This window comes from Salarias fasciatus, unplaced genomic scaffold (genome assembly GCF_902148845.1).
Source record: "Salarias fasciatus unplaced genomic scaffold, fSalaFa1.1, whole genome shotgun sequence".
NCBI lineage: Eukaryota > Metazoa > Chordata > Actinopteri > Blenniiformes > Blenniidae > Salarias > Salarias fasciatus.
This window is the reverse complement of record NW_021941386.1, coordinates 339,598-400,545: the sequence shown is the minus strand read 5'-3', so window position 1 is coordinate 400,545 and position 60,948 is coordinate 339,598. Positions and strand designations below refer to the sequence as shown.

The window sequence follows — 60,948 nt, the reverse complement described above, 5'->3', positions numbered from 1 at the left end:
CCAGCTCCACCAGGCTGAACCAGCTCCATCAGGCTGAACCAGCTCCACCAGGCTGAACCAGCTCCACCAGGCTGAACCAGCTCCACCAGGCAGAACCAGCTCCACCAGGCTGACCAAGCTCCACCAGGCTGAACCAGCTCCATCAGGGTGAACCAGCTCCATCAGGGTGAACCAGCTCCATCAGGCTGAACCAGCTCCATCAGGCTGAACCAGCTCCACCAGGCTGAACCAGCTCCATCAGGCTGAACCAGCTCCACCAGGCTGAACCAGCTCCATCGGGCTGAACCAGCTCCATCAAGCTGAACCAGCTCCACCAGGCTGAACCAGCTCCATCAAGCTGAACCAGCTCCATCAGGCTGAACCAGCTCCACCAGGCTGAACCAGCTCCATCAGGCTGAACCAGCTCCACCAGGCTGAACCAGCTCCACCAGGCTGAACCAGCTCCACCAGGCAGAACCAGCTCCACCAGGCTGAACCAGCTCCATCAGGCTGAACCAGCTCCATCAGGCTGAACCAGCTCCATCAGGCTGAACCAGCTCCACCAGGCTGAACCAGCTCCACCAGGCTGAACCAGCTCCACCAGGCTGAACCACCTCCACCAGGCTGAACCAGCTCCATCAGGCTGAACCAGCTCCACCAGGCTGAACCAGCTCCACCAGGCTGAACCAGCTCCACCAGGCTGAACCAGCTCCACCAGGCTGAACCAGCTCCATTTGGCTGAACCAGCTCCACCAGGCTGAACCAGCTCCACCAGGCTGAACCAGCTCCATCAAGCTGAACCAGCTCCACCAGGCTGACCAAGCTCCATCAGGCTGAACCAGCTCCACCAGGCTGAACCAGCTCCACCAGGCTGAACCAGCTCCACCAGGCTGAACCAGCTCCACCAGGCTGAACCAGCTCCATTTGGCTGAACCAGCTCCACCAGGCTGAACCAGCTCCACCAGGCTGAACCAGCTCCATCAAGCTGAACCAGCTCCATCAGGCTGAACCAGCTCCACCAGGCTGAACCAGCTCCACCAGGCTGAACCAGCTCCAGCAGGCTGAACCAGCTCCAGCACCCTGTAGTGCCCTCCCTGCAGCTCCTGTTGAATCCTTTCCTCAGCCTCCACATGTCTGCACTTGCTCTCTCCTCCTCCTCCCCCATTTCTTTCTCTCCTCCTTCCCCCACTCCTCCCCTGCTCCTCCCCCCACTCCTCTCTCTCCTCCTGCACTCCTCCCCCTGTTCCTGTCTTCCCCCCCCCCACTCCTCCTCCTCCTCCCCAGCTCCTCCCCCGCTCCTCCCTCTGTGGGCCACACAGCAGGGTGCTTCCTGCGGAGGTGCAGATGCCTTCAGATGCCTTCAGCCTGCAGAAATGATGAACAACCTCCAGCTTCTCTTCAGTAAGTACGAACATGCTGACTGCACACTTCTCAGTTTGACAGGAAGTCAAGTTTCTCACACTTTGAATGTACTGAACAACCACATACACACACACACACACACACACACACACACAATACAAAAAGAGGACAGACAATAATAATGTAATGGTCTGTTTCAGTGTTGCTGATCCCTGAACAGATATCAACATACCTGCTCCGTAAGTTTAACTTTGTGTCTAAGTGTGTGTTTTTACTTTCAAATGAAACACCTGCTCCACTTTGCTTGTATGGTTTTGTGTGTGTGTGTGTGTGTGTGTGTGTGTGTGTGTGTGTGTGTGTGTGTGTGTGTGTGTGTGTGTCTCTCTCTCTCTCTTTCTCTCTCTCTCTGTGTCTCTGTCTTTCTGTCTCTCCGTGTGTCTCAGCGTCCCTGGTGGTCGTCCCCAGCCGCTCTCAGTTCTTCGAGTATGAGATGGTGTCTCTGAGCTGTGAGCAGACGGGCTCTGCTGATTGGACGGTGTGGAGGTACTCTGAGTCTGGGTGAGTGGTTCAACCTGTGGCTCGCCGTTACATCCGGGCAGCTGCTGACGTTGCCGTGGAGAGGACGTCAGTTCACGCGGTTGCCATGGCGACATTTCGGCTGACCGCTCCGCTCTGCCGCACGTCGACAGGTCCGAGCTGTCGCCGTGCCGCTCGGGGTGGGGCGACCTAGGCTCCGCCTCCACCTGCCAGCTGGCCAACGTGAAGCCGTACCACAGCGGCGTGTACTGGTGTGAGTCGGCACTGCGGGACAGCAGCCAGGCCGTCCACGTCCAGGTCACTGGTGAGCACCACTTCCTGTCTGGAAGAGTGTCCTCCGAGTCCGAGCTGTCCAGTGAGAGTTCTGACCATGACGCAACAGGCCTGTTCAAAGCCTGATCACACATGTTCAGGATGTTTTTGGAGGCTGTTGCATTTCTCTTAAAGCTGATTTCATACCTAATAATAAGTTAAAGGGTTACTTCAACATTTTGGCAAATTGGCCCATTTCGCGCAATTCCTTAGTCATTAGAGCAGCAGACTGACTGTTTCTGTGAGGGCGAGCTGTTGTTTATCCAGAGGAGAGTCAGGAAGGTTTTCTGGACGGACACAATGGAAGTGGACGGTATTTTGTTCCTCCTCGTCAAACTCATCAAATACACAATCCAACAACCCCAAAACACTTTGGTGGACACGTTATAATCCACACATTCACTACGCTGTGGAACACCAACAAATAATACTGTAGCGTTACGACACTGAAGCAAATACTGGGAACTACTTTTTCTTTTGAAATCACTACGCCCAGACGCCTTGTTTAGTAAGTAGTTCCGTCTCAGCAATCTTCGCATAAACAACTCAATCTGGCAATGTTGCATTAATATTCCACAGCGTAGTGAATGTGTGGATTATAACGTGTCCACCAAAGTGTTTTGGGGTTGTTGGATTGTGTATTTGATGAGTTTGACGAGGGGGAACAAAAATACCGTCCACTTCCATTGTGTCCGTCCTGAAAACCTTCCCCGACTCACCTCTGGATAAACAACAGCTCGCCCTCACAAAAACAGTCAGTCTGCTGTTCTAAATGACTAAGGAATTGCACTAAATGGGCCAATTTTCAAAAATGTTGAAGTATAGCTTTAAACATGGCTCTATGGCATAACAGCCTAGACTTTGCGCTATGAGAGCATCATACAGACATTGGTTTTTCTACCCTGCAATGGATCAAATCTGTCACGTTATCAATAAATCTTCCAGGACAACACCCAGCCATGTTGCTGTTTAACTGCTGCTGGTTTTCAGTTTGACACTTTGATGGCACTAATGTGTTAACGCAGCCAGAAACCCATGAGAACAAACTACAGAGACGAGTGCAGGACAGACAACAGCGGAACCGAGCGGCAATTGTCCCAACTGTCTCACTGTATGGCTCTGCTCTGTGTCTCCTCCTCTGAGTCTCTTTCTGTCTCCTTCTCCAACACACCAGCAAGGCCATGAGCATGAAATCAGTGGTGAGCGCTACTTCCTGTTTGTCGCACAGGAAGAGGAAGTGGTTTCTGAGCAGCAAAGCCTGGACAACTGTCCTCAATTACTCTTGTCTGCATGTCCTCTTCTGAGTCTCCTTTGTGTCTTGTCTCCTCCATTGTCTCTTCCCTTTGTTCTCGTCATATCTCATCTTCTGTGTCTCCTCCTCCTCCTTCTGGTTGTCCAGAGGGATCGGTTGTCCTGGACAGTCCAGTCGTCCCGGTGATGGTGGGTCAGGACGCCACTCTGCGCTGCAGAAGCAGAACGATGAAGAACATTACTGCTGAGTTCTTTAAAAACGGCGTCCTGATGAAGGCAGAGCCCTCAGATCACATGATCATCCGCCATGTCTCCAGGTCAGATGAGGCCGTCTACAAATGCCGCATCAGCGGACAGGGAGAGTCTTTATCCAGCTGGCTGCTGGTCCGTGGTATGAACACCGTCTGCTTGAGGAACGGTATCAGCTAATTTAAACCTGGATGATTGAGCTGAAGCTTGACTCAACAAGATTAATCCTGAACCAGATTCAATCTGAATGCACCAGCTTAAACCTGAATGAACCAGCTGAAGCTGACTGATCCAGCTTAAACCTGAATAAACCAGTTTAAACCTGAATGAACCAGATCCAACCTGAATGAACCAGATTCAGTCTGAATGAACCAGCTTAAACCTGAATGAACCAGATTCAACTCAACTCGAGCAGATTTAACCTGAATGAATCAGCTGAAGCTGACTGGTCCAGCTTAAACCTGAATAAACCAAGTTAAACCTGAATGAAACAGATTAAACCTGGATAAACCAGATCCAACCAGATTTAACCCGCCTAAAGCTGAATGAATCAGTTTGAAGCTGAGTGATCCAGTTGAAACCTGATCGTAGTCTTGTCCCGGTGTGTCTCTTGGTCCTCTATGGGACTGAATGACTGTTGTTGTTTCTTCAGATGATTCCAGTCCGATGCTGCTCACGGTGTCACCGGACGTGTCGCAGCTGTTTGAGTATGATAGCTTAATCTTAAGCTGTGGCGCTAACAGCAGTGCCATGGGATGGACGATCCGCCGCTTCACCAACGCTCCGCCCAGGAGATCCGGCACATGTGGACAGCAGTGGGGGAGCCCCGTGGCATCCGGCTGCCGGCTAAACGCCGTCAAAAAGCGCGACGGTGCAGTGTACTGGTGCGAATCCCGCAGCATGCAGCGCAGCAACTCACTCAACATCAGCGTGTTCGGTGAGCTCCCACTTCCTGTCACATCATACATGGTGCAACCACATCTATGAAACCAAACACTGAGGGCACCAAGTCAGTTCGATTCAGGTTCATTTAAAGCAACAGTCATTTCCAGACACTTTCAGTTGAACTTGAGAAGCATAAGTGACTGTCACTGCATGAGAAACAAGACTGTCAGTCGTCCAGCTGCTGGAAACCTACCATATTCCCACAGCAGGACTGGTTGAGGGATCTGTTGCTATTGATTGACCCCAGCTTCCTGTCCAGCAGCCACAGCCCACACCGGCTTCCTGTCCAGCCTCAGCGTCTGTGGCAGGACTGACTGGAACAAGTTAGCCAGGCTGTCCCAGAGTGCCCATGCTCAGTTGGAGACGAAGCAGCTGTGTTGCATGTTATTTTGTTAAACTTTAATAATGCAGAGCAGCCAGAAAACAAACCGCTTAGAAACTAATGGGGTGTTTCCACCGGCCTTACTCTTCTCTACTCAGCTTGGCTCTAACCCGCTTGTGGGCGTTTCCAACAGCCCGCTTTACTGCAACCCGGGTAGGAGTCAGGCCGAGTCAGGCCGAGTCAGGCCGGAAATGTGACGTCAAACACATGCTGGTTGCTGATTGGTCAAAATCACTGAACAATCAACGACCAGCCGTGGCTCGAGTGAAACCCGATACCCAAAGCACTGCCATCTTTCCCGCCTTCTCATTTCCCCACCCACTGACAACTGAGACGAACCAGGCTGGTGGAGACACAACCAAGCCGAGTAGAGTGGAGTGGGGCGCAGTGGGGTAGAGTAGAGTAGAGTAGAGTAGAGTAGAGTAGAGTAGAGTAGAGTAGGGTAGAGTAGAGTAGAGTAGAGTAGAGTAGAGTAGAGTAGAGTAGAGTAGAGTAGGGTAGAGTAGAGTAGGGTAGAGTAGAGTAGAGTAGAGTAGAGTAGAGTAGAGTAGGGTAGGGTAGGGTAGGGTAGAGTAGAGTCGAGTAGAGTAGAGTAGAGTAGAGTAGAGTAGAGTAGGGTAGAGTAGAGTAGAGTAGAGTAGGGTAGGGTAGGGTAGAGTAGAGTCGAGTAGAGTAGAGTAGAGTAGAGTAGAGTAGAGTAGGGTAGAGTAGAGTAGAGTAGGGTAGAGTAGAGTAGAGTAGAGTAGAGTAGAGTAGAGTAGAGTAGAGTAGGGCCGGTGGAAACACGCCATAACAGTAGGAGAGTTCAGTCCGCAGTGCAGTGGAGGTTCTGGCTTGTTTTGCGCTTTGTCCCCTCACCCCAACTGGACTAGCAGAAAGTCTCCACCTCTGAGCCTGGTTCTGCAGGGTTCTTCTCTGAGCTGGTTCTGCAGGGTTCTTCTCCTCTGAGCCTGGTTCTGCAGGGTTCTTCTCTGAGCTGGTTCTGCAGGGTTCTTCTCCTCTGAGCCTGGTTCTGCAGGGTTCTTCTCTGAGCTGGTTCTGCAGGGTTCTTCTCCTCTGAGCCTGGTTCTGCAGGGTTCTTCTCTGAGCTGGTTCTGCAGGGTTCTTCTCTGAGCTGGTTCTGCAGGGTTCTTCTCTGAGCTGGTTCTGCAGGGTTCTTCTCTGAGCCTGGTTCTGCAGGGTTCTTCTCTGAGCTGGTTCTGCAGGGTTCTTCTCCTCTGAGCCTGGTTCTGCAGGGTTCTTCTCTGAGCTGGTTCTGCAGGGTTCTTCTCCTCTGAGCCTGGTTCTGCAGGGTTCTTCTCTGAGCTGGTTCTGCAGGGTTCTTCTCCTCTGAGCCTGGTTCTGCAGGGTTCTTCTCTGAGCTGGTTCTGCAGGGTTCTTCTCTGAGCTGGTTCTGCAGGGTTCTTCTCTGAGCTGGTTCTGCAGGGTTCTTCTCTGAGCTGGTTCTGCAGGGTTCTTCTCCTCTGAGCCAGATTCTGCAGGGTTCTTCCCTTTCAAAGAGAGAGCTTTTCTTTTCCACACACTGTATGAAAAGAGGGATTTTCATCAGTATGAAGCCCATGTGAGTACCACACACACACACACACACACACACACACACACACACACACACACACACACACACACACACACACAGACTGAGCACTGATTGTGCTCCTGGTATAGAGTACCTCCATGTTCCTCAGTGGTTCGAGTCCAGGTCCAAAGTCTTCACGCCTCCCTCCTCTCTGGGTTTCTACACCCTCCAGACTCCTCCGTCATCCTGCAGAGTCCTGTCCTCCCAGTGATGGAGGGTGACAACGTCACCCTGACCTGTCGGACCAAGTCCTCCGTCTTCCCGTCGTCTTTCTTCAAAGATGGCGCCCTCATCAGTTCTGAGTCCTCAAACCAGCTGACCCTCCACCAGGTGAGCGGCGCCGATGGGGGCGAGTACAGCTGCTCCATCACCGGGCAGGGAGAGTCAGCACCGAGCCAGCTGTCAGTCCGAGGTGAGCTGCAATGGTGGACTTCCTGCTTCCTGTGTCTTGCTTCCTGCTTCCTGCTTCCTGCTCCCTGCGTCTTGCTTCCTTTTTTTTTTTTTCTTTTTTTTTTGTGTGTTTGTAGATTATTGTTTTTTGACTCAAAAAACAAAAGAAACCTTCAGATTTGAAAAGACAGAAAACAACCGACTGGATGTTCTGAGGGAACCACGTTCTCCTCACTGCAGCGCGGCTTCATGAACACTCCTACAAACTGAAATATTAGGTGCGTTGGACATGAGAAAGCCAGAGGCAGACCTTTGAGACTTCTGAGCCGCCCCGCCCAGATGTGGCCCGGGTCACTGATACGTAGGACCTACGTAGGGCATCGAAAACTCGCGAGACCCAAACGAGATGGGTCCCAGAGGAGCTGCTGTGAGCTGCTGGAGAGCAACTCACCCTGCCTGGCCCAGCGCTCTGGTTCAGACAGGCAGGGGATTGGACCCCAGCCCACTCCTCATCAGTTTGATGACAACACGCTTTATTTGCATAAATAAACACCCAGTCCCGGCTCCAGCCCAGTGTAGAGGGGGGAGGGGAGGGGGGGGGGCGGCTACAAACGGGGGGGTGGCGAAAAAGTAACGGAGCAACACAAAGACAGAATCCACAGATCAGAGGCCTGTTCTACTGTGTCCAACAACATATGATCATGAATCACACTGCTAAAAAGCACAAATAGTAATAAAACAAATGATAAAATAACCAGCCCTCACCTTTATTAGAGCTGGAGTCTCCACTTTTTTTGGGGGGGAATTTTGAATAGCACAACACTTCATATTGATTTGACCAAGCCAGTGGAGTTTGCTGTTGTTTTTTTAAGCACAAAATAGACTGAAAACTTTATTTATTAATTTTTTGGACTGAGGGGGCGAGGCAGTCTGCCCCCCTTGATGCCTGGTGGCACTTGCAGCAGCAGCACACACACTTCACATGACAGAAGCCAAAACGTAACTTAAAATTATTTTGTTTTTTTTAAATTGTATTCATTTCAGTTAACTGAATATGAATTAACACAATGTGACACACAAAAGAAATTATGAATTCTTTTGTTTTTAATAAGAAAAACAAAATTACCCCTCTGACAGCCAGGGGGGGCAAGGAGGCACAGGCGGGGGGGGGGGGGGGGGGGGGGGGGGGGCATTGCCACCCCGGACGACGGGCCTGTAAACACCCCCCACAGTGGAGTCATGAGAAACACCAACATGGAGAACACGGGGTTGTCCGACTTGGAGGCAGACTGATAACTCCGCCCCACGGCTGCGCCGTCTGCTTCGTCTAGCTCCGCCTACCTCTGGCTCTGCCATCGTGAACGCACCTAATTCATCCCCTGCTGATGTCACTTCCTGTGAGTCCTGCCTGCTGATGTCACTTCCTGTGAGTCCTGCCTGCTGTCACTTCCTGTGAGTCCTTTTTTTAATTTAATTTTATTTTTTTATTTAAGAGACTAAACAATACAGACAAACATAAAACATTTAAACAGACACACACCGTTCACACGTCATTACAATCAAAGGTATCAGCAGCTCTGCCGCCAGGGGAGCCATTATTAAACAAAATAACAGCGTTCATAGGAAAATAGAAAAAAACAACTATAAGCTACCGGACCAGGGATTTACTGATCCATCAGATCGGTGCAGAATTTCTCCACTAGAGCCAGAGTCTTTACAGCCTTTAAGTTTTCGATGTTAGCGATGCATTTTATGTAAAGTTTTAGTTCTTCTAGAAAGTGGCTCCAGTTCGGTTTCTTCTCCGCCCGTTTCATTTTGTGGATGTGTTTCTTTATTTTGGCGGAAGTTGGTGTTGAAAAGAATGTGGATCTCCTGGAGGCGGACGGTTCCTTTGGTTCTATTTGACAAAAAAACTCCAGCTTTAGCCCAGAAAGTTTGACTGAATGTACACTGATAGAAGAGGTGTTGTATTGTTTCATCTCCTTTGCACAAAAACAGCAGCTGTAGTCTATGTCTAACTTAAATCTTTGCAATGTTTTTTTGGCTGGATAAATATTATGAAGGATTTTAAAGGATATTTCTTTGATTTTGTTACTGATGCAGAACTCCTCTCCCACCAGCCAGGCCTGGTTCCAGTCTATTTCACCGTATATGGAGTTCCAATAGGATGTTGCTGCCGGTCGACCTGCGGGTTGAATATTATTTCTAATTAATTTGTTTGAGCATTTATTTATATCCAGTCCATTTATTAATATCTGATTTTCAGTTTTCTGGGTTTGTAGATTGAATTTGGATCCTTTTAATAGATGAATCAGGCCTTTTGGAATCCCTGAAACAATAATGTTATATTCTATTTGTGGAGGTGAGATTTGGTACTTCATGATTAATTCATTATAACTGATTATTTCACTTCCTTCTTCCTGCTCCCTGCATCTTTCTTCCTGCTTCCTGCTCCCTGCTTCCTGCTTCCTGATCCCTGCTTCCTGCTTCCTGCTCCCTGCTCCCTGCATCTTTCTTCCTGCTTCCTGCTCCCTGCGTCTTTCTTCCTGCTTCCTGCTCCCTGCATCTTTCTTCCTGCTTCCTGCTCCCTGCGTCTTTCTTTCTGCTTCCTGCTCCCTGCATCTTTATTCCTGCTTCCTGCTCCCTGCGTCTTGCTTCCTGCTTCCTGCTCCCTGCGTCTTGCTTCCTGCTTCCTGCTCCCTGCGTCTTTCTTCCTGCTTCCTGCTCCCTGCGTCTTGCTTCCTGCTTCCTGCTCCCTGCGTCTTGCTTCCTGCTTCCTGCTCCCTGCGTCTTGCTTCCTGCTTCCTGCTCCCTGCGTCTTGCTTCCTGCTTCCTGCTCCCTGCGTCTTTCTTCCTGCTTCCTGCTCCCTGCGTCTTTCTTCCTGCTTCCTGCTCCCTGCGTCTTGCTTCCTGCTTCCTGCTCCCTGCATCTTGCTTCCTGCTTCCTGCTCCCTGCATCTTTCTTCCTGCTTCCTGCTCCCTGCATCTTGCTTCCTGCTTCCTGCTCCCTGCATCTTTCTTCCTGCTCCCTGCGTCTTGCTTCCTGCTTCCTGCTCCCTGCATCTTTCTTCCTGCTTCCTGCTCCCTGCGTCTTGCTTCCTGCTTCCTGCTCCCTGCATCTTTCTTCCTGCTTCCTGCTCCCTGCGTCTTGCTTCCTGCTTCCTGCTCCCTGCATCTTTCTTCCTGCTTCCTGCTCCCTGCGTCTTGCTTCCTGCTTCCTGCTCCCTGCATCTTTCTTCCTGCTTCCTGCTCCCTGCGTCTTTCTTCCTGCTTCCTGCTTCCTGCTCCCTGCGTCTTGCTTCCTGCTTCCTGCTCCCTGCGTCTTTCTTCCTGCTTCCTGCTCCCTGCGTCTTGCTTCCTGCTTCCTGCTCCCTGCATCTTGCTTCCTGCTTCCTGCTCCCTGCATCTTTCTTCCTGCTTCCTGCTCCCTGCATCTTGCTTCCTGCTTCCTGCTCCCTGCATCTTTCTTCCTGCTCCCTGCGTCTTGCTTCCTGCTTCCTGCTCCCTGCATCTTTCTTCCTGCTTCCTGCTCCCTGCGTCTTGCTTCCTGCTTCCTGCTCCCTGCATCTTTCTTCCTGCTTCCTGCTCCCTGCATCTTGCTTCCTGCTTCCTGCTCCCTGCATCTTTCTTCCTGCTTCCTGCTCCCTGCGTCTTGCTTCCTGCTTCCTGCTTCCTGCTCCCTGCGTCTTGCTTCCTGCTTCCTGCTCCCTGCGTCTTTCTTCCTGCTTCCTGCTCCCTGCGTCTTGCTTCCTGCTTCCTGCTCCCTGCGTCTTTCTTCCTGCTTCCTGCTCCCTGCGTCTTGCTTCCTGCTTCCTGCTCCCTGCATCTTGCTTCCTGCTTCCTGCTCCCTGCATCTTTCTTCCTGCTTCCTGCTCCCTGCATCTTGCTTCCTGCTTCCTGCTCCCTGCATCTTTCTTCCTGCTCCCTGCGTCTTGCTTCCTGCTTCCTGCTCCCTGCATCTTTCTTCCTGCTTCCTGCTCCCTGCGTCTTGCTTCCTGCTTCCTGCTCCCTGCATCTTTCTTCCTGCTTCCTGCTCCCTGCGTCTTGCTTCCTGCTTCCTGCTCCCTGCATCTTTCTTCCTGCTTCCTGCTCCCTGCGTCTTGCTTCCTGCTTCCTGCTTCCTGCTCCCTGCGTCTTGCTTCCTGCTTCCTGCTCCCTGCGTCTTTCTTCCTGCTTCCTGCTCCCTGCGTCTTGCTTCCTGCTTCCTGCTTCCTGCTCCCTGCGTCTTGCTTCCTGCTTCCTGCTCCCTGCGTCTTGCTTCCTGCTTCCTGCTCCCTGCGTCTTTCTTTCTGCTTCCTGCTCCCTGCGTCTTTCTTCCTGCTTCCTGCTCCCTGCGTCTTGCTTCCTGCTTCCTGCTCCCTGTGTCTTGCTTCCTGCTTCCTGCTCCCTGCGTCTTGCTTCCTGCTTCCTGCTCCCTGCGTCTTTCTTTCTGCTTCCTGCTCCCTGCGTCTTTCTTCCTGCTTCCTGCTCCCTGCGTCTTGCTTCCTGCTTCCTGCTCCCTGCGTCTTGCTTCCTGCTTCCTGCTCCCTGCGTCTTGCTTCCTGCTTCCTTCTCCCTGCTTCCTGCTAATGTCTGACTGACCCCGCTGATGTCAGCCCCTCTTCCAGGTTCCTCTGGAGCTTATCCGGGTTCTGACCTGACCGTGACCCAGCTGGTGCTGATGGTGACCCGGTACCTGGTGGTCTGCTCACCTTATGCAGTGTCCACCGTCCTCCTGGTGTCGCTGTCCAGGCACAAGCCAGCAAGTGAGTCCAGCAGGTCACCACGGAAATGTCACTCTCAAAGAGTGGAGTTCTGGTTTGATCCCCCTTCTTTCACCCTGCAGGAAGAGAGCAGCCTGTTGCCATGACAACGCCATCTCCCAACGAGGAGGACGAGGGATTGGACCAGCAGTATGACGACGTCACCACCGAACATGACTTCTGATGGGAACTTTCCTTTTTCTCAGACGTGCAAGTGTGTGTGTGTGTGTGTGTGTGTGTGTGTGTGTGTGTGTGTGTGTGTGTGTGTGTGTGTGTGTGTGTGTGGTATTTTACTCCAGAAAACTTGAACCCTGAAGGAGTTCGTCTCTCTCGGAACATTCAGAAATCTTGTTGTGAACCTGGAATCTGGACCGAATGGTTCCTGCCCCTGCTTTACATGACGGCCCCTTTATTTGACTTTGTTAGTCTCATCTGTCTGTATCTGTTTTGGTCTTGTCTGGTTTGTATTTTTTGTGACCACTGACCTCTCTGCTCTCTTACTTGAAACAGTATTTTAAGCTGCTCTGTTAAAAAAGAGATCATTGTGTCTCAACATGACTGCCCTGCTTGAATAAAGTGCAACAACTGCATGTTTGTGTTTGAAGCTGCAGAGTGTTTGAATCATTTGTCACTCAGTTATTGTTGGTGGAGGAAGTTTTGCAGCTCCCACATCCAACAGTCACTTGCCTGGACCTGAGAGTGAGTTTCTCAGTGTGTCAGGATGTGTGCTTGTTTGTGTGTCTGCATGAATGTTGACCATCATCGTCAGTTTTCACATCCGCAACACCATGGGATGGGATCACAGTAAATAATTTATCATGTGATCATAGTAAACAACACTTCATCATGAGATCACAGTAAATAACAGTTCATCATGTGATGTGATAACAGTAAATAAGTTTATTATGAGACAACAGTAAATAAAAGTATAATGAGCTGTGATTAAAGTAAATAGGTTTATCATGAGCTCGCAGTAAATAATGTATCTTGTGATAACAGGAAATAGTTTTTCATGTTATAACAGTAAATACGTTCATAATGATGTGAAAACAGTGAAGAACCGTTTCTCAGAGATCCTGTGGCTGTGCTGGGTCGTCCTCAGTGGGCGTGGCCACTCCCCATGGCAGGCTGGGTAAAGCGTCACTCAGCCACTCCCCCCAGCTGGTCCTCACCTCCCTACAGCTTCCTTCTTCCCGTTTCACCTCCCACCCCCCCACCGCCCACTCTCGCTCCTCTTTCCTGTTCCCCGCCACCTCCTCCCTCAGAATCACACTGTAACGCTTTGTGGCTGCCCCTCCCCTACCTGTGGACACCTGCTGCCCCTCCCCCGCCCCCCTCCACATCTGAATCTCCTCCTCTCTACTCACCATGCGGTGCAGAGTCTCTCTGTAGACTCCTGCCTGCTCCTCTCCATCACCTTCCCCCACTTTGTGGACAAACAGCATGGAGTGATAAACTGCCCCCCCTCCTTCCTTCTCCTGCCCCTCCCCCCTGTTTGGTAGCAGCATCACTGCAGCCCTCCTTTCTAGCACCATAGCCAGTGGTCTGTATGCTGTCCTGTACCACATCGCTAACCGGGCTGCAGTGGCCACCATGCTGGTGAGCCCGGCCACGCTCAGCAGGAGGCCACCAGCCAACAGGAAGACACAGAAACCCCCCACTGCTCCAGCCCGGCTCGCTGCCCCTCCCGTCCCCTCCAGCCTCCCGTGTCCCCCTTCCTCTGTCACCGCTGCCTGCGGGGCTGCTGGAGTCCCAGACGAGACTGTTGGGGGTGCAGTGAGGAGAGCCGCAGGGGGAGGACTCAGGAAAGGAGGTGTGGTCCAGAGAGGAGGAGCTGCAGCTGTTACGGTAGGACTCTGCAAAGCTGCAGTGGTCTGGTATGGGGAATCGGTGGTCTGGTTTGGGGAATCAGTGCTCTGGTTTGGGGAATCGGTGGTCTGGTTTGGAGAATCAGTGCTCTGGTTTGGAGAATCGGTGGTCTGGTATGGGGAATCGGTGGTCTGGTATGGGGAATCGGTGGTCTGCTTTGGAGAATCGGTGCTCTGGTTTGGAGAATCGGTGGTCTGGTATGGGGAATCGGTGGTCTGGTATGGGGAATCGGTGGTCTGGTATGGGGAATCGGTGGTCTGGTATGGGGAATCGGTGGTCTGCTTTGGAGAATCGGTGGTCTGGTTTGGAGAATCAGTGCTCTGGTTTGGAGAATCGGTGGTCTGGTTTGGAGAATCGGTGGTCTGGTTTGGGGAATCGGTGGTCTGGTATGGGGAATCGGTGGTCTGCTTTGGAGAATCGGTGCTCTGGTTTGGGGAATCGGTGGTCTGGTTTGGAGAATCGGTGGTCTGGTATGGGGAATCGGTGGTCTGGTATGGGGAATCGGTGGTCTGCTTTGGAGAATCGGTGGTCTGGTTTGGGGAATCGGTCGTCTGGTTTGGAGAATCGGTGGTCTGCTTTGGAGAATCGGTGGTCTGGTTTGGGGAATCGGTGGTCTGGTTTGGAGAATCGGTGGTCTGGTATGGGGAATCGGTGGTCTGGTATGGGGAATCGGTGGTCTGCTTTGGAGAATCGGTGGTCTGGTTTGGGGAATCGGTCGTCTGGTTTGGAGAATCGGTGGTCTGCTTTGGAGAATCGGTGGTCTGGTTTGGGGAATCGGTGGTCTGCTTTGGAGAATCGGTGCTCTGGTTTGGGGAATCGGTGGTCTGGTTTGGAGAATCGGTGGTCTGGTATGGGGAATCGGTGGTCTGGTATGGGGAATCGGTGGTCTGCTTTGGAGAATCGGTGGTCTGGTTTGGGGAATCGGTGGTCTGGTATGGGGAATCGGTGGTCTGGTTTGGAGAATCGGTGGTCTGCTTTGGAGAATCGGTGGTCTGGTTTGGGGAATCGGTGGTCTGGTATGGGGAATCGGTGGTCTGCTTTGGAGAATCGGTGGTCTGGTTTGGAGAATCAGTGCTCTGGTTTGGAGAATCGGTGGTCTGCTTTGGAGAATTGGTGGTCTGGGTCAAAGGCCCTGTGGACTGGTGTGGAGAATGACTGCTTCTTGTCTGATCAAAATCTCCAGAAGGACCTGGCCCTGGTTCACACAGGTCACTTTTTTCCAGATTCACAACAGAAGATCCCTTGAGTGACAATGGAGACTCACAGATCTGAGGAAACGCCACAAAAAAAAAGACTTAAAAACCAACATGGAGTATCTAAAGACCCAATCTCCCTAAGACCTGAACTGTTGGAGACTTGTTCCTTCAGGGATGTGAGCGTGGCAGTATGGCAGCCGAACCTCAACATCTACAGCTGAAACCTCGTCAACTGTATAAATACACTGAGACATACAATTCCTGAAACCACTTCAGCGATTACCAAAATAGATTACCTACATGATGATCTTTACCGTCATGAAGACTAGAGGTCGACCGATTTATCGGGCTGATATTTGGACATTTTTCTCCATCGGCCATCGGCCGTATTTTCTTTTAAAAAGCCGATTTTTCATCCGTTGTATAAAATGACGCAATTTTTGATCAGGCACATGTGCAGGCAGCTAAAGCTGCCCCTCAAGAAAGGACCCCTGTGGCACGCTGCTGCATTTAGTTACGTAGGAGCGGAGTGTGCTCGGTGGAATCCAGGCTGTGGAAAAAGCTGCTCCTGTTGCATCTGCAGTGAAGAATGGATTTGTTGAACATTTCAACGTTTTTGCGGCTCTGTGGCTCCAGTCTGCAGCTTATCAGTGTTTACTGCAGAGAAAAGTTTGGCCGGGGAGCGCGCCGTGCTGCAGTGCTAACGCTGCTAACGTTGCTAACGCTGCTAATGTTGCTAACACTGTAACACTGCCAGTGTTCGACTGTCGGAGAGTTTTTTTTCTTCTTTTCCTCCGTTGTCCTGGAGCTGCACAATGTAGCGCAGGCAGGGCGCCCGGACTGAACAGGTCTGGCGGAAACCCTGCATGTTGTTAACCTCAAATGCTACTGTGTGATAAGTTTTAGCAGTAAGAGATTAGCTGGTCTGAGCTGACTCTACTTGTGCGTGTTCAACCGTGTTGGTGAAAACACACCACTACTGTAGTTAACAGCAGAACAAAGTTAATAGGAGGAAATGGCGAAGGTAAAATAGGAAATAATCAATCATGGGGCTTTTTCTGAAGCATGTATCAGCCACCCGCAAATTCCTCCACATAACGCATGACCGGAGTTCTGTTTTTATTTGTATGTATGGCTTTTTTTTACAGCCTTGTTTCTGACTACTTTTGTTCAAATTATATTAAAGTTTAAATTTCTTTTTTGACACTTTAAGAAGAGTGTGAATGTTTACTACTGCTTGTTACATTGTGTGTTTACTCAGACAAAATATTTCATTGTTTTGAAAGCTGAATAAATGTTCAAAGGACTGGACACCACTTGTTGTAATAGATTTCTTTTAGTTGCTCAAAAATTGCTGTGTTTCACAAATGTGATAAACATACAAATATACATATGTATATATACATATATATATATATATATATATATATATATATATATATATGTATATATATATATATATATATATATATGTGTATATCAGTGGTGGGCCATCAGGGCCTGCAAAGCCTTCTCTGCTGGCCTAAAAATTATCTGAATTACAGACTGATGTAAATTATATTTTGTCCATAAATAATTAATAAATGATTCCAAACGGTATGTTCCAGTTCCTTTCATAGTTTCCCGTGGTCGCGCTGCTTCCAGACATGTTTTTTTCATATTAAATCATTTAACCAATCAGATTTCAGGCATCATCTGTTGCTAGGGTCAAAGAAATCTGCCCGAGGCCTTCACTGTCCGTTCCTGATGGCGCAGTGAAGTAAAGTGAAGCGTCAATCAGACAGTTGCTTCAACCAATCAGATTTCGAGTTGGCGACTCAGCGCCTTCTAGCTTCTAGCAACAGCAGATCCAGGCCCTCTGATTTACATTCACCAAGAGATACAGTAGGGGGCGCTATGCACCTAAGTTGTTGGTCGCCTACCTCAATTATTCCAAAGAAGAAGAAGAAGAAGAAGAAGAAGAAGACCTGAAGAGAAATAAAACTTATGCCAGAAATCCCACAGGGCAGCTGGACTTTCAGCTCTCGCTTTATGGAACTGAAACTCACGGATAATCTATATGACAGAGCAGTTGAACTCTGTTTGAGGAAGGAAAGGAGGATGGATTTTGTTTTCAAATAATCAGGATTTTGGTGAGTAAAATGTTCCTCTTTTCCTAAATAATATTGCTGTTTTAATAAGTTGTTGATGCTCATTGTATGCGCACAGATGTAGTAGGAGACTTGTGCACTTCAGCAAAGACATTTATTCTGGCTGCACAAGTATCTATCTGCTGTGCAGCAACTCTTTATGTGCATATCTGCATAATAAGAATTTTTTTTGTAGACAAAATAGTTATTGAGAGGTGGATTGGTTCAGGCGGATCTGTTCTGAAGGCCTTAGTGTGAAATGCACGGTCCTCCACTGATATATATATATATATATATATATATATATATATATATATATATATATATATATATATATATATATATATATATGTAAAAAATCGGCCTAAATATCAAATTGGAAAAATCGGCTATGCATATCGCACCGGCTGCCCAAATTTGGAAAACATCACCATCGGCCCCCAAAAAACCTATATCGGTCGACCTCTAATGAAGACCTTTACCGACATGATGGTCTTTGTCTACATGAACATTTTTATCTACATGATAATCTTTATCTACATGATAATCTTTTCCTACATGAAGACCTTTATCGATCTGATGATCTTAACCAACAAGATGATCTTTATCTATATGAAGAGCTTCATCTGCATGAACATTTTTACCTACGTGATGATCTTTACCTACATGGAGACTTTACCTAAATGAAGACCTTTCCCAACAGGATGATCTTTACTGACGTGACCATTGTTGTGTTACTTACCACACTTTCAGCATTGCCGCTGATTATTATTGTGTTGTTGTGTTACTTACCACGCTCTCGGGGTCACTGCTGATGACTGTCCCATCGCGGACATACACACTGAAACCGTTTTCTTGGAGGAACTGGTACAAGTACCCCAGAGAACAGGAACATTCCCAGGGATTGGCTGACAGGATGATGTAGGGGATGTCTTCCTTCTCGCTGAACCAACCATCAGGCATCACCCGGATCTGAAAGTACACAATCAGTCACACACACCCGTCTCCTGCCGGCAGCATCAAGTGAGTCCTACCTGATTGTTTTCCAGGAAGAGATTTTCTATGGCAGCAAGTGGATGGAGCATGAGGGGAGGAAGCACTGCGATCCGATTGGATGTCAGGTCCAGGGTCTGTGAAACAGAAGCCGTCTGAGAAGCTGGGTGTGCAGCAGTTTGGCTGTGCTCTCACTCTCTCTGTGACCTCTGACCTCCAGCCGGCTCAGTCCGGAGAAGCTGCCGTCACTCAGTGCAGAAATCGCATTCTTGGGCAGGTGGAGTTCGGTGAGCGCGGGGCAGGCGGAGAAGGAACCGTCGGGTAGGCCGGTGAGGCGGTTCGATCCCAGGCGAAGTACGCTGAGGGTCGGCAGCAGAGCACCGGGGGACAGAGGGACCTCCGGGATCTGTGGGCCAGAAGAGGGATCGGGACATGGCGTGGTCTGATGGAGTCCGAGCAGAGGCAGAGGCAGGCTCACCTGGTTTCCCGTCAGGTCCACCTCATGGAGCTCTGGAAACACCTGGAAGGAGGACCAGGAGAGACCAGAAAACAAGTTGTCTGGGAACAGCAGAACCTGAAAGCATACATGGCAGAGTGAGTGGGAGAGCAGGTTGTGCTCTGGGGATGTGGTTTGGTTTGGTGCTCAGCTTGTCCACAGATCAGACGAGACAAACATCATCAGTCCAACATAGACCCAGTTCATCCTGGATCAGACTGATTACCATGAACCATCCAGACCCCGGGATGCTCAGGAGGACATTCAAGGCCATTGAAGTCCTCAGGAAGAGGTTCCAGACCCCTGAGGTCCTCAAGAGGGTGTTCTAGACACCAAAAATCTTAAGGAGGACATCCCAGGACCCTGGGGTCCTCAGGAGGGTGTTCAAGACCCCTGACGTTGCCCCTAATTGTTGAGTTGATTCAGAAACTCAATCTGTCAGTCCTTTCCTCTCTTTATCCCCTCACCTCAACCGGAATAGTGAAAGCCACCACCTCTGAGCCTGGTTCTGCAGGGTTCTCCTCCTCTGAGCCTGGTTCTGCAGGGTTCTCCTCCTCTGAGTCTTCTCTGAGGAACCAGGCTCAGAGGAGGAGAACCCTGCAGAACCAGGCTCAGAGGAGGAGAACCCTGCAGAACCAGGCTCAGAGGAGGAGAACCCTGCAGAACCAGGCTCAGAGGAGAACCCTGCAGAACCAGGCTCAGAGGAGAACCCTGCAGAACCAGGCTCAGAGGAGGAGAACCCTGCAGAACCAGGCTCAGAGGAGGAGAACCCTGCAGAACCAGGGTCAGAGGAGGAGAACCCTGCAGAACCAGGCTCAGAGGAGAACCCTGCAGAACCAGGCTCAGAGGTGGAGAACCCTGCAGAACCAGGCTCAGAGGAGGAGAACCTGCAGAACCAGGCTCAGAGGAGGAGAACCCTGCAGAACCAGGCTCAGAGGAGGAGAACCTGCAGAACCAGGCTCAGAGGAGGAGAACCCTGCAGAACCAGGCTCAGAGGAGGAGAACCCTGCAGAACCAGGCTCAGAGGAGGAGAACCCTGCAGAACCAGGCTCAGAGGAGAACCCTGCAGAACCAGGCTCAGAGGAGGAGAACCCTGCAGAACCAGGCTCAGAGGAGGAGAACCCTGCAGAACCAGGCTCAGAGGAGGAGAACCCTGCAGAACCAGGCTCAGAGGAGAACCCTGCAGAACCAGGCTCAGAGGAGGAGAACCCTGCAGAACCAGGCTCAGAGGAGAACCCTGCAGAACCAGGCTCAGAGGGGGAGAACCCTGCAGAACCAGGCTCAGAGGAGGAGAACCCTGCAGAACTAGGCTCAGAGGAGGAGAACCCTGCAGAACCAGGGTCAGAGGAGGAGAACCCTGCAGAACCAGGCTCAGAGGAAGAGATCCTGGAGAACCAGGCTCACAGGAGGAGAACCCTGCAGAACACTGAATGGTGCTGGAAAAAAAAGCTTATTTTGCTGTCTTGGCTTACCTGGATCACAGGTTCAATTCCCAGTGGGATGCCGGAAAAGCCGCCCGCAGTGCAGTTCATACTCGGTCGATGGTCCTTGTCCCTGTTGCTACGGCAACCAGGAACCAGGTCTGCTCCAGTAACGTGAAGCAAGAAGCAAGGAAGAGCAAGAAGGAGAGAAGCACTCATGCTGACCTGGGAGAGGACTCGAGTCTGCTGAGTGAGAGTGTGAGTGAGTGTGTCTGTGTGAGTGTGTGTGTGAGTGAGTGCGAGTGAGTGAATGTGAGTGTGTTTGAGTGTGTGAGACAGAGATAAAGGGCTTCTGACTGATGGCTTCCTGTCTGGAACCACACTGACCGTATTTGGACATTTGGCCTTTCACATGACAGGAAGAAACATCAAGTCAACATGAGACTGAAGCGACAGGTTTTCACTTTTTCTGCTTCTGTCTGAGCTTCACAGTCAATGTCTCCGTTTCCAAAATGATGGCTGAATACAGAAGTGCTGAAACACTGCAGTCATCTCATTTTGCCTTCAGCTGAGGAAGGTGTTGGTGCGTCACATGATCAGTTGAAAGTTGTGCATCATTCATAGCACCCAGAGTCATCTGGACAGGGGATCAAGTCAGTCCAACCGCACCCGGAGACCACGAGCACCTGGAGCGGAGCAAGAGAAAAAACACACAGCATGGGCTGGACGTCAGTGTGAGGACAGGAGAAGGAAGTCTGAACACAAGTCTGAAGAAAACACCCTCAGCAATCCATTTCAAACAGAACCCAGCAGGGACTTCCTGTTGAGATGTAGGAGCCTGATGTGAGCTGGAGGGCTCCCGGTTCCAGACTCTCTGTAAACTCTACTGTCTCAGCCAGCTCCGACAACGAAAGCTCCAGTGAGCTTCACTGTAGGGATTTACCCACAAAATAACATTCAAACTCTGGCAACACGAGCAGCACGTAAGATAGCTTCATTCTCAGCTAGCTTCATTCTCAGCTAGCTTCATTCTGAGCTATCTTCAGTCCGAGCTAGCGTCATTCTCAGCTAGCTTCAGTCCGAGCTAGCTTCATTCTCAGCGAGCTTCATTCTGAGCTATCTTCACTCTGAGCTATCTTCAGTCCGAGCTAGCTTCATTCTCAGCTAGCTTCATTCTCAGCTATCTTCATTCTGAGCTATCTTCAGTCCGAGCTAGCTTCATTCTCAGCTAGCTTCATTCTGAGCTATCTTCACTCTGAGCTATCTTCAGTCCGAGCTAGCTTCATTCTCAGCTAGCTTCAGTCTGAGCTAGCTTCATTCTCAGCTATCTTCATTCTCAGCTATCTTCATTCTGAGCTATCTTCAGTCCGAGCTAGCTTCATTCTCAGCTAGCTTCATTCTGAGCTATCTTCACTCTGAGCTATCTTCAGTCCGAGCTAGCTTCATTCTCAGCTAGCTTCAGTCTGAGCTACCTTCATTCTCAGCTATCTTCATTCTGAGCTATCTTCAGTCCGAGCTAGCTTCATTCTCAGCTATCTTCATTCTGAGCTATCTTCAGTCCGAGCTAGCTTCATTCTCAGCTAGCTTCATTCTCAGCTAGCTTCATTCTAAGCTATCTTCACTCTGAGCTATCTTCAGTCCGAGCTAGCTTCATTCTCAGCTAGCTTCAGTCTGAGCTAGCTTCATTCTCAGCTAGCTTCATTCTGAGCTATCTTCATTCTGAGCTATCTTCAGTCCGAGCTAGCTTCATTCTCAGCTATCTTCATTCTGAGCTATCTTCAGTCCGAGCTAGCTTCATTCTCAGCTAGCTTCATTCTCAGCTAGCTTCATTCTCAGCTAGCTTCATTCTGAGCTATCTTCATTCTGAGCTATCTTCAGTCCGAGCTAGCTTCATTCTCAGCGAGCTTCATTCTGAGCTATCTTCAGTCCGAGCTAGCTTCATTCTCAGCTAGCTTCACTCTCAGCTAGCTTCACTCTGAGCTATCTTCAGTCCGAGCTAGCTTCATTCACAGCCAGCTTCATTCTGAGCTATCTTCATTCTGAGCTATCTTCATTCTCAGCTAGCTTCATTCTGAGCTATCTTCACTCTGAGCTATCTTCAGTCCGAGCTAACTTCATTCTCAGCTAGCTTCAGTCTGAGCTAGCTTCATTCTCAGCTAGCTTCATTCTGAGCTATCTTCACTCTGAGCTATCTTCAGTCCGAGCTAGCTTCATTCTCAGCTAGCTTCAGTCTGAGCTAGCTTCATTCTCAGCTAGCTTCATTCTCAGCTAGCTTCATTCTGAGCTATCTTCATTCTGAGCTATCTTCAGTCCGAGCTAGCTTCATTCTCGGCTAGCTTCATTCTGAGCTATCTTCAGTCCGAGCTAGCTTCATTATCAGCTAGCTTCATTCTCAGCTAGCTTCACTCTGAGCTATCTTCAGTCCGAGCTAGCTTCATTCTCAGCCAGCTTCATTCTGAGCTATCTTCATTCTGAGCTATCTTCAGTCTCAGCTAGCTTCAGTCTGAGCTAGTTTCATTCTCAGCTAGCTTCATTCTGAGCTATCTTCATTCTGAGCTATCTTCAGTCCGAGCTAGCTTCATTATCAGCTAGCTTCATTCTGAGCTATCTTCACTCTGAGCTATCTTCAGTCCGAGCTAACTTCATTCTCAGCTAGCTTCAGTCTGAGCTAGCTTCATTCTCAGCTAGCTTCATTCTGAGCTATCTTCATTCTGAGCTATCTTCAGTCCGAGCTATCTTCACTCTGAGCTATCTTCAGTCCGAGCTAGCTTCATTCTCAGCTAGCTTCAGTCCGAGCTAGCTTCATTCTCAGCTAGCTTCAGTCTGAGCTAGCTTCAGTCTGAGCTAGCGTCATTCTCAGCTAGCTTCATTCTGAGCTATCTTCACTCTGAGCTATCTTCAGTCCGAGCTAGCTTCATTCTCAGCTAGCTTCAGTCTGAGCTAGCTTCATTCTCAGCTAGCTTCATTCTGAGCTATCTTCATTCTGAGCTATCTTCAGTCCGAGCTATCTTCACTCTGAGCTATCTTCAGTCCGAGCTAGCTTCATTCTCAGCCAGCTTCATTCTGAGCTATCTTCATTCTGAGCTATCTTCAGTCTCAGCTAGCTTCAGTCTGAGCTAGTTTCATTCTCAGCTAGCTTCATTCTGAGCTATCTTCATTCTGAGCTATCTTCAGTCCGAGCTAGCTTCATTATCAGCTAGCTTCATTCTGAGCTATCTTCACTCTGAGCTATCTTCAGTCCGAGCTAGCTTCATTCTCAGCTAGCTTCAGTCTGAGCTAGCTTCATTCTCAGCTAGCTTCATTCTGAGCTATCTTCATTCTGAGCTATCTTCAGTCCGAGCTATCTTCACTCTGAGCTATCTTCAGTCCGAGCTAGCTTCATTCTCAGCTAGCTTCAGTCCGAGCTAGCTTCATTCTCAGCTAGCTTCAGTCTGAGCTAGCTTCAGTCTGAGCTAGCGTCATTCTCAGCTAGCTTCATTCTGAGCTATCTTCACTCTGAGCTATCTTCAGTCCGAGCTAGCTTCATTCTCAGCTAGCTTCAGTCTGAGCTAGCTTCATTCTCAGCTAGCTTCATTCTGAGCTATCTTCATTCTGAGCTATCTTCAGTCCGAGCTATCTTCACTCTGAGCTATCTTCAGTCCGAGCTAGCTTCATTCTCAGCCAGCTTCATTCTGAGCTATCTTCATTCTGAGCTATCTTCAGTCTCAGCTAGCTTCAGTCTGAGCTAGTTTCATTCTCAGCTAGCTTCATTCTGAGCTATCTTCATTCTGAGCTATCTTCAGTCCGAGCTAGCTTCATTATCAGCTAGCTTCATTCTGAGCTATCTTCACTCTGAGCTATCTTCAGTCCGAGCTAGCTTCATTCTCAGCTAGCTTCAGTCTGAGCTAGCTTCATTCTCAGCTAGCTTCATTCTGAGCTATCTTCATTCTGAGCTATCTTCAGTCCGAGCTATCTTCACTCTGAGCTATCTTCAGTCCGAGCTAGCTTCATTCTCAGCTAGCTTCAGTCCGAGCTAGCTTCATTCTCAGCTAGCTTCAGTCTGAGCTAGCTTCAGTCTGAGCTAGCGTCATTCTCAGCTAGCTTCATTCTGAGCTATCTTCACTCTGAGCTATCTTCAGTCCGAGCTAGCTTCATTCTCAGCTAGCTTCAGTCTGAGCTAGCTTCATTCTCAGCTAGCTTCATTCTGAGCTATCTTCATTCTGAGCTATCTTCAGTCCGAGCTATCTTCACTCTGAGCTATCTTCAGTCCGAGCTAGCTTCATTCTCAGCCAGCTTCATTCTGAGCTATCTTCATTCTGAACTATCTTCAGTCCGAGCTAGCTTCATTCTCAGCTAGCTTCATTCTCAGCTAGCTTCAGTCTCAGCTGGCTTCAGTCTAGCTTCAGTCTCAGCTGGCTTCATTCCGAGCTAGCTTCAATCTCAGCTAGCTTCGATCTCAGCTAGCTTCAGTCCGAGCTAGCTTCAATCTCAGCTAGCTTCGATCTCACCTAGCTTCAGTCCGAGCTAGCTTCAGTCTAAGCTAGCTTCAGTCTAGCTTCAGTCTCAGCTAGCTTCAGTCTAAGCTAGCTTCAGTCTCAGCTAGCTTCAGTCTAAGCTAGCTTCAGTCTAAGCTAGCTTCAGTCTAAGCTAGCTTCAGTCTCAGCTAGCTTCAGTCTAAGCTAGCTTCAGTCCGAGCTAGCTTCATTCTCAGCTAGCTTCATTCTCAGCTAGCTTCGATCTCAGCTAGCTTCATTCTCAGCTAGCTTCAGTCTAAGCTGGCTTCAGTCTAGCTTCAGTCTCAGCTAGCTTCGATCTCACCTAGCTTCAGTCCGAGCTAGCTTCAGTCTAAGCTAGCTTCAGTCTAGCTTCAGTCTCAGCTAGCTTCAGTCTAAGCTAGCTTCAGTCTCAGCTAGCTTCAGTCTAAGCTAGCTTCAGTCTCAGCTAGCTTCAGTCTAAGCTGGCTTCAGTCTAAGCTAGCTTCAGTCCGAGCTGGCTTCATTCTCAGCTAGCTTCATTCTCAGCTAGCTTCGATCTCAGCTAGCTTCAGTCCGAGCTAGCTTCATTCTCAGCTAGCTTCATTCTCAGCTAGCTTCAGTCCGAGCTAGCTTCAGTCTAAGCTAGCTTCAGTCTAGCTTCAGTCTAAGCTGGCTTCAGTCTAGCTTCAGTCTCAGCTAGCTTCAGTCCGAGCTAGCTTCAGTGTAAGCTAGCTTCAGTCTAGCTTCAGTCTCAGCTAGCTTCAGTCTAAGCTAGCTTCAGTCCGAGCTAGCTTCAGTCTCAGCTAGCTTCAGTCTAAGCTAGCTTCAGTCTCAGCTAGCTTCAGTCTAAGCTAGCTTCATTCTCACCTAGCTTCATTCTGAGCTATCTTCATTCTGAGCTATCTTCAGTCCGAGCTGGCTTCATTCTCAGCTAGCTTCATTCTCAGCTAGCTTCATTCTGAGCTATCTTCAGTCCGAGCTAGCTTCATTCTCAGCTAGCTTCATTCTCAGCTATCTTCACTCTGAGCTATCTTCAGTCCGAGCTAGCTTCATTCTCAGCTAGCTTCAGTCTGAGCTAGCTTCAGTCCGAGCTAGCTTCAGTCCGAGCTAGCTTCAGTCTCAGCTAGCTTCAGTCCGAGCTAGCTTCAATTTCAGCTAGCTTCGATCTCAGCTAGCCTCAGTCCGAGCTAGCTTCAGTCTAAGCTAGCTTCAGTCTAGCTTCAGTCTCAGCTAGCTTCAGTCTAGCTTCAGTCTAAGCTAGCTTCAGTCTAGCTTCAGTCTCAGCTAGCTTCAGTCTAAGCTAGCTTCAGTCTCAGCTAGCTTCAGTCCGAGCTAGCTTCAATCTCAGCTAGCTTCGATCTCAGCTAGCTTCAGTCCGAGCTAGCTTCAATCTCAGCTAGCTTCAGTCTAAGCTAGCTTCAGTCCGAGCTAGCTTCAGTCTAAGCTAGCTTCAGTCTAGCTTCAGTCTTAGCTAGCTTCAGTCTAAGCTAGCTTCAGTCTCAGCTGGCTTCAGTCTAGCTTCAGTCTCAGCTAGCTTCGATCTCAGCTAGCTTCAGTCTCAGCTGGCTTCAGTCTGGCTTCAGTCTCAGCTAGCTTCGATCTCAGCTAGCTTCAGTCCGAGCTAGCTTCAGTGTAAGATGGCTTCAGTCTCAGCTAGCTTCAGTCTCAGCTAGCTTCAGTCTCAGCTAGCTTCAGTCTCAGCTAGCTTCAGTCTAAGCTAGCTTCATTCTCAGCTAGCTTCATTCTCAGCTAGCTTCAGTCTGAGCTAGCTTCAGTCCGAGCTAGCTTCAGTCTCAGCTAGCTTCAGTCCGAGCTAGCTTCAATCTCAGCTAGCTTCGATCTCAGCTAGCTTCAGTCCGAGCTAGCTTCATTCTCAGCTAGCTTCGATCTCAGCTAGCTTCAGTCCGAGCTAGCTTCAGTCTAAGCTAGCTTCAGTCTCGCTTCAGTCTCAGCTAGCTTCAGTCTAGCTTCAGTCTAAGCTAGCTTCAGTCTAGCTTCAGTCTCAGCTAGCTTCAGTCTCAGCTAGCTTCAGTCTCAGCTAGCTTCAGTCCGAGCTAACTTCAATCTCAGCTAGCTTCGATCTCAGCTAGCTTAAGTCCAAGCTAGCTTCAGTCTCAGCTAGCTTCAGTCCGAGCTAGCTTCAATTTCAGCTAGCTTCGATCTCAGCTAGCCTCAGTCCGAGCTAGCTTCAGTCTAAGCTAGCTTCAGTCTAGCTTCAGTCTCAGCTAGCTTCAGTCTAAGCTAGCTTCAGTCTCAGCTAGCTTCAGTCCGAGCTAGCTTCAATCTCAGCTAGCTTCAGTCTAAGCTAGCTTCAGTCCGAGCTAGCTTCAGTCTAAGCTAGCTTCAGTCTAGCTTCAGTCTTAGCTAGCTTCAGTCTAAGCTAGCTTCAGTCTCAGCTGGCTTCAATCTAGCTTCAGTCTCAGCTAGCTTCGATCTCAGCTAGCTTCAGTCCGAGCTAGCTTCAGTGTAAGATGGCTTCAGTCTCAGCTAGCTTCAGTCTCAGCTAGCTTCAGTCTAAGCTAGCTTCAGTCTCAGCTAGCTTCAGTCTAAGCTAGCTTCATTCTCAGCTAGCTTCATTCTCAGCTAGCTTCAGTCTGAGCTATCTTCAGTCCGAGCTAGCTTCAGTCTCAGCTAGCTTCAGTCCGAGCTAGCTTCAATCTCAGCTAGCTTCGATCTCAGCTAGCTTCAGTCCGAGCTAGCTTCATTCTCAGCTAGCTTCGATCTCAGCTAGCTTCAGTCCGAGCTAGCTTCATTCTCAGCTAGCTTCGATCTCAGCTAGCTTCAGTCCGAGCTAGCTTCAGTCTAAGCTAGCTTCAGTCTTGCTTCAGTCTCAGCTAGCTTCAGTCTAGCTTCAGTCTAAGCTAGCTTCAGTCTAGCTTCAGTCTCAGCTAGCTTCAGTCTCAGCTAGCTTCAGTCTCAGCTAGCTTCAGTCCGAGCTAACTTCAATCTCAGCTAGCTTCGATCTCAGCTAGCTTCAGTCCGAGCTAGCTTCAATCTCAGCTAGCTTCGATCTCAGCTAGCTTCAGTCCGAGCTAGCTTCAGTCTAAGCTAGCTTCAGTCTAGCTTCAGTCTCAGCTAGCTTCAGTCTCAGTTAGCTTCAGTCTAAGCTAGCTTCAGTCTCAGCTAGCTTCAGTCTAAGCTAGCTTCAGTCTCAGCTAGCTCCAGTCTAAGCTAGCTTCAGTCCGAGCTGGAGTCTCAGGTAGTGACAGACCGTTCGCTCTGAGGAACCCACTGCCTTGGTTTTCCATCACTGTCGAGACACTCACCCCAGAGTTCCAACAGCAGAGGACATTTCTTCTTTCATTGAAGAGTTTACTCCAGAACCACTGAGAGAACCCTGGAGTCACTTTAGACCAGGACCAGAACCACTGAAAGAACCCTGGAGTCACTTTAGACCAGGACCAGAACCACTGAGAGAACCCTGGAGTCACTTTAGACCAGGACCAGAACCACTGAAAGAAGCCTGGAGTCACTTTAGACCAGGACCAGAACCACTGAGAGAACCCTGGAGTCACTTTAGACCAGGACCAGAACCACTTAGAGAACCCTGGAGTCACTTTAGACCAGGACCAGAACCACTTAGAGAACCCTGGAGTCACTTTAGTCCGGGGCCAGACCACTGAGAGGCAGTGTTGGGCAAGTTAATTCAAAAAAGTAATTAGTTAGAATTACAAATTACTTCTCCCAAAAAGTAATTGAGTTAGTAACTCAGTTACCTCATTAAAAAAGTAACTACTTACTCAGCAAAGTAACTGATGTTATTTTTCATGTTCTATATGTTACTACATTCTATAACATCTATAACATCTGGATGAGAGGTGGGAGGAATGGCAGGCTGACGAAGAGAGCCCACAACCAGCATCCATCCAGAACCGAGACATTTCCCTGGTGAGTTTATTTTAACACAGGACATGCCACTACAGGCTGACAGGACTGTTTTTGACACTTTGCTTGGAAAGATATTGGAAAGATATTTTCAATAGAAGTTATTTTACTGTGGAGGTTGGCGAAATGCAGCAGTCGGTGTGTGAAGACCACCTTTATTTGGTAATCATCCACACACACAACACACTGACACTTCCTTCACACTTCCTTTTTAACCCCCACCGCCAGAGCACCACACCTCCCCACATCACCAAGCCCCGCTGTGAGAGTATCCTAACCCACAGACACCACACAGCGCCCCCAAAAACATTCAGAAGGGAGCTAGCTCCCCAAGAAAGAATAAGAAGTGAAAAAGTGCCATCAAGAATCAATCAATCAATCAATTTATTTTTGTACAGCCCAGTATCACAACAACAGCTGCCTCAGAGGCTTCAAGATGTTACATTGGTTGGTAAAAATAAAAACAGTGAATAAGCATAATGGTAATACGTCAGATTCACAGTAACGAGACAGAACGAAGCAACCACCGCCTTAGACCCTCACATCCGGCAAGAACAAACTCCAGAAACCCAGTGGGAGAAGAAGAGATCTTAGGGAGAACCACAGTATGGAGGGATCCCTCTCCCAGGGACGGACAGCTTTGGCAACAGTTAGCATGAGACAATAAGAAGTAAAGCCTAGGACTATGTTGAGGACAGTCCGTTGGACGGTCCAACACAAGAACCACGGATCCCAGAAGTAGAACCGAAGCCAGTCCGTGGGCAGCACCGACAGGAGTGTCCTCCCGGTCCGGACGGAGCTTGTTCGTAGGCCTTCGTAATAGTGGAGTCAGCAACTGAAACTGGAGAAGACTCCCCCTCGAAGGGGGGGACAGCAGGGGAAAAGCAATGAACGGACTAAAGGGAAGAACATTCAGACATTAGAGGACAGGGCTCAGTGCACCGTACTTCCCACAGCATTCTAGCTCCTGGGGCAGCTTTTAATAATGATGGTTTGTAACAATTCGCCCGTTGTTTCCAGGACGATCTTGCCACACGCATGAAGAGGTCACGGGCGGAAAATGACAACCAGCAGGGGTGATTAACCAGGAACGACAGACTCAGGATTGACAACAAAAAACACATTTATTCCAGGAGAGAGGAAAAGAAAACCCCAACAACTGAACACAAGCAACCCGCCGCTCGGGCGCTCCGACCAATAAACTTTAACCACAAATGCCGCACCTCGTGGGAAGCCCCAAAAAACCACAAAATCTCCCCCCCCCTTCCCCAATGTTCCCCCAAGTTTGAGGAGCACGTCCCTGCACGGGGACGGACTGAGATGCCGGCTGGCCAAAACTACTCACGCCCCTGCCCAAATCCTCAGTCCTCTCGCCCCCAACACTCCTCCTTTCCAGCCCGGCGGCTCCGTGGCAAACAGCCTGTAAATCCAGAGGGTCCACAATACTCCCGGAATTATAATCCCACTGGTGCAGATCCGTCCTGGCCAGCGCTCCACGGCCTCGTGCCTCCGGACTGTCAGTTCCAAGTTGGCGTGTGACGTCACTTCCCTCCTCCAGCAGGTGCGCTGCCCTCCTAAATAAACAACCCCGCCCAGATACCAGTGACAGGTGAAAATGTTCTCCCCCGATTAAATATCCCCAGTGAACCAAGTTCACACTCAGCTGTCAGCTCAGGAAAAAAAACATTTAATCCCCCCTGCTGGGTGAAACGGGAAAGACCTACCCGGTCGTTACAGGTTTAGAATCCCTAGCTGACCTGATCATAGGCTGCATCGAAGAGAAACGTCTTGAGCCTCACCTTAAATGTGGAGACTGTGTCTGCCTCTTTGACACCACTTGGAAGCTGGTTCCATAAAAACGGTGCCTGATAGCTAAAGGCTCTTCCACCTAGTGTCCATTTAGAGACTCTAGGAGTCACCAGTAACCCTGCATTTTGAGAGCGGAGTGCTCTGATTGGTTGATAAGGCGTTAAAGCATCTTGGAGATAGGTTGGAGCCATCCCATTTAGGATTTTGTAAGTGAGGAGAAGGATTTTAAATCTAACTCTAAACTCGACAGGAAGCCAGTGAAGAGATTTTAGAACGGGAGTAATGTGTTCACGTCTTCTAGTTCCAGTTAATAATCTGGCGGCTGCATTTTGAACCAACTGAAAGTTTTTTAATACACTTTTGGGCAGGCTGCAAGAAGGGAGTTGCAGTAGTCCAGTCTAGTAGAAACAAATGCATGGATGAGTTTTTCTGCATCGCTTCTAGGTAGAATGTTTCTTATTTTAGCTATGTTGTGCAAGTGGAAATATGCTGTTTTACAAGCCAGGTTGATGTGTGCTTTAAAGGAGATATCCTGATCAAATAAGACCCCGAGGTTCCTGACAGTAGAGGAGGAGGATACACTAACGTTATCTAAGGTGATAATCTGTTCAGATAGACACTCTCTCAGTTTATGGGGGCCTAGTATAATGACCTCTGTTTTGCCAGGATTCAGACGGAGATAGTTCGTAGTCATCCAGGATTTAATTTCTCTGATACAGTCACTGAGTCTGTCTATTTGATTAGTTTGATCAGGTTTCATAGATAAATACAGTTGTGTGTCATCTGCATAGCAATGAAAATTGATATCGTGACTTCTAATTATGTTCCCTAAAGGAAGCATATATAACAGAAATAAAATTGGCCCGAGCACGGACCCTTGAGGAACCCCATAACTGACCTGGGAGCACGGTGAGGACTGTTGGTTAACGTGAACAAATTGGTACCTATTAGATAAATAGGATTTGAACCAGCAGAGGGCTTTTCCTCTGATGCCAACCTCACATTCTAACCTCTGCAGGAGAATATTGTGGTCGATTGTATCAAAAGCTGCACTGAGGTCTAAGAGAACCAGGACTGAGACTAGACCTGCGTCAGCCGCCAATAGCAAGTCATTAGTGACTTTAATTAACGCAGTCTCAGTGCTGTGATAAGCTCTATATCCTAATCGTCGACAGTCCCACACAGGAGGTTGAATCACGCGGCCCAAACGACTGCGCACTTTCACAGGAGCAGGTGCAGGACCCGCTGGTAGGGCAACTGCAGGTGCAGGGGGCACCGTGGGAGCATCTGATTTTGGGGGGACGCCCCCTTCTTGGATTCTGCGCCACCTCCACCGGCTCGTCCAGCAGAACGTGCTGTCACGACTGGGGTAAAAGGCGGTAACATAAAGGCCACAGATGTGAAGTGGAAAAAAAATTATTTATTATCAAAAGTACAAAATTAACGGGAACAAAAATAGACTCTAAACTAGAGCTGTCAATCCACAAACACTAAGGCCAAAAACTAACGGAAATACAACACAGATTCCTCAAACCAAACAGAATCAAGAGCCTCACTGACTGACGAAGTAAGAGTGACTACCAGAGCATGCCGTTTGCAGCAGGCTGCCATCAGTGTCCTCGGGACATCGGAGAAGGGGAGGCAGTGTGAGCAGGAACCGGGACAAAATGCCAACTGGCCCCTCTGAAACTGGGCCGCCCTGCCGCCATTGACCAGGGTTCTGACGGATCAGGGAGGAACTCTCCAGGGACCTGCAAAGGCTGACCCAGGACCAGCTCAGCAGAAGACGCCTACAGATCCTTCTTTGGGGCCAAGCGTAGACCCAGCATGACGTCCAGCGCCGTGCTGAAACGGACCACCCAGGTGGATATGAAGGCTGCTGCCACCTCTGTGGATGAAGCCAGTGGAGCCACCTCTGGCCACCTGGTGGTCCGGTCCACCACAGTCAGGAGGTGAGTAAAAGGTTTTTTTTTCAGGACCTCCAAGATATGACTCACAGACTCCTGGGGGTCCACAAACCCCAGTTTGACAACTGCTGCTGAAGATATGCTGTTACTGTACAAATCTATGCTTGTTTTTGTATTATGATATATATACATATATATATATATATATATATATAAAAAGAAAAATAACCAAAAAAAAAAAAAATCATTGGTGAATTATGCAATCTGATTACGAGCTCTTTCAGAGTGATTACATACATTTCAATAGGTAACACTGCCCCCACCCCCCCCCCCCCCCCCCACACACACACACACACACACACACACACACACACACACACACACACACACACAACACACACACACACACACACTTTCAGAGATTGATGCGCAGGTTGCCAGTTGGGAGAGATTACTTGATTTTTTTCACATTTTCGGAGCGACATCCCACCCTTCAGAAAACCGGCGCAGGTTGACAGTTCAGGAGAGACTACTAGCTTTTAGGGAGTTGTGGGGCATCACACCTGACAGCGCTCGTGCACCCAACACCCAACACCCAACGCTGTTCGCTGTCTGCAGCGCTCCTCACGGTAGCAGCTCAGAAGAAATGCTTTAGGCGACCATGTCTTCATATTCAGAATATCATGAAATGACTGGTACCTGTTTCCATGGCTGGGATAATGTGAATTCAGCCAACAGACTCACCAGCACTCTCCAACTTCAGCTGGAAACATTACCCCACTGTTACCGGTCGACCTTCATCTTCGTTAATTCCACCATTCGTTAATTCAAGCATTCTACTGTCTCAGGTGTCTTTTCCAGTAAGATCTGTTCTGCAGTCCAGTGGTTCCCATCTTGGATTTACAATATGTGGGTCATAAAAGGAGGACAAACTGACCTGCCTCTTCTGGTTCTGGTTGGCTCAGATCAAGACTCTGACTGCTTTGATTGGTTCAAAACAGCGTGAGTTAAATGACTCCAACGTGATTCCATTGAACACAATACACTAGGACTATCCAAACTCAGTCCTGGATCCCGCAGTCCTGCATGTCCTCCCTGCTTCAACATGCCTGAATCTCATGAAGATAAAGGGCCAAGTCCAGCAGAAAGCCTGATAATGAGTATCACTGCAATCAGCTGTATTGAAGCAGGGAGAACACGGAGAACATGCAGGGCTGTGGCCTTCAGGACCGACTCTGGACACCCCTGGACTACACTGTTCCAAAACAACAAAGCACATGAAAATACTGTGTCTCCACCTAGGAGAACTTTAATCCCTGGACCCAGACCCCGGTAAGGGATGGAGACTCTCCAGAGGAGTGTAGGGACTGTCCAGAGGAGGGTAAGGGCTGTCCAGAGGTGAATAAAGGCTGTCCAGAGGAGGGTAAGGGCTGTCCAAAGGAGGGTAGGGACTGTCCAGAGGAGGGTAGGGACTGTTCAAAGGAGGGTAAGGGCTGTCCAGAGGAGGGTAGGGACTGTTCAGGGGAGGGTAATGGCTGTCCAGAGGAGGGTAGGACTGTCCAGAGGAGGGTAATGGCTGTCCAGAGGAGGGTAGGGACTGTCCAGAGGAGGGTAATGGCTGTCCAGAGGAGGGTAAGGGCTGTCCAGAGGAGGGTAAGGGCTGTCCAGAGGAGGGTAAGGACTGTCCAGAGGAGGGTAGGGACTGTCCAGAGGAGGGTAGGGACTGTCCAGTGGAAGGCAGGGACTGTCCAGAACTAACTGTAACTTTGCTTCTCGTCCTGATGTGTGTGGTTCTACCAACAGGAGAAACAAAGACAAGCAGAGATTTTAGTTTGTGGTTGATGGAAGTTTTAATATGTGGACTCTGAAAATAGTACAAGTACAGGTACGGGTAGGGGTAGAGGACATACAGATGAGGTACAGACATGTGGTTCCTGTTTCAGACTACATAGGCACAGTGATTACCTGGTTAGTTAGCGACCACCTGCACAAACTAGCTTTCAGCTAAAGCAGGAGAGACGAGTCAACGGTCAGCACTCAGTGAGCCGGGGTCCAGGACCAGCTGGAGACCGGGTCCAGCTCTGCAACTAGCTGGTGTCCGCGACCGGCTGGAGACCGGGACCAGCTGGAGACCAGGACCAGTCGGTTCACAAGTCTTTCCATTCGTCAACCTGTGTGAAAATCTGACTTTAACTCAAGTTTGGCTCCAAGTTTGAAACAGCTGAAAAACACAACCTGAGATGCAGGTTTGAGGTAGTGTGTGTGTTTGTGTGTGGACATTTCTGTGTGTCTGCTGTGTGTGTGTCTGTGTGTCCCTGGTGTGTGTCTATGAGTAGATATCTATGTGTCTGCACTGTGTGTGTGTGTGTGTGTGTGTGTGTGTGTGTGTGTGTGTGTGTGTGTGTGTGTGTGTGTGTGTGTGTGTGTGTCTGTGTGTGTCTGAAGTTTAGTGTGTCTTCATTTCTTGATCTTCTTCTGCCGGTCCAGGAACCGTTGCCGTCTCTCCACTGGAATCTCGTCCAGACTGATGCCATGGTTACTCGCCCTGAGACAGACACAGAGGACAGAGACATGTCTCACTGGGACAGACATGGTCCTCCTGGGTCTCATGGAAGCCAGGCCTGAGGTCAAGTCATGGTTCTTACCCTCCAGTGAGATCTGGGGGAACTGGAAGAGGTTTATCAAAACCATCTCGTCCAATCAGCCAATAGGTGTCTTCTGAGCCTTTCACCTGAAGACACACACAAAGGTCAACATGTCCACCTGGACGCTAGACGTGGACAGTCTGGGCCAGACTGGATCCACCTGGACCTGTACAGTCTGAGCCAGACTGGATGGTTTCCTGGTGCTGTCACTCCTCAGAGTGGAGCTTCATGGAGTAGATCCTGTATGTGCAGGAGGTGTAGTAACTGTAGGTACAATAGGTGTAGTAATGCAGCAGATGGTGCTGCAGGTGGAGCAACAGGTGGTGCAGGTGGTGCAGCGGGTGGTGCAGGTGGTGCACGCTATTGGTGTTCCAGCATACCTGAGCCTTTCGGGTATCAAACACATATCCCAACTTGAGGCTGGTCAGGACCTTGACAGTGTTCAAACTGATGTGGATCCGGTAAGCTGTGGAGCAGAGACGTGGTCAGAGGTGGAGGTCAGAGGTGGAGGTCAGAGGCAGAGGTCAGGCACAGAGGTCAGAGGTGGAGGTCAGAGGTGGAGGTCAGAGGCAGAGGTCAGGCACAGAGGTCAGAGGTGGAGGTCAGAGGTGGAGGTCAGAGGCAGATGTCAGGCATAGAGGTCAGAGGTGGAGGTCAGAGGCAGAGGTCAGGCATAGAGGTCAGAGGTGGAGGTCAGGCATAGAGGTCAGAGGCGGAGGTCAGAGGCAGAGGTCAGGCACAGAGGTCAGAGGTGGAGGTCAGAGGCAGAGGTCAGGCATAGAGGTCAGAGGTGGAGGTCAGGCATAGAGGTCAGAGGCGGAGGTCAGAGGCAGAGGTCAGGCACAGAGGTCAGAGGTGGAGGTCAGAGGCAGAGGTCAGGCACAGAGGTCAGAGGTGGAGGTCAGAGGCAGAGGTCAGGCACAGAGGTCAGAGGTGGAGGTCAGAGGCAGAGGTCAGGCGGAGGTCAGAGGTGGAGGTCAGGCACAGAGGTCAGAGGTGGAGGTCAGAGGCAGAGGTCAGGCACAGAGGTCAGAGGTGGAGGTCAGAGGCAGAGGTCAGGCGGAGGTCAGAGGTGGAGGTCAGGCACAGAGGTCAGAGGTGGAGGTCAGAGGCAGAGGTCAGGCATAGAGGTCAGAGGTGGAGGTCAGAGGTGGAGGTCAGATACCTACGTAGACCAGTTGCTTCCATGTGCGACGCCGTCGTCACCGTGTCCCCAAACAGGCAGTACCGAGGCATCGTCAGTCCAACCACACCTGCTACCACCGGGCCTGTGAGCACGCACACAGACACACACACACACACACACACACACACACACACACACACACACGCACACAGAATTGAGGGTTCTTTTTTCTTTTAACAAAGTCAAAGACAGAACAATGCAGCCATCACACACAAACTGAACCCCTCCCACCCCGACCCCAGAACTCGTCACTTACACTTCAGAAAAGAAAAAGAAAAAGAAAGGCATCCATATAACGCCTACTAACAGACCGCACATCGTGCACACGCTCAGCACTCAGAAAGTACAGTAATCACACCGTCACACTGGCGGCTGCCACGCCTTCAACCACAGACAGGAACGGCTCCCAGGGACCATTAAACTTCTGCACAGAACCTCTAATGGCAAATCGGATGTTTTCCAGATGAATATGACCTCTCAATCATAACCCCTTTATTATTTATCCAATTAGCCAGGATGTGCCTCCTGGCCAACAAAGAGCAGAGGACCATCAGGCTCTTGTTGCAGCCACTGAGAGCAGCACCCTCAGGGATCTCCCCAAATAATGAAAGAAGTGCAGATGGGCTTATTGTCTTTCCACACTCTTTGGGAAAGATGTCAATTATTGATTTCCAGAACCTCTACAACTTGGTCATGTCATAAACATATCCAACAGTGTAGCTGGGGCCTGATTACAGCGGCCACAAGTGGGATCGCATTCCGGTTTAGGTTTGGACAGCTTGACCCTGGACCTGGACTGTTCTGTGCCTGAGGCATACTGAGGAGGAATGGATTTTCTGTTCAATGTTTTGCCAGACTGAACCTGAAAGAGAGTCAGATAAGTCTGTGTCCCATTTGTTTTGAAGTGATTCTAAGCCGACTGCTTGACATGAACTGAGCAACTCATAGATTTTACTCGCTGTTTGCTTAGTAGAGGTTTTACATTTAAAAATTGAATCTAAAAGAGACAGTCCTCCGTCGGACCCCCGGGACCGACTCGGTGCGATGCCCGGAGCGGGCCGCTCCGTAGGCCCGCTGGGTGAGACGGCACGTCTCGGTCCTGCTGCCGGTCGCCGGGGAGCCGGTCGGAGAGGCGGGGGCGGCCGACAGTGTGATCCGCGTCGCCCGCCGCCAAAGCCCGACCGGGCCTGGAGGCCGGGCCGCTGGGTTGGGGTAACAGCCTGCCGCGGCCACGGCGCAGGGCGCCGTGCCGGGCGGGCGGCCCCCATGGCGGGTCCGGGGTTCCTGTGTGCTCTGCTTCTCTCCTGCTTCTCTGACTCCTCCTGCTGGAGCCGCTCACATTTCGCCGAATTCCTCCAAACAAAATCATAGACAGTTGGTATTCGGACAAACAAACGACACACTCGGCTCTAAACCACCACTTTGTCGCCTAATTAAAAAAAAAAATCTCGATAAAGTTCTACATTTGAAGAGTTGAAAGCTAAAGTGAAATCAGCTTTAGCAGATCGATTTCGGCACCGATTCCACCATTGTCAACATGAAGACAGGACACAAGCTCCTCCCACTCCTGCCAGTGAGCTGCCGTGCGTCGCGAGCGTTGCAAGCGTCGTGTGTCATTTGCACACGCGTCGAATTCCACACTTTACACGCGTCAACTTTGAGGCGTCAGTGACGCCCGTGACGCTTGCAACGCGTCCGGTGTGAACGCACCATGTGCCCCCACTGTGTGTGTGTGTGTGTGTGTGTGTATGTGTGTGTCTGTGTGTGAGTGTGTGTGAGTGGGCGTGGCCAGACTGGGAAGCAGACTTAACAGCCTGTTCTGAGGAGGCTCGTCAGAGCGACTTTTTAGACCGCTGAAATGCCAAACAAAGGATGAATTTGGGGCGAACAAACTTTTTTTTTTTTTTTTCCTTGTCCTGTTGGGCAGCTGGGGCGTGCAATATTGTATGACTGTAGCCTTTTACTGTCCGAACAGATTTTAATGTCAGCAGCAGGACGAGACTGAACCTCCTCCTGCTGCTGCCTTTATTTAAAGCTGGCATCCGGCATGGCTGAGGACAGGACCGGGACGGAGACGCTCAGAGAGCGAGAGACAGAAAGAGAGAGAGATAAAGAGAGGGAGAACGGGGGGGGGGGGGGGGGGGGGGGGGGGGGGGGGGGGGGGGGCACAACCTATGTACACATTCACAATACAAGACAGTGTTGTCAACTCACCACACACAACCAAGGACAATCCCAAACCCCAATCTAGACAACACCAAAACAGAGCCAACAACCAACACAAAAACTGACATATATATATATATATATAGATATATACAGTTTGATGTCATCCATGTAGAGGAGGTGGCTGACACGCTGTATACCAAGAATGAGCGAGACATGGACTCCCTGATTCACCTCACCAGGATATACAGCAATGACATCGGGATGTCATTCGGACTGGATCAGTGTGGACGAATGGTATCTAGAAGAGGGAAGGTGATCACAACTGAAGGAGTTGAATTACCTGAAGGGAACATAACAGATGTGCAGGACAGCTACAAGTACCTGGGGATCCCACATGTAAATGGTAACCATGAGAAGGCAGCTGGAAAGTCAGCCACAGCCAAATACCTACAGAGAGTAAGACAGGTCCTGAAGAGCCAGCTGAACGGCAAAAATAAGATCCAGGCCATAAACACCTCCACCCTACCAGTAATCAGATACCCTGCTGGCATAATTTCCTGGCCACTGGAAGAAATGCAAGCCACTGATATCAAGACCAGAAAGCTCCTTACAATGCACGGAGGGTTCCACCCTAAGTCCAGCATACTGAGGCTGTACACCAAGAGAAAGGAGGGAGGCCGAGGACTAGTGGGTGTCAGAGCCACGATCCAGGAGGAAACCAAGAGCCTCCATGAGTATACCAAGAAGATGGCCCCCAGTGATGATCTGCTAAGTGAATGCCTCAGACATCAAAAGCCCAGTAAGGAGGAGCCAGAGGAGCTATCATGGGCAGATAAATCCCTGCATGGCATGGACCACCGACACATTGAAGAAGTGGCTGACATTGGAAAAACATACCAGTGGCTGGAAAAGGCTGGACTGAAGGACAGCACAGAGGCAGTAATCATGGCTGCACAAGAACAGGCCCTGAACACAAGATCAGTAGAGGCCGGGATCTACCACACCAAACCAGACCCCAGGTGCAGACTGTGCCAAGAAGCCCCAGAGACAGTACAGACCATCACAGCAGGGGGTCAGATGCTGGCAGGCAAGGCAGACATGGAACGGCACAACCAGGTAGCGGGCGTCGTGTACAGGAACATGTGTACCGAGTATGGACTGGAGGTCCCAGGGTCCAGATGGGAGACACCTCCAAAGGTGGTCCAGAACAATTGAGCCAAGATCCTGTGGGACTTCCAGATCCAGACTGACCAGCAGGTGACGACCAATCAACCAGACATAGTGGTGGTGGATGAACAGCAGGAGACAGCTGTGGTGATAGATGGAGCAATCCCAAGAGATGGAACATCAGGAAGAAGGAGCAGAGAAGCTGGAGAAGCACCAAGGGCTGAGGGAAGAGAGAGAGAGAGTGTGGGGCATGAAGACAACAGTGATACCAGGAGTGATCGGGACACTGGGAGCAGGAACCCCCAAGCTGGGAGGATGGCTCCAGCAGAGACCAGGAACAACATCTGAGAGCTCTGTTCAGAAGAGCACAATCCTAGGACCAGCTAAGATCCTGCAGAACCCTCCAGCTCCAGGACTCTGGTAGACCCTGCAGAACCCTCCAGCTCCCAGGACTCTGGTAGACCCTGCAGAACCCTCCAGCTCCAGGACTCTGGTAGAGGACCCGAGCTGGAAGGAGACAGACACAATACCGCCGGGGTGGCGAGAACACAATTTTTATATATATGTATGTATATATATATATATATATATATATATATATATATATATATATATATATATATACAATTTCTTTTTTTTTTCTTCCCCCTGATGAACCATATTAGTGAACAGACCAGGCCACAAAAATAAAAGGAGGTGTAGGGAAGGAAGGAAATGCAAGGACACCACAAACCTTTTTTTTTTGTTTTTTTTGTTTTTTTTGAGAATATAGCTAGTAGTAACTAGTAGTAAACTAGTAGTAACTAGTAGTAACTAGTAGTAACTAGTAGTAAACTCGGGGCGTGCATCAAGAGAGGTCTGCTACAGATCACCATTATTCTAACCACCACCAGAAGACAAGGTAACCCAGTATGTGAAGAGTGATTAAAGATCAGCGTGATCATGTGAATATGATGGTGACAGTGATGGTGATAGTGATCATGCATATATGACCTCTGACCCCTGAGAAGGCCAGAAGCAGGCCAGAGAGGCCCTCAGAGCCCAGACAGCCGGCGGTCAACACAGAGCCCGGATCCAAGCCGCCCCCCCAGGCAGACGCCCCCGCTCCGGTTCAGAAACGGGGCAGAGGAAAGCCCCGGCCGGGGACCCCGGCAGCCCCGGGGCCCGGGCCCCGCGGAGCCGAGACCCCAAGGCCCAAGAGCCCAAGAGCCGACCCCCCACACAGGTGGAGGGCCATGACCCCCCCCCGGGAGAACCGGTCCACACGGGCGGCTACCCACCCCAGGCCAGTACACCCCCCAGCGCTCCGGCCACGCACCCCCGTGGGCGCGAACCCCACATCCAGGCCCCCCCGCCACCCACAACCGCCGCCCCCACCCCCAAACCCCACCACTGCAGACAGGTATGCGCCCCCCAGAGCCAGGAGCACCCCAAACCACAGCCGGTCCAAACCCCAGGCCTGTGGGGAAAACAACAGCCCCCCCCCCCACAAGGAATCCGTAAACGGGGGCAAAGAAGAGCCCATTGCCCCCTCCCCCCTCGCCTCGTGAGTGTTGATGGAGTATATGTTGTTTGCGATTAAAATTGAGGGGCAGTAACCACACCGTGCCGCGAGTGAGGCCAAACGAGCAGTCCCTTCTACCTGAACAGCCCCCCCCCCGACACGGCGCACCAAGACCCCCCGACGTGTGTGTTTGTATGTACACACCCACCTTCCCCAACCCCCTAACCCCCACAGCCCACCATCACCACCCCCCTATCTACCCCCCATCCACCCCACCCCCCCGTCCACCACCCCCCCACCCATCCACCCCACCCCCCCGTCCACCACCCCCCCCACCCATCCACCCCACCCCCCCGTCCACCACCACCACAACCCCCCACCCCGATGCCCTGGATTCCGGGTCAGCAACCAAACAGAAGGGGGTGCACCGACCCCGGGGGCGCGGCAGCACGCCCGAGCCGACCGCCCGAGCCGACTGCCCCCCCCCCAGCCAGGCCGACCCCCCCACCCTAATGGAAGGGGACAGCCCCCAGGCACCAGGGCCCAGGGCCCCCAGCCACACCCGCCCCAGGACACCCTGAACACCCGGACATGAACCGGCATGTCCGGGGCGAACAAATTTAAATACTACGTTTTTGGGCTTCTGAGACCGAAATGACGGGACTGAAAAATAGCATCATATGTCCCCGTTAAGTAGGAAGTGAGGGTTCTGCTTGTGTACCTCTGTCATCCTCTGAAGAAGTGTGGGTCTTCCCGTTACTCATCACCTGTGTGTGTGTGTGTGTGTGTGTGTGTGTGTGTGTGTGTGTACCTGAGTGCAGCCCAATGCGGATCTTGACTTTGACCTCAGGCATGTGTTTGATCTTGAAGGCGGCGATGGAGTGCAGGATGTCCAGGGACATGTTGGCCACTTCAGCAGCGTGCTGGCTACCGTTTCTGTTGGGAACACCAGAGGCCACCATGTAGGCGTCTCCAATAGTTTCCACCTACACACACGCACACACACACGTGTCAGTGTATATCTGATGTTTTCAGGAGTTTCTTCTCTGATTAATCGAGCTGTTTTCATCCAGGAGCGTCTCAGATCACTCAGTGGACAAATCTGCTTATTTTCTTCAGAACAGATCAAGGGAAAACTTTCTACCTTGTAAACATCATGAGTCGCAATGATGGCATCGAACATGGTGTAGAGGTCGTTCAGCAGGTCCACCACCTGCAGAGAGTCCAGACAGCAGGGTGAGTGGGTGACCCGGAGCAGTCCTTTGACCCGGGGAACCAGGCGCTCACCTCAATAGGCTCGCTGAGAGCGGAGATGGTGGTGAAGCCCACGATGTCGCTGAAGTACAGGGTGCTGTCGGAGTAGTGCTCCGGGCGCACCGGCTTGCCCTTCTTCAGGGCCTGAGCAACCGATCTGCAGCAGAACATGGAGAACCCTCACCATTCCCAGCTGTGGACGGTCTACAGCAGGTAGAGGATGATCTACAGCAGGTGGTGGATGGTCTACAGGTGAAGGATGGTCTGCAGGTGGAGGATGGTCTGCAGGTGGAGGATGGTCTACAGGTGAAGGATGGTCTGCAGGTGGAGGATGGTCTGCAGGTGGAGGATGGTCTACAGGTGAAGGATGGTCTGCAGGTGGAGGATGGTCTGCAGGTGGAGGATGGTCTACAGGTGGAGGATGGTCTACAGCAGGTGGAGGATGGTCTACAGGTGGAGGATGGTCTACAGGTGAAGGATGGTCTGCAGGTGGAGGATGGTCTGCAGGTGGAGGATGGTCTACAGGTGAAGGATGGTCTACTGGTGAAGGATGGTCTGCAGGTGGAGGATGGTCTGCAGGTGGAGGATGGTCTACAGGTGAAGGATGGTCTACAGGTGAAGGATGGTCTGCAGGTGGAGGATGGTCTACAGGTGGAGGATGGTCTACAGGTGAAGGATGGTCTGCAGGTGGAGGATGGTCTACAGGTGAAGGATGGTCTACTGGTGAAGGATGGTCTGCAGGTGGAGGATGGTCTACAGGTGGAGGATGGTCTACAGGTGGAGGATAGTCTACAGCAGGTGGAGGATGGTCTACAGCAGGTGGAGGATGGTCTACAGGTGGAGGATGGTCTACAGCAGGTGGAGGGTGGTCTACAGGTGGTGGTGGATGGTCTACAGCAGGTGGAGGGTGGTCTATAGGTGGAGGATGGTCTACAGGTGAAGGATGGTCTACAGCAGGTGGTGGATGGTCTACAGGTGGAGGATGGTCTACAGGTGAAGGATGGTCTACAGCAGGTGGTGGATGGTCTACAGGTGGAGGATGGTCTACAGGTGAAGGATGGTCTACAGCAGGTGGTGGATGGTCTACAGGTGAAGGATGGTCTGCAGGTGGAGGATGGTCTACAGGTGAAGGATGGTCTACAGCAGGTGGAGGATGGTCTGCAGGTGGAGGATGGTCTACAGGTGAAGGATGGTCTACTGGTGAAGGATGGTCTGCAGGTGGAGGATGGTCTACAGGTGGAGGATGGTCTACAGCAGGTGGAGGATGGTCTACAGGTGAAGGATGGTCTACAGGTGAAGGATGGTCTACAGCAGGTGGTGGATGGTCTACAGGTGGAGGATGGTCTGCAGGTGGAGGATGGTCTACAGGTGGAGGATGGTCTACAGGTGGAGGATGGTCTACAGCAGGTGGAGGATGGTCTACAGCAGGTGGAGGATGGTCTACAGGTGGAGGATGGTCTACAGCAGGTGGAGGGTGGTCTACAGGTGGTGGTGGATGGTCTACAGCAGGTGGAGGATGGTCTACAGGTGGAGGATGGTCTACAGCAGGTGGAGGGTGGTCTACAGGTGGTGGTGGATGGTCTACAGCAGGTGAAGGATGGTCTACAGGTGGAGGATGGTCTACAGGTGAAGGATGGTCTACTGGTGAAGGATGGTCTGCAGGTGGAGGATGGTCTACAGGTGGAGGATGGTCTACAGGTGGAGGATGGTCTACAGCAGGTGGAGGATGGTCTACAGCAGGTGGAGGATGGTCTACAGGTGGAGGATGGTCTACAGCAGGTGGAGGGTGGTCTACAGGTGGTGGTGGATGGTCTACAGCAGGTGGAGGGTGTTCTACAGGTGGTGGTGGATGGTCTACAGCTGGTGGAGGGTGGTCTATAGGTGGAGGATGGTCTGCAGCAGGTGGAGGGTGGTCTACAGGTGGAGGGTGGTCTACAGCAGGTGGAGGATGGTCTACAGGTGGAGGGTGGTCTACAGCAGGTGGAGGATGGTCTACAGCAGGTGGAGGGTGGTCTACAGCAGGTGGAGGATGGTCTACAGCAGGTGGAGGGTGGTCTACAGCAGGTGGAGGGTGGTCTACAGCTGGTGGAGGGTGGTCTATAGGTGGAGGATGGTCTACAGCAGGTGGAGGGTGGTCTACAGCAGGTGGAGGGTGGTCTACAGCAGGTGGAGGGTGGTCTACAGCTGGTGGAGGGTGGTCTATAGGTGGAGGATGGTCTACAGCAGGTGGAGGGTGGTCTACAGGTGGAGGGTGGTCTACAGCAGGTGGAGGATGGTCTACAGGTGGAGGATGGTCTACAGCAGGTGGAGGATGGTCTACAGCAGGTGGAGGATGGTCTACAGCAGGTGGAGGGTGGTCTACAGGTGGAGGGTGGTCTACAGGTGGAGGACGGTCTCCAGGTGGTGCTCCCCCTCCTCACTTGGGCAGCAGCTGTCCAACCAGCTTCTCGGTCTTGTTCCTCTCCACCTCCAGCTCGTCCGTCCTCTCCCGGATCAGGTCCTCCAGGTTGGAGCTGTACTGCTCCAGCATCCGCAGCATGGAGTCGATGATGTTCGCCCTCTTGCCCCTGTTAATGCCCCGGAACTACAGACACGCACACCCAGGGGCAGGTTCAGGACAGAGACACAGGGCAGACCTCCCAGCAGCCAGCAGGGGGCGCCGGCTGATCGCACCTGTTTGAAGATGTCGTCAAAACTGGGCCGCTTGTCGGGGTCCTCGTTCCAGCACTCGTTCATCAGACTGAGACACTCAGCCGGAGCCTCGTCCACCGAAACCACCGGCCGGCACAGAGGAGGAGGCTGCTTCAGACGCTCCACGATCTCTGAGGGACAGACGGAGGGACCGACGGAGGGACAGACGGGGAGGGACAGACGGGGAGGGACAGGGCACAGAGAGTCAGAGAGGGACCGACGGAGGGACAGACGGGGAGGGACAGGGCACAGAGACACAAAGAGTCAGAGAGGGACAGACGGAGAGGGACAGACAGGGAGGGACAGGGCACAGAGAGTCAGAGAGTCAGAGAGGGACCGACGGAGGGACAGACGGGGAGGGACAGGGCACAGAGACACAGAGAGTCAGAGAGGGACAGACGGAGAGGGACAGACAGGGAGGGACAGGGCACAGAGAGTCAGAGAGTCAGAGAGGGACCGACGGAGGGACAGACGGGGAGGGACAGGGCACAGAGACACAGAGAGTCAGAGAGGGACAGACGGAGAGGGACAGACAGGGAGGGACAGAGCACATAGAGTCAAAGAGTCAGAGAGGGACCGACAGAGGGACAGACGGGGAGGGACAGGGCACAGAGACACAGAGAGTCAGAGAGGGACAGATGGGGAGTCAGAGAGAGGGACAGGGAGTGGTGCCTCACCGTGGGCGGGCATGTCCATCATGGCGTAGGGCAGCGTGCGGGAGATCACTTCCTGGATGATGATGGAGAAACTGAAGACGTCTCCAGAAAAAGATCCTCCACGGACCGGGTTTCTGAGAAGCTCCGGAGCTGTCCACAACAACTCTGAGAGGACGGGGGACAGACAGGGTCCTTAGATGTCCATGTGTGCATGCTACACGTCGACAGGACATGCGTCTTTGTCTTTACCCTGGGGGTCCTCTGGTAGACTGATGGTCTGAGCGTGGAGGATCATGGGAAGTCCATAATCTGTGATCTTCAGGACAAAACGTCCATCCACCAAACAGTTTGTGGACTTGAGACGGCCGTGACTCAAACCTCGCAGGTGGAGGTACTTCATCCCCTGAAACAGGTCACATGACAGCAGCTCAATGGACAGAGCACCACTGCACGGCGTGAGGAGCACTTCCGTGAACCACCGTCTATCGTCAGGGCAAAGCAGTGCTGTGGGGTGTAGAAGCCGACTGGGGATGAGAAATTTGCAGGTTTGATTCCCACAGTGGTCAAGTCACCTATGTGTCTCCCTGAACATGACCCTTGACCCCCAGCAGTCCACTGCATCGTAGAAACAGGACAGGTCAATGTGGAAAAGAGACTTTGACAAAATTATCATCAGTTAAACCTTAAAATTATTGTCTTTGAAAAGCATCATCTGAGAAAGCCATTACAATATAAAACCACTGTCTGTGGACACAGATAGTGGTGTAGACCACTGGAAACACACTGGAAACCACTGTCTGTGAACACACCAGAAACCACTGTCTGTGAACACACGAGAAACCACTGTCTGTGAACACACCAGAAACCACTGTCTGTGAACACACCGGAAACCACTGTCTGTGGACACACCGGAAACCACTGTCTGTGAACACACCAGAAACCACTGTCTGTGGACACACCGGAAACCACTGTCTGTGGACACACCAGAAACCACTGTCTGTGAGCACACCAGAAACCACTGTCTGTGGACACACCAGAAACCACTGTCTGTGGACACACCGGAAACCACTGTCTGTGGACACACCGGAAACCACTGTCTGTGAACACACCAGAAACCACTGTCTGTGGACACACCGGAAACCACTGTCTGTGGACACACCGGAAACCACTGTCTGTGGACACACCAGAAACCACTGTCTGTGAACACACCGGAAACCACTGTCTGTGAACACACCAGAAACCACTGTCTGTGGACACACCAGAAACCACTGTCTGTGAACACACCGGAAACCACTGTCTGTGAACACACGAGAAACCACTGTCTGTGAACACACCAGAAACCACTGTCTGTGAACACACCGGAAACCACTGTCTGTGAACACACCGGAAACCACTGTCTGTGAACACACCAGAAACCACTGTCTGTGAACACACCGGAAACCACTGTCTGTGGACACACCGGAAACCACTGTCTGTGGACACACCGGAAACCACTGTCTGTGGACACAGCGTTGGGGAACCATTCTAAGCCACTGTCTGTGAACACACCGGAAACCACTGTCTGTGGACACACCAGAAACCACTGTCTGTGGACACACCGGAAACCACTGTCTGTGAACACACCGGAAACCACTGTCTGTGGACACACCAGAAACCACTGTCTGTGGACACACCGGAAACCACTGTCTGTGGACACAGCGTTGGGGAACCATTCTAAGCCACTGTCTGTGGACACAGCAGTACCTTGATCAGGTCCATGAGCAGTGAGGACTTGAACATCCAGTCCAGCCTCATGTCGCCGTCCCCCAGCAGGTCTGCCAGACTGCCTCTTGGACAGTGTTCCACCACCAGGGCGAAGATGCCGGAGTCCAGGAACAGGCCCAGGTACAGGTTCAGGTTCTCGTGGCGCATGTCCCGCAGCTGCTGACACACAGGAAGTGCTGGGAAACACCACCGCGGCGCCGGGGCGGCGCCGGGTGTGGCTGAGCACAGTGTTGATGACACACCTGGCCAAACAGACTCTGAGTGTTTGGGTTGATGGCGGCGACGGCCTTCCCAACAGGAATCTTCTTCAGCCAGACCCAGTCGCCCTGGAAACGGGAGGACCAATCACAGCTCAGCAGGCTTCAGAGAGGCGTGAGGAGGGTGGAGCCGGTGTGAAGCAGTGCCTTCATCTCCACTCAGCAGACTCAATGAAACCAACAGGAAGAACCTTCCGTTCATGTGAGACTGCTGGTTCTGGTTCTTAGACGATGTTTCAGTGAACTTGGTTTCCTGATCGGCTGAACCAGCAGAACGTCTCCGTTCCAGACCAAAGGGACTCTGGTTTAATGTGGACCAGCTTCATTTAGGACTGGCTCCACATTCAGACCAGATTTCAATGTATACCAGGCACACTGCAGCGAATGTCTCTTTTTTGTTCATTTCTTTATGTCAAACATTTACAAAAGAAAAAAAACTCACTTTTTCAGAACTTGTGAAATGTCCAGTGTATCTCGAGTGTTTACAGCTTCAACAAATATAAAATCATTTAAAATATTACCATGCAGCTTTAGAATGGACCAAAGAACTGTCAGTCATGAATGGATGAATGGATGGATGAATGAATGGATTCTGCCGGGGATAACCGGCTCGTGGCGGTCAAGCGCTCCTAGCGGCGTGGCTTTTTGATCCCTGGACGTGGCGCTTCCTGTCACTGTGAAGCAGACTCCCCAGGCGGTGGACTGTTCTCCACTGACAGGGAGCGTGAGCTGGTTAGACCGTGGTGAGAGGGTTACTTTCACCCTGCTGATGATGTGTTGCAATAGTGAGACATTGCCCACAAGGGGAAATTTGGGGCTGTGGTTCAGTGGGGAGAGCAGTCGTCCCACAATGGGGATGTTGTGGGTTCGATTCCCGTCTCCCCCTGTCTGCATGTCGAAGTGTCCTTGGGGAAGACGCTGAACCCTGAACTGCCCCACCGTTGTACGTCGCTCTGGACAAAAGCGTCTGCTAAATGGAATTGCAGAAATGTCATTTCTGCCCCGGCAGCCCTGTGCAGGCGCCTTCACATGGGCGAGTGTGTGTAGTGTGAGACAGCTGCATCAGTCCAGATTAGGGCTGGGTGCCGTTTAACGGTACCTCAGTGGTACCGACCCAAAAACTTGGGTATATACCGGTACAGGGCTCGAAGCAGGAGAAGATGGCATGCCTGAAAATTTTTTTGGAGAGGGGGGTGGGGGTGGGGGTGGGGCACCGGGCTCTTCCAGGGGGGTCTAGGGAAGAAGACAGTTTGGTACATTTGCAGTCAAACTACAACAATCTGCTGCACTTTGACACCATAACTGAAGAACTAACAGTCCTGCACTGCCTCCAACTGTGAAAGAGATGCTTCATCAACATGTTAAACTACCCTTTAAACACGACATCAAAATGCTGTAAAAAAAAAAAAAAAAAAAAAAAAAGCCTGTTTTTGAGATAGATATTCAAATTTTATTAAATTTATTATTTATTCCAAAACCCCATCCCGGTCAAAAACAAATAGGAAAGAAAAAGGAAAAAGAGCGAGAGCGTCAGGCTCCGTCACCTCAGCGCCCGTCACTCACCGACAGCTCTGGGCGTCCGGAACAGCTTGAAGCTTATGAAAAACACCATCAACACGCCGTCTCAAATAATCAAACAATATTCAAACTGAGCTACAAACTCTGGAGCCAGGAACCACATTTCAACTCGGGCACAACACACAAAAAAAGACAGCGCAGCGCGTCCATCCAGAACTACTAAATCCTGACAGCGCTGCAGGTCTTCCTCTTCCACCCAACCACCAGACCGCTGCAGCACAACACAAAGCCTTCCCCAACAACTTATTATTGTTTTGTGTTTTCCAACATTTTTGGTAAGTTCACCGACCTGTCGATGAGAGGAAACAATGGGGACGGGGGGTTCCCTTTTCCCAAGCCATATAACAACCTCTGTCCATAGACACGGACGGACTGTCAGGATGTGGACTCCAAACTCTCCACCTGACTCGTTCTCCACAGAGCTCAGACACGTAGAATCGTTTCTGATCCGTTTCTGATCCGTTTCTGATCCGTTTCTGATCTGTGAGCGCCTCCTGGGCTGCGCTCTCATCTGGAGGTCTGCCTCCGTTCTCCACGCAGCTCAAACACTCCACAACAGAATTATTCCAGAGCCTGTGCTCCTCTGTGGGGCTCCAGGCCTGGGGACGGCCCCCCGGGGGGGGACGGCCCCGTCCCAGGGGGACAGCCTCGTCCCGGGGGGACAGCCTCGTCCCGGGGGTACAGCCCTGCCCCGGGGGAACAGCCCCGTCCCGGGGGGACAGCCTCGTCCCGGGGGGACAGCCTCGTCCCGGGGGGACAGCCCCGCCCCAGGGGAACAGCCCCGTCCCGGGGGGACAGCCTCATCCCGGGGGGACAGCCTCGTCCCGGGGGTACAGCCCTGCCCCGGGGGGGACGGCCCTGTCCCGAGGGTACAGCCCCGCCCCGGGGGTACAGCCCCGCCCCGGGGGGGACGGCCCTGTCCCGGGGGGATAGCCTCGTCCCGGGGGGACAGCCTTGTCCCGGGGGGACAGCCCCGTCCCGGGGGGATAGCCTCGTCCCAGGGGGACAGCCTTGTCCCGAGGGGACAGCCCCGCCCCGGGGGGACAGCCCTGCCCCGGGGGGAACGGCCCTGTCCCGGGGGGACAGCCCCGTCCCGGGGGGACAGCCCCGTCCCGGGGGGATAGCCTCGTCCCAGGGGGACAGCCTTGTCCCGAGGGGACAGCCCCGCCCCGGGGGGACAGCCCTGCCCCGGGGGGGACGGCCCTGTCCCGGGGGGACAGCCCCGTCCCGGGGGGACAGCCTCGTCCTGGGACTCTACACTCAGTCCGACTCCGGCCGTCTCTCCTGCTGCAGCAGCCGTCACGGCGCCTGTCAGAGACCTTCACTGCTCGTCCGAGTGAGGGGGCGGGGCTTAGTGAGAGGTCAGCTGCTCTGTCTGAACAACAGTCACTTCATGACAGCAACAAACAAAAACTGATTTTGATAAATAACTTCGTAAAGTTCCTCCATTTACACAAACTGCTGCTGGAAATGTAGCGCTGCCTCGACACGCGAGAGGCCAGAGAAGTGATCAGCGCACGGCTAGGAACCAATCAGAGGCTTTGTCCAAAGTGTGAAACACTTAAGGCCCGCCCAACTCGCTCTGATTGGCTAAAACTCCTGAACACTGAGCACCACTGGTAGTTAGAACTGTCACTTAATGACTGGTTACAGAGAAGAAGAAAAAAACAAACAAACAAAATATCTCTACGCCGGATTTCCGGCACCCTGCCGGAGGTCTTCAAGCCCTGCCGGTACCAAGCAAGAGCCGTGCGTACGGGTATCAGTTTCGGTTCTTAAAGTGACAGTGCGGTCAATAAACATGCGCGGAAACGATGGTTCAGTTCTTCTCTTTTACTGAAAAAACGCTGCATCCATCATTGAACATGTGACCACATCTTACCGCTCTCACTCTTTCTAACAGCATGCAGAGAGCCTGCAGCCCTTCTTCCTCTGTGGTGTCTGTGTAAAATAAGGTTGAACATGCAAACAGCACACCTAGTGGCAGGAAGTGCAAATGCAGTCATGGCGTCATCTGTGCGCCGTGAAGGCAGGTACTGAAAAAACTACAGTTCAGGAACCGGTACCGTACGTGAGGTATCGAAAAAATACTTGTACCCGATAAATATCTAACGGTACCCAGCCGTAGTTCAGATCAGCCTTCCCAGCTTTTCTCAGTACTCCAGGTCAACCCCACTGGTCACCAGCAGGAGGGTGGAGATGACCTGGGTGGTGGAGGATGACCTGGGTGGTGGGGATGACCTGGTGGGGATGACCTGGGTGGTGGAGGATGACCTGGGTGGTGGAGGATGACCTGGGTGGTGGAGGATGACCTGGTGGGGATGACCTGAGTGGTGGAGGATGACCTGGGTGGTGGAGGATGACCTGGTGGGGATGACCTGGTGGGGATGACCTGGGTGGTGGAGGATGACCTGGTGGAGGATGACCTGGGTGGTGGAGGATGACCTGGTGGGGATGACCTGGGGGGTGGGGTTGACCTGGGTGGTGGAGGATGACCTGGTGGGGATGACCTGGGTGGTGGAGGATGACCTGGGTGGTGGAGGATGACCTGGGTGGTGGAGATGACCTGGGTGGTGGGGATGACCTGGTGGGGATGACCTGGGTGGTGGAGGATGACCTGGGTGGTGGAGGATGACCTGGTGGGGATGACCTGGGTGGTGGGGTTGACCTGGGTGGTGGAGGATGACCTGGGTGGTGGAGGATGACCTGGTGGGGATGACCTGGGTGGTGAGGATGACCTGGGTGGTGGAGGATGACCTGGGTGGTGGAGGATGACCTGGTGGGGATGACCTGGGTGGTGGAGGATGACCTGGGTGGTGGAGGATGACCTGGGTGGTGGAGGATGACCTGGGTGGTGGAGGATGACCTGGTGGGGATGACCTGGGTGGTGGGGTTGACCTGGGTGGTGGAGGATGACCTGGGTGGTGGGGATGACCTGGGTGGTGGAGGATGACCTGGGTGGTGGAGGATGACCTGGGTGGTGGAGGATGACCTGATGGGGATGACCTGGGTGGTGGAGGATGACCTGGGTGGTGGAGGATAACCTGGTGGGGATGACCTGGGTGGTGGGGTTGACCTGGGTGGTGGGGATGACCTGGGTGGTGGAGGATGACCCGGGTGGTGGAGGATGACCTGGGTGGTGGGGATGACCTGGTGGGGATGACCTGGGTGGTGGAGGATGACCTGGGTGGGTGGTGGGGATGACCTGGTGGGGATGACCTGGGTGGTGGAGGATGACCTGGATGGTGGAGGATGACCTGGTGGGGATGACCTGGGTGGTGGGGGATGACCTGGTGGAGGATGATCTGGGTGGTGGAGGATGACCTGGATGGTGGAGGATGACCTGGTGGGGATGACCTGGGTGGTGGGGGATGACCTGGTGGAGGATGACCTGGGTGGTGGAGGATGACCTGGATGGTGGAGGATGACCTGGTGGGGATGACCTGGGTGGGTGGTGGGGATGACCTGGGTGGTGGGGGATGACCTGGTGGGGATGACCTGGGTGGGTGGTGGGGATGACCTGGGTGGTGGGGGATGACCTGGTGGAGGATGACCTGGGTGGTGGAGGATGACCTGGATGGTGGAGGATGGCCTGGTGGGGATGACCTGGGTGGGTGGTGGGGATGACCTGGGTGGTGGGGATGACCTGGTGGGGATGACCTGGGTGGTGGAGGATGACCTGGTGGGGATGACCTGGGTGGTGGGGATGACCTGGTGGGGATGACCTGGGTGGTGGAGGATGACCTGGTGGGGATGACCTGGGTGGTGGGGATGACCTGGTGGGGATGACCTGGGTGGTGGAGGATGACCTGGTGGGGATGACCTGGGTGGTGGGGATGACCTGGTGGGGATGACCTGGGTGGTGGAGGATGACCTGGTGGGGGATGACCTGGGTGGTGGGGATGACCTGGTGGGGATGACCTGGTGGGGATGACCAGGGTGGTGGGGATGACCTGGGTGGTGGGGGATGACCTGGTGGGGGATCACCTGGGTGGTGGGGATGACCTGAGTGGTGGAGGATGACCTGGTGGGGATGACCAGGGTGGTGGGGATGACCTGGTGGAGGATGACCTGGGTGGGTGGTGGGGATGACCTGGGTGGTGGGGGATGACCTGGTGGAGGATGACCTGGGTGGTGGGGATGACCTGGGTGGTGGAGGATGACCTGGGTGGTGGAGGATGACCTGGGTGGTGGGGATGACCTGGTGGGGATGACCTGGGTGGTGGGGATGACCTGGGTGGTGGGGGATGACCTGGGTGGTGGAGGATGACCTGGGTGGTGGAGGATGACCTGGTCGGGATGACCTGGGTGGTGGGGATGACCTGGGTGGTGGAGGATGACCTGGGTGGTGTGGATGACCTGGTGGGGATGACCTGGGTGGTGGGGGATGACCTGGTGGAGGATGACCTGGGTGGGTGGTGGGGATGACCTGGGGGGTGGGGATGACCTGGGTGGTGGAGGATGACCTGGTGGGGATGACCTGGTGGGGATGACCTGGTGGAGGATGACCTGGTGGGGATGACCTGGGTGGTGGGGATGACCTGGGTGGTGGAGGATGACCTGGTGGGGATGACCTGGTGGGGATGACCTGGGTGGTGGAGGATGACCTGGTGGGGATGACCTGGGTGGTGGGGATGACCTGGGTGGTGGGGATGACCTGGTGGAGGATGACCTGGTGGGGATGACCTGGTGGGGATGACCTGGTGGGGATGACCTGGTGGAGGATGACCTGGTGGGGATGACCTGAGGGGTGGGGGTATGGAGACGTCGTGGATGCAGCTATCAGTTCGTCAGTCCATGTCCATGTGTGTGTGTAGTTTGGCCCGTCCCCGTCGGCGCTCAGTTCGTAGCGACCCATTCGCAGATGGTCGCTGCAGTAGAGACCACTTCCACGGAAGCAGTAACTAGTTGCTGCAACAGTAATCCTATAGCAGGGCGCGAAATTCCCTATAAAATGGCGGCGGGGGCCGATTGAGATCGGACCGGTTTGGGTCCATATCAGCAGGTCCGGACCGCCTGTTGGTTCTTTTTTATCATGAAATTGCGTAGCTTCTCTTTTAATGAATCAATCATAACCAACACTCCTCTTAACTCAGATTCCATTTTTGCATTCTTCTTCTCTGTGCTTCACGCTGCACCATGCATCTAACAACCACAATGCGCCCTCTGCTGGATTGAAGGAGGTACTGCTTGGTTCAGGCGCTGCTGTGAACTCCAAACAACAAACACTTCAGAACACAATGACAGCAGTGGGTGTGAACAGTAACTGTAAATATGCAAATCTGCCAAACAGTTAATGATTTACTGCGATACTACAGTTCTCCAGCCCTGAATGAGGAAGTCACAGCTGCAGGCATGGGCGCAAATACAAAACATCAATGAACATCAGTGAGAGAGGTCCTCCAGGGTCTACTGGTCCTCCCGGGTCTACTGGTCCTCCCGGGTCTGATACATACACAGACAAAACCTGGTCAGATTAAGACCTGAATAGAATCAGAATCTACACTAACATTCACAGCCATCAGCAGGATCTTAGCTAAAATATTTAATTGGGAGCAACGACATGATATGAAATGTGGTCTGTGCTGGTATGGATTCTACGGTGAATGAGCCGCCACCACCAAAGGAACTAGTCAAAGCTGGGATGCTTCAATCAGTAATTAACAACATGCATACCTGCAGCAAAATAAATAAAAATCATTTTATAAATTTGCAACTTAGGATGGGCCACATAGCATGAGAAGATCTCCCATCCCAGACACAGAGCAGCAGCAGATAGAAACAGAACTAAACAAGCACAACAAAATACAACAGTTTCATTAAGAAATCACTGTTGGATCCTCTTTTTGATCAGCATTTTACAAAACTGAAATTTAAGGACCTGTTAAAACTTGTGAGGACCTGTTAAAATTTTCTGTGGACCTGCTGAAAAAATCTGGAGGACCTGTTAAAATGTTGACGAATTTCATGCCCTGTATAGTAACTATAGGATGACTATTGCAACAACACATCATCAGCAGGGTGAAACTAACCTGTCTCATGACGGTCTAGACCAGCTCACGCTCCCTGTTAGTGGAGAACGATCCACCGCCTGGGGAGTTCTGCTTCACAGCGACAGGAAGAGCCGACATCCAAGGATCAAAAAGCTATGAACGCTTGGCCGCCACGAGCCGGTTTTCCCTGTGGGAACTTTTCTGACAGCCAATCAGAAAGTAGCGTTTGGTCCCACAGCCAATCAGTGACAGCACGCTACATTTGTCACCTTTGCCTTGGACTTCATTTCTTTAATGTGGCTAAAAGGACAGCCTGCACTGAGAGCTGCTGAAACCTTTTCTCTGATCTCTGATGTGCAGAATGTCTTGACTGAGTGATATTACAGCACCTCTCTGCAGCCGCCAGGTCCTGGTCTGGACCTGGTCCTGGTCTGGAGCAGTCTAGCTCTACAGAATAAATCCTGGACCTGGTCCTGGTCTGGAGCAGTCTAGCTCTACAGAATAAATCCTGGACCTGGTCCTGGTCTGGAGCAGTCTAGCTCTACAGAATAAATCCTGGACCTGGTCCTGGTCTGGAGCAGTCTAGCTCTACAGAATAAATCCTGGACCTGGACCTGGTCTGGAGCAGTCTAGCTCTACAGAATAAATCCTGGACCTGGACCTGGTCTGGAGCAGTCTAGCTCTACAGAATAAATCCTGGTCCTGGTCTGGAGCAGTCTAGCTCTATAGAATAAATCCTGGACCTGGTCCTGGTCTGGAGCAGTCTAGCTCTACAGAATAAATCCTGGTCCTGGACCTGGTCTGGAGCAGTCTAGCTCTACAGAATAAATCCTGGACCTGGACCTGGTCTGGAGCAGTCTAGCTCTACAGAATAAATCCTGGACCTGGACCTGGTCTGGAGCAGTCTAGCTCTACAGAATAAATCCTGGACCTGGTCCTGGTCTGGAGCAGTCTAGCTCTACAGAATAGGTCTCCATGGTAACTGATGTCAAAATATATTTCACTTTGTCCAACTGTACTTTTGTGCAACCAGATGAAGGATTAGTTGATCCTGGATAACAAGACAGCCCAGCTTAATCCTTGATCGTGGTTCAGGCGTACCTCCAGGATCCCGATGTTGGAGCTCTCAGGTGTGGCCAGGATGTAGCTTCGAGCAATCGAGCGAATTGGAGTTTTTATTTCCAGAAGACTTCTCATGATGGACTCATCGTTCAGTTTCTGCAAACCACAACAAAACCAATAATAACAACAGCAGCGACAACAAACTCACTGTACTGTGGAGTGTCCTGTGACTTCAGCTGAACCAACAACATGATCCAATCCACCAGCCTGTTTAGAGAAATGACCCCCATCAGTGATCAGCACCAGATCAGATCAGATCAGAAACACACTCTGTGCCTTCAGGTCTTTAGGGTGGCTCTGACTCGAGCTCTTCTCCATCCAGCTGGTTGAAGAACTTCCAGCTCAGTCAAAAGTTGCTTCAAGTCACGTTTGAGACCAACTCTGAATACCTGATCTAAAGCTCAGAACCATCTGGCCCCACCAGGTCCTGCAGACCTGTTAGTCCCACATGATCCAGCAGAAGACTGGGTTCTCAGAGTGCTGCTTCCTGGTGGTTCCTGGTTCTCTAGCAGTAGAACAGGAGGCAGAGCTTTCAGCTACCAGGCTCCTGTCATGTGGACCCAGAGAGGGAGGAGGACCCAGTCTCTACTTTGAGGTTCTCTGCTGAATGAAGCTGCTTCAGGACTCTGGGCCATTTTCTAGAGGAGCTGGTGGAGGTTCAGACTGGTGGAGGTTCAGACTGGGGGAGGTTCAGGCTGGTGGAGGTTCAGACTGGGGGAGGTTCAGACTGGTGGAGGTTCAGACTGACGGAGGTTCAGGCTGGTGGAGGTTCAGACTGGGGGAGGTTCAGACTGGTGGAGGTTCAGACTGGTGGAGGTTCAGACTGACGGAGGTTCAGACTGGGGGAGGTTCAGACTGGGGGAGGTTCAGACTAACGGAGGTTCAGACTGGTGGAGGTTCAGACTGGTGGAGGTTCAGACTGGGGGAGGTTCAGACTGGTGGAGGTTCAGACTGGTGGAGGTTCAGACTGGTGGAGGTTCAGACTGGGGGAGGTTCAGACTGGTGGAGGTTCAGGCTGGTGGAGGTTCAGGCTAACGGAGGTTCAGACTGGTGGAGGTTCAGACTGGTGGAGGTTCAGGCTGGGGGAGGTTCAGACTGGTGGAGGTTCAGACTGGTGGAGGTTCAGACTGGTGGAGGTTCAGGCTAACGGAGGTTCAGACTGGTGGAGGTTCAGACTGGTGGAGGTTCAGGCTGGGGGAGGTTCAGACTGGTGGAGGTTCAGACTGGTGGAGGTTCAGACTGGGGGAGGTTCAGACTGGTGGAGGTTCAGACTGGTGGAGGTTCAGACTGGTGGAGGTTCAGACTGGGGGAGGTTCAGACTGGTGGAGGTTCAGACTGGGGGAGGTTCAGACTGGTGGAGGTTCAGACTGGTGGAGGTTCAGACTGGGGGAGGTTCAGACTGGGGGAGGTTCAGACTGGTGGAGGTTCAGACTGACGGAGGTTCAGACTGGGGAAGGTTCAAACTGGTGGAGGTTCAGACTGGTGGAGGTTCAGACTGGTGGAGGTTCAGACTGGGGGAGGTTCAGACTGGTGGAGGTTCAGACTGACGGAGGTTCAGACTGGGGAAGGTTCAAACTGGTGGAGGTTCAGACTGGTGGAGGTTCAGACTGGTGGAGGTTCAGACTGGGGAAGGTTCAAACTGGTGGAGGTTCAGACTGACGGAGGTTCAGACTGGGGAAGGTTCAGACTGGTGGAGGTTCAGACTGGTGGAGGTTCAGACTGGTGGAGGTTCAGACTGGTGGAGGTTCAGACTGGTGTGTTAACACGGCCAGTAACCAAGGAAGAGAAACAACAGAGAGACAGCTGCTGGACAGAATGTCTCTCTGGCCCTCTGGAGGAATCTGAGTCTCTGTCTCTTTCGCTGCCTCTGAGTGGACACTGCCTCTGAGTGGACACTGTCTCTGAGTGGACACTGTCTCTGAGTGGACACTGCCTCTGAGTGGACACTGTCTCTGAGTGGACACTGTCTCTGAGTGGACACTGCCTCTGAGTGGACACTGTCTCTGAGTGGACACTGTCTCTGAGTGGACACTGCCTCTGAGTGGACACTGTCTCTGAGTGGACACTGTCTCTGAGTGGACACTGTCTCTGACCTTCTTGCTGACTTGCGTATCGATGAAAACGATGTCGTCCAGGGTCAGGATCAGTTTGGTGAGGTTCACCGTCCTCTTGTACTTCCTGTTTACACACAGCAGGGATTGATGTGGCGGATGTCATGACATTAATCAGCAATACCATGATCTTATTCTAATAACAGCTCAATAATTGTGTGTGTGTGTGTGTGTGTCTGTGTGTGTGTATGTGTGTGTGTGTGTGTGTGTGTGTGTGTGTTCTCACCTGATCCAGTAGAAAAATGTCCCAAAGAGAAGACAACACAAAACAAAGATTGACGAGACGGTCACAAAATCCAAACCTGCATGCAAAAAAAAAAAGAAATGAAATTCACTCTTGCTCTTTAATTCTTCAGAGATTTCAGATTCATTTGTTTCAACGTTCTGTTTACTTCCTAAACAGTTCAAGTCATGGCTCTTCGGTGTTTGATGTAGTCAGAGGAATGAATCTCAGGCCCTCAACAGTCAGTCCCGTCAGGAAGCTGCAATCGCAGCAGTTCATTTAAACTCAGCCAGTCCTCATCAAGTATATACCACCTTGCGATTTTGTCAAGTTGAGGTGATTCAACAAAACTGCAAGGCTGAGCAGAATTCATGAAGATTGGTTGAATTTATATTAATTACGGTGATGTTGACATCACAACTGCCTTGTGGGACTGAACAACATGTCTCTTCCAAACTTTCTGCAAGCTGCTTCTAGATCCAGATCTTCCTTCCCACAGAAGCTCAACACTCCCACCCTGTGGACATGTCAGTGAACACACCCTCACTGCAGGCGTCCTCTGGACTGAACCAACAGAAGCTGGCTGCAGGGGGTTTTCCTCCAGGGAACGAGAAGGAGCGGCTCAGTGACCTCAGACCTCCCATCATCCCGTCGGTGTGTGCCGGAGCAAGAGTGTGAGTCGGCACGAGGCGATCACCGTCGCTGTTCAACACCACATACTGAGCCTGCAGGCCACGCCCCTCTGAACCCCCGTATAAAACCTGGAGGAGAAGAGAGCAGAAGCACGGTCATCAGGACGGCAGTCATGTTCATGATCTGTGGTAAAAGTGATTGACTCCGGGCATCAGAACCTTGGGGGGAAAGAGTCTTGGTGGTAAGAGTCCTGGGTATAGACACCTAAAGGAAAGACTCCTGGGGGAAAGAGTCTTGGTTGTAAGAGTCCTGGGTATAGACACCTAAAGGAAAGACTTCTGGGGTAAAGAGTAAAGATGGAAAGAGTCCTAGGGTATAGACACCTAAAGGAAAGACTTCTGGGGTAAAGAGTAAAGATGGAAAGAGTCCTAGGGTATAGACACCTAAAGGAAAGACTTCTGGGGTAAAGAGTAAAGATGGAAAGAGTCCTAGGGTATAGACACCTAAAGGAAAGACTTCTGGGGTAAAGAGTAAAGATGGAAAGAGTCCTAGGGTATAGACACCTAAAGGAAAGACTCCTGGGGGAAAGAGTAAAGATGGAAAGAGTCCTAGGGTATAGACACCTAAAGGAAAGACTCCTGGGGGAAAGAGTCCGGTCTGGACTCTTTTCCACAAGACTGGAGGAAAGAGTCAAGAGGGAATGACTTTTGGGAGATAATGTCCACATAGAAAGAGTCCAGGTATATAGTCTTTGGGAAAAGAGTCCTGGGGTAAAGAGCTCATGAGCAAAGAGTCTTGGGGGATACAGTCCAGGGAGAAAGAGTCATAAGGGGTGGAGTCCTGGAGATTTCAGTCTTGGAGGAGAGTCCAGAAGGAAAGAGTCTTGGGGTATAGAGTTGTGGAGGAAGGAGCCCTTGGAAATAATAATCCAGGGAAATGAGTCAAGAATCAAGACTCAAGAAGCTTTATTGTCCTCAAGAACACAATACAGGTACAGAATGTAAACAAAATAAGGTTTGATGAGAGGGAGCATTGGGAGAATGTGACCTAGCACACTGGCACACCTCACTCCTCTTCCAGGGAAGAAGAGAAAAGAACAATCGTGGGTGATGACTGTTTTTACTGTTCAGCACTTCAAGTGTTTTTTTTAATGAATATGAAAAGCGCTCTACAAATGAAGTTTGACTGAGTTTGATTGATTGATAAGCAATGCTTAGCACATACGAAACAACATTACACATCTCACTCAAACACTGGGGATTATAACGGGGGTCTCTCTGGATGGGATGGATGTGTCATCTGTAGTTTGAAGCCTTGAGAATGTTGCTGCATGCAATGTCTGTCTGTCAGGGACTGGTGACTGTCCTTAGTCCAAACAAGAGCTGTGTCTATGAGAGTGTCTTCTGTGCAGGAAAGGGTCAGACAAGGTAGGTCACGCTGCCTCGGGGAATTGTCATCTGGAAGAAGCCAGAAATCATCTCAGGGAGGGAGGATGGGAGAGGGGTCTGGCATGCTGAGAATCAATGATGAATTTAGCTTTGAATCAGAATTAGAAGCCTTTGTCATTGAAGCCGAAGCACAATGAAACCTACATTGGAAACAGCTCTCATAACTGATATTCGAGGAAGGAAGTACATCCGTTTGGGTAATTTCTGTGTTTGCAGTCATGGCAGTGTTCAGGGCAGCTCTTGGATAGAAGTTGTTCTTTAGTCTGTTTTAGTCTTTATTGTCCTGAAACGTCTCCTGAAGGAATGAGCTGAAAGAGGTGGTGGCCAGGGTGGGAGGAGTCGCTGACTGTGTTGTGGGCTCTCCTAAGGCAGCGGGTCTGGTAGATATCCTCCAGAGATGGAAGAGGGCAGCACATCAGGCGCTAAGTGGTGTTTATTACCATCTGGAGCTTTTTCCTGCCTGCAGCAGTGCAGCTGGAGAACCACAGCAAGATGCCCTGGAAAAGCTTCGACTCCACCAAGCAATGGTAGAAGGACACCAAGAGGTCAGTTCTCAGATTGTTCCTGCTGAGAATAATCAGGAAGTAGAGTCTCTGCTGGGCCTTCTTCAGGATGGATGTGGAGTTAGCAGTCCAGGTCAGGCCTTCACTGATGTAGCTACCC

At 51.5% G+C, this 60,948-nt stretch overlaps 2 protein-coding genes and 1 long non-coding RNA gene across 4 annotated transcripts; 2 read left to right on the top strand and 1 right to left on the bottom strand.

The window, feature by feature from the left end:
- Nucleotides 1-1,295: 1,295 nt before the first annotated feature.
- LOC115385441 (basement membrane-specific heparan sulfate proteoglycan core protein-like) lies at nt 1,296-12,329 on the top strand. 2 transcript variants are annotated; one of them, XM_030087438.1, is made up of 9 exons: nt 1,296-1,380; nt 1,542-1,580; nt 1,785-1,899; nt 2,031-2,182; nt 3,590-3,832; nt 4,343-4,627; nt 6,766-7,005; nt 11,591-11,728; nt 11,809-12,329. In XM_030087438.1, the coding sequence occupies exons 1-9, from the start codon at nt 1,353-1,355 to the stop codon at nt 11,907-11,909; spliced, it is 1,341 nt and encodes a 446-aa protein (XP_029943298.1). In that variant the 5' UTR covers nt 1,296-1,352; the 3' UTR covers nt 11,910-12,329. The 2 variants fall into 2 exon arrangements, with proteins under 2 accessions (XP_029943298.1, XP_029943297.1); XM_030087437.1 differs by having other exon boundaries at nt 11,579-11,728.
- Nucleotides 12,330-30,114: 17,785 nt separating this feature from the next.
- Nucleotides 30,115-48,163, top strand: LOC115385437 (uncharacterized). The gene is made up of 3 exons (XR_003931128.1): nt 30,115-30,125; nt 47,035-47,040; nt 48,006-48,163. It is a non-coding gene; the product is annotated as an uncharacterized LOC115385437 (long non-coding RNA).
- Nucleotides 34,526-58,026, bottom strand: LOC115385436 (retinal guanylyl cyclase 1-like). Its single transcript, XM_030087431.1, has 14 exons — nt 57,964-58,026; nt 55,850-55,966; nt 47,163-47,246; nt 46,900-47,076; nt 45,406-45,559; nt 45,178-45,321; nt 44,483-44,631; nt 44,230-44,393; nt 41,843-41,966; nt 41,700-41,768; nt 41,367-41,541; nt 35,699-35,797; nt 34,910-34,995; nt 34,526-34,615 (listed from the first exon to the last, which is right to left on the bottom strand). The coding sequence occupies exons 2-14, from the start codon at nt 55,943-55,945 to the stop codon at nt 34,526-34,528; spliced, it is 1,611 nt and encodes a 536-aa protein (XP_029943291.1). The 5' UTR covers nt 55,946-55,966; nt 57,964-58,026.
- Between the last annotated feature and the right edge of the window lie 2,922 nt (nt 58,027-60,948).

Coding starts and splice junctions, on each gene's coding strand:
- LOC115385436 (XM_030087431.1), bottom strand. CDS start 55,945: ATGAGAAGTCTTCTGGAAATAAAAACTCCAATTCGCTCGATTGCTCGA. Junction 41,769..41,842: donor CTCTCAGCGAGCCTATTGAG/GTGAGCGCCTGG, acceptor GACTCTCTGCAG/GTGGTGGACCTGCTGAACGA. Junction 35,798..41,366: donor CCGCATTGGGCTGCACTCAG/GTACACACACAC, acceptor GCGTGCTCACAG/GCCCGGTGGTAGCAGGTGTG.
- LOC115385441 (XM_030087437.1), top strand. CDS start 1,353: ATGATGAACAACCTCCAGCTTCTCTTCA. Junction 3,833..4,342: donor CAGCTGGCTGCTGGTCCGTG/GTATGAACACCG, acceptor TTGTTTCTTCAG/ATGATTCCAGTCCGATGCTG. Junction 7,006..11,578: donor GAGCCAGCTGTCAGTCCGAG/GTGAGCTGCAAT, acceptor CGCTGATGTCAG/CCCCTCTTCCAGGTTCCTCT.